Raw genomic sequence first — 69154 nt, forward strand, 5'->3', positions numbered from 1 at the left:
CACATGCTCACTATCGGACATTGGGTTCTCTAGGTTCGGGTTCATTTGTGCCAGACAGAATTTTATAATTTCTTGTTGTATTTTATGTTTTTCTTCTCTTTTATTTGTTTTTATATTTGATTCACAACTAAACATGTTTCAACCAAGAAAAAAGATTCCTCATCTTAACCTATGGATGTGAGATACTTGGCGCGCGCGGTTTCTCTTCCAATACCCAGGCTTATCGCAGTGGAAATACTTTTCCACTTGTTTGTCTTTTTTATCCGTCTTGGCAACAACTTTGCAACGATCATATTATTCATCAATTCTATTAATGAAAGTCTTTTTTATTCATGGACAAATTCATCTTGAACTAATTGAAGGAATTAGGCAGGGACTGGAGGATCATATTCACCATCAATCTCTGTACTCAAGACTTCCAATGTATGTTGAGCATTGCTTAGTATGATACTTTATTTTGTGTAGAATAAAAGTTGTTTATTCATTTTTTTATTAAATAATCAATAGGCATACTTTCATATTATCATATATATGTAATATCCTCTACTTACATTGAATATGATTTTGATGTAAGTAAAGGAGTTTTCACACAAGAAGATCTAAGTCATCATACGAACTTGTAGTTTGTAAACAAGTGTTCCTAGTCATAGATAGAATAGGGCATTCTATCTAAACTATAACATAACAACTTGTGCTGATTTATCTTGATCATAAAAGGTAGAGACTTGGAGTTGTTATGTTGGTGCGAAAACATAAAGATACAATGCAGTGAATGAATCATGTGAGTCATCATTATTTATTAACTCTATCATAAGAATGATTTACACTGACGAACTATTTATAATCGTTACTCTAAATCCTGAGAAGATCATGTATTTTCTCTTTTGAAGGAAAAGCTTCCTTTTAATAAATATTGATCTTACGTGTTGTATTGTAAATGCTATTTCACCTTCTTTTTTTTTTCCTTTTGGGCAAGCTAAAAAGAGGAATAAGAGAATTTCAAAACACCAAAATAGGCCCAAAAGGCTTGTAGGTAAAAGGTAGTTGCGCGGTGCGATTTAGTTTTTTGAATAACCGCTAACGGACTGTTATTTCAAAACTGCTAACCGCCTAAGATAGTATAATTAGCAATTTTAAGCAATAACCGCTAAAACCGCTAACCATAACTACTTGTACACGCCTAGCTATTATTGCACAAAAGAATGAACTTACTATGTTTGCATGAAAACATTAGAGTCTACCAATGGGATCGATAAGGTTTCACTTTCAAAAGATCGGCCAACATAGGACTTATTGGAGCAGAGACTGCGTAATGAACAAGCCTACCTTTCAATAACGAATAGTGTTTATATATATTCAAATTAGTGCTCTGGTGTTCAATTTATGCTTATATAAAAGGTGAGTTTGTGGTTTCTCGAAGAAAAAAAAAAAGTAAGCTATTTTATGTTGTATTGTTGGGGCAAAATAGTAGCGATAAGTGAAATATGTGAGTATTCTACTAATAGTAAAATTTGCAAGGGAATTAGAATACTTAATGTCACGTCATTTAAACAAGGTGTCATGTCATTTAAACTTTTTTTTTTTTTTGAAATGATATGTCATTTAAACTTATAGACAATGTGACAATATATATAACATTATATCAGTGAAATTATTCTGGACCAAGAAATAAATTATTTCCATTTAAAGGACCTCATCAGTCACCCCTTAATCTCATATCTCTCTCTTTTATCTTTGTTGTGTTTTTTGTTTTTTTTTTTTTATAATTTGAACATTAATTTAGGTATTTCAAAATTTGGCTGCCTTTGGTAATTAAACATATAAACCAATATTTGGTTCATTTTTAACAGCAATATTGATTAACATAATCCCTATGTCAACTTCTAGTATGCTAATTACCCTCTGTTATTGAATAGAAAAGCCTTTTTTTTTTTTTTTCTAAGGGGGAACTTTTTGGTTAAAAATAAATAAATAATTATTTTAAGAGGAAAAATACTACAGTACTGAATGATTACTGGAAAAGAATCTATGAAGTAAAATTAGAAGAGGGGTTTATTTTTTCATTGGCAAAGGTGATGTATTTCCATCACAAATCAATGGTGATGAGAATATTAATGTTCCATAAGGAAGCCAACAAAAAGATAGAACAAATGGGTCATATAATCTCATATTTCAATTTCTTTTTTATTAAAAAAAATGATTGGTGTGAATATTTTTTTTCATATTTTTCTCTTCTCATCTTACAAATCAACCATTAGATTTATAGATTTATGTGGACCACAGATAAGTCGACCGCAGACCCCAGTAATAATTGATCTATTCAATTTGTAAAAAAATATAGAAAAAAATATTGACACCAATCATTTATCTTTAAAAAAAAAAAAAAAATTGCGCGTGTCAAAGACTTTTTTTTTAAGAAAAAAAAAAAAAAAAAAGACTAGAGTTGCTACTTTATTTTGGCTGGGTGGTGGTAATATTGTCCTGCAAACCATACTAAAATTATATAAAAAGAATCTAAATAGTAAAAATTACATATGCTCAAACATGTCTGATTGAGTCAAAGTCTAACTCAACCCTATCAAGACATCAATAAAACTCGATATATATTAATATAATTTTCATTTCTAAGAATCAAGCATCCGCTTTAATACTTATTCAACTATTTAAAATAAATAAATAAATAATTAAGGACCCAACCACCAAGAAGAACTATTAATGATTTTTATGTTGTTATAAATGAATCATACTACCTAATTAAAGCATATGCGAGTGGATCTGAGTCGGCAGCCGGTGGTTTGAACAAAAACTGTGACAAACACGTGACCGGTTTCCTACTGCCACCGCAACACACGTGTCCCTCTCAAAAAAAATTCGTCACTGCTGACCTGTTCACCGGAAGAACCGATCTCGAAAACAGAGAGGGGCCGGCTTGGGACTCGAAAATAGACGGTAATGTGCCGGTCCCGCAATTGGCAACTAATCGTTTTAGGAACACCACGTGGCAGGATAAGAGATGAGGTGGCGTCGTGCATGCATGGAAGCCGCAGAGGCTGACTGAGACTCCCGCTAGATTTTCCGCTTCTCGAAGGTCGAGAAAGCCGCGCCATTTTTCGCCTGTTGCTTTTGTCGGCGCCGCTTCGAGTGGGAGCTGAGCGGCTTTCAAGGGCTGCTGGGTCGGCTTGTGTGAGCCAGAGGAAGATGCGGTAGATGGCGGGTCGCACTTTAGAGATAGGGTTGCATCGCAATTACGTAACTCAATCAAAAAGCTGATTTGAATTCCTAATCCGAGAGATAAATATCTTTCTACCAAAAAATTAAAACAAAAAAAAAAAAAATTTTAATTCAGTGGGGCCCGCTAGAAATAAAATCAGAGAAGTGGGGTCCAGCAAGGAAATGGGGACGGACACGTTATTCGTAGAAAATGTGCCGAATTATTAGGTGTCTTGTAGCCGGCTATCATCATTTTTCTTCTGCGGACCATCTGTCCCAACTTTCGCACAGTTTTTTGTTTTTAAGAAATGTTAGGTATTTTTTTAATTTTTTTTTTTTAGTGTTTTTTTAATTGTGATGTAATTTTTAAAATTATTAATAAATTAAAAATTAATAATAATAATTTTAAATTTAAGATAATTTTAAAAGATAGATCACAGTTAAAAAAATATTAAAATAATACTTAACATTTATTGTGGTTGAAAAATAAATAAATAAATTATGATATCATTTTACTGTTCTTTTACAACGTAGAGGCGCGAGTTTCTAACGGTAAACGTGTCAAAGTGAGAATAAGAAGACGTGTTTGGTGTGATTTTTTTACATTTTTTTTTTTAAAAAAAAAAAGCTATTCAATTTATTTTGAAACTCTCCACATTTGTCAACTGTACAAACTTTAAAGTAAAATTCGTATTTAAAAAAATTTTTTAGTAATAAAAATTTATTGAGACTGACTTAATAATAGTTTTTTTTTTTCTTTTGATGACTTAACTTAGGTGTCGGTAGTTAATAACAATGCTACGTAGTATTAAAATATTTTAATCAAGTATATAGGTCGTTTCCTATGTGACTTGACTATAAAGCCACAACCCAATTCAATCCTATACTTGATGTGGTGGTTGATTCTAACAAGAAATAATACAAATATTAAGTCAAAGTCGTTTTTAAAAACCAAATTGCAAGGAAAGAATGCCAAAGAAAAAAAATATGATATACACATCATTAAATTACACTTAGAAATATAGCATTATTAATCTTCTATGTTTGAAAAATCATAAAAGATTGAGAATGACGATGACTATTTATCAATAAAAATGGTAAGTGTTTCCCGTATGCGTATGCATGTTTTTGGTTAAAAAAAGGGACTATGAAGTATGAACCTCAAAGGATGAATTCATTTCTATAGCAAGTATACGCATAGATTATAGAATAATCTTAAAAATTATATTTTTATCTTATGATTCTTTTATAATATTAATATAGTTATCATAATTAAGTATTGGACCAGTCCTTACTAAAAAAAAAAAAATTAAAGGTTGATTGGGATTACTATATCTAAGATAATTATTTGACAAAAATGTAATTTCTAGCATTTTTCATATACTATTATGTTATTTTCTGAAATGTACGAGAAAATATTATATGTATATCTTAGGAAAAAAAGTATACATTCCCTCTTCGAACTATCGCCCCATTGTTAATATCCCTCCAAACTATCCATTATGTTATGTCAATGTCCTCCTAACTACAAAAAAAAAAAAAAATTATCAATATCTCCTAATGCCAGTAAAAATATAAGAAAAACGATACTAACAAATTTCTATAAGACCAAAAAAAAAATTAAAATTAAAACCCAAAAAGTCAAAGAGATAGAGAGATTGAGAGAGAGAGAAAGGGGTGGGTGGAAAACCAACCACCAAGCCACCCGAAAAGCCCTCAAATGGTGGAAAAGATCCTCTCAATTTCAAAATTTTTCAATTTTCTTCGTTTAGTGTATTTTGAATGGTATTGCATTTAATGCACTACCATCATTAAAAATTTTGGACAACACTACCATTCAAAATGCACTAAATGGAGAAAATATAAGGATTTTAAAATGGAGAGGATTCGTTTCCCTCAATGGTGGACGGCCACTTCCAAAAAACGCTCGAAGGTGGCTTGGCCACCACCTAATAGTTTCAGGGGTGGCAATCGATTCCCTATGGAGTGGTACGACCACCACCCCAAAGTGTTCGGGTGGTCCGGCCACCCTAATTATTTTTATTTATTTTTCCTTTTTACTTTTTAAATATTTAAAATTTGTTTTGCTACTTTATTAAATGTATTTTTGTTATTGGAGTATATGTATTTTTCCCTATATATTATTTAAAACAAGTCCAAGAGATCACACGTCTTCATCCTAAACCTGAAGACGTTTGTGATGCTTTAAAAAGTTTGTGATGCTTTTGTTGTAAACACTTCTCATAAATGTCTCTAAGGGGTAGCTCAATTGGCTGTGAACTGTGCCTCATGAAGCGGTCGTCACTAGTTCGAATCTCTTCTCTCCCCTTCCCCCCTTGTTAGGACATGTAAAAAAAAAAAGAAACAAGAAAAAATCACTTCTCATAAATGAAAAAGATTGGAATATTATAGTTTTTATTATAATATTTGTAAAATAATGAAAAGCGTATGCTTAATAGATCAGTAATTTTTCTATTTCAAGTAAAATAAAGAAGAGTTATCTCAAAGAGAGAAAACCTGGAGAGAAAAAACCTGTGGGGAGGAGGGAGCTTCCTCTTCCTTTCCCCTCCCCCCTACTCCCCTCTTTTTTCCTCTCCCTCCCTTTTTTTATTTTTTTGTCAGTTTACTTTTGTGGTTTTTCCGACTAGTCAAGTTGCTCTGGCAATCCCTTTGCTTATGCTGCACTGCCCCCGTCCGCCCTCCACTGTGCTGCACCGCTCTTCGTCTTCCCGGAATCAGTTGGGCATTAGATCTAGTTTTTCAAAGCTAGATCTAATCTCCTCGACTAGTTTCGTTTAGCCATGCGCCGGCCCACCGTGCTCCCCCGCTCCTCAGCTACCCATCGGCACAAAATGACTCTATCTCATCCACCATGCGTCGGCCAGTGCGCTTCGCCTCCCTTGCCTTAGCTGTTGTAGCTGTTTAATGGTTTTTTATTGTATTTTTGCCTTTTTTTTTTTCTTTTTTTTTTTTTTTTTTAATAAGGGTTTGATTTCTCCTTAGATCTACTTTCATGAGTCATCTTTGGGGTGAAAGTTTTTATCTTGACCTTTAGGTCGAGGATGATTAGTTTCGATGTGATGGTTTTAGTCTCACGGTCAAGAAAATAAAAGTTGAGAATATGGGCTACCTATGTATTAGATTGAGTCTGCCTGAAGCAGTTTTATGACTGAAGTTTGGACATGGGTTATCGATTGTTGAAGTCATAGATATGATCGACTTGATTGTAAGATTTTTATGTTTGTCTCTATGATGTTGTAACCCTATAGCTTTGGATATGATTTATTAAAGTTTTATGCTCTTTGATGTAAGAGTTTTATTCTTTTGATTTTTTTTTCAATGAATGAATATGAAAGATTCCCCTAAAAAAAGAGATATCTCATATTAAAAGTTTTGTTTTACTGCCTTTAATGATATTATGCCATATTGATTAAAACTTTTAAATAAAATAATAAATCTGTAAAATTAAATATTACTTATCCATTTCATATTTGTTTCTTATTAAATAATGTAATTCAGCTAAAAACTAATGTAAATAGCATGTTACAGTTAAAATTTTAGTAAGTTGACTTTCATAAACACTACTTGAATTACGAGATCGATGGTACATGACATCATCTGAGCTTTCATTTCTGAAATAAAATATGTAATTTCCTAATATATATATATATATATATATATTATACTATTGTTTCTTGAATTTTATAGATTTATCTCTTTTGAAATAGGATTTATAAAAATAATAATTTTCCTAGCTACCATATACTTAGGTTAGATAATAAGAGTGAGTTTAAGTTTTAAAAATATCAATTTAAAATTGAAAATATAATTTTATTTTAAAGATAATATATAAAATTAAATGGATAGATACTTTTGGAATCATTGAAAAAAGAAAAGATGCCACTCATCACCACATAAATGAATAAATAGATATTTGATGTTGAGGGGGCCACAACTATGTTGAGACTTGAGAGCTATAGTTTTCTGTAGAGAGCTGAGAGCCGGGACACCAATGAGTAAGTTGGAAGGAGCTGCTATTAACGTGGTGCAAACTATGCAAAAGGAAGATCGAAATTGGAGTCACCACATCCATCTAATCGAAGAAGTTCGAGGGGTTTTACTTAAGTTGAAAGGTCTCTCATGTCAAGCAGCTCACGAATGAGGCGGCTCACCCTATCGTGAAGGATAGGGATGAACATATTTATCTTGACAAAGATCAATTTTTTTAACTCCTCCCAATTTGTGTGTTAAATGAATTAGAGATTGTAACATACTACCACGTAACATGAGAGGCCTTAATTTGACGTATGAGGTGGCGAGCAAATGAAAGACTCGATTTAGACGCATGGCTAGCAACTAGACTAAGATCTGTATGATGTATTGAGTTTAGGTATATGCTATTATGGAAAGAGAATTCCATTGTAGCGTGTACTTATTCAACTGATAATGGAGGTAATTAAATCGATCTATGTTTCCTCACCATTTGAGTCCTATATTTCATTTTTAATGACCTTATTCATGCCTTATGTAACCTTTAACAATGTCAAAATGTAGAGGTTTTTAGTGTCTACTACTTTAGCATGTTACCTATGACAATGTCTAATGCGGTCTAAAGGGGCATTGCTGAAAAATGATTGGACCAAAGCTGATTGACGTGAGGGCTTAGATAAAACTTTTAAGTAACACATCCATATCATGTTTAAATTCATTGCTGGTAGGTTGTGTTGCTTCTCGGATGTTGTGGCATAACTATTGGTGCATCATGTTTTGTGTAAGTTATGCGCATTGCTTTGAGATATTGGACTCAATAGAGATTAGAGTGCTTAATCTAACATGACCAAATGAGTTCTGGCATAATGAGACATTTATAAAAATGTTGCTACGTTGGTCCTCACAAGATTTGGTATAGTGCTTCCAATCTTTTATACAGGTTCAAAATTTATTTACCAGTATAAACATGATTGGAAACGAATAGAGATGCTCGGTTGAGTCACGTCGACAGTTATCTAGTGGATGCTCATCCATTGGCATTTTTACTCGTGTGCGAATTCCCTTGTTTTCGCTTTTTGTTTTTGTCAAAAATTAATAAATTGGTTATGTTGACATGATTGATTTTAATCAATTTAATTTTCTGAGAGATTTGATTTAAAATTTTAATTTGATGTGACAAATTGTGGTGGACCAAACTTGTGAAACGTGGTTTGTGGCGCACCAGGCATGGATGTGTATGTATGGCCTCATGAATGATGGAAATGGATGTTTACTGTTCAACCCAATTAATGCATGAGATTAATTAAATATATTTTTATAATTTCAAATTACATTATTATGACAGCCTCCCTTGTTGCTTTCATAATTCTGTGGTGCCAATTGCAATTACTTTGATATTTTTTCTTTCTCAATAAGGATTGATCTAACAGTTTGTTTTTAAACAATCTAATGATTTGTTGGTACTATATCATGTCAGCGTCTTTCAACTGTCTCTATATATTGAAGGGATGAATTCACCATTAAATTTATGTGTGATTTATATGAGTCCATAAATTTATTAAATTTGCCAAAATAGATGATTGTGTAGCATACCTATTTTATAAACCACATGTTATAGAGAATCACGCCACATCAGCTTTGAAGGATAAAAGGGAATAAAAGGATGGTGTATAAAATTGCCCCACGTCAACAACATCATGAAATAATAGTGAGATAAAAATATAATTTATAATATTACCCTTCCAAGTATTTTTAATTGGTTAATTGATTTTATATGTGGGTGTGAGCTTATAGCTTGATATAAAAACGTATGTAATGGGTTTGGTGGTTGTGAGTGGAGTTGCACCGTGTGAACTTAATCATTAAAGCACAAATGAGGTTGTTTGGTTAGTTTCCACGGTGGGGTTCTTTGGAAATTCATGGGCACCATGTTGGATGAAATGGGGGCAGGTAAAAGATCTTCCACATAAATAGTCCAATCGTCTACAAAACATTTAATTATTTGAAATGATTAAATTAAATTTATCCAAAATTTAATTAGAAAATTAACGTCTCATCTCAGGCCTTCTCTTTGACTCTTTCCTGTTGTCCCCTTTCAAATCCTTAAAAAACCAGACAACTTGATCATTGGAATAGACATTTGAGATTAAGAAATGAGGCTTTCATGTCATTTGCTATTAGACAGGTGACCTTCATAATCTAAAGAAAAAAAATATATTAATCAGGTTTATAATTTATTGGGTTTAATCTTTTAAAACTTCTGATCAATACTTGCCCAAACCAGGACCCAATTTCTTTGTACTTAGGGAGATATTTTAGTAAAATATAGTATTTAATAGTTTAAAATAAATTATATGATCCTTAAAATCTTATACACAATCTTCTTCCTCAATTAGTTTTACGACTTTTTAAGAATAATGGCTAAACTCTTGACCATTGGTATTAGAACAAATGCTACGCTATAGCAAGGCTAGTAGGGTTGTACAGGTGGGTGGTGGCACCGGGCCCACCCATACGGTTATGTGGTTAAGAATTAGCAACGGTTAGTAGTTATTAGCGGTTAATAGCCACTTATTTATATGTTCCTAAAGCAAAAAGGTTATCATTAAACCGGGTTGATAGATGAGACAAATATGCATTCGAATTCAAAAGTGTTGTAGAATATCAGTCCAAAACTTTTAGATTAATAATTAGGTCCTTAAGAGCATTCACATGGAATCCAACATCCCATGTGAATGCTCTTAAGGACCAATTTTAAACTGTTATGACTATTTTTTCTATTTCGAAGAACCAATTTAAAAAAAAATTCAACATCCCATTCTTTATTTTGGAAAATGTCTCTCTCTTCTTTTTTTTTCCTTTTTTTTTTTTAGGTTTTAAAAATAGAATAATTAAAAAAAAAAAGTAGATTTTGGAGTAAAAAAAAAAAAAAAAAGATAAATGATCTATATTAATCACTTAACATTTTCCTTAATATGAAGGATGAGCAAAAACTAAATGCAAGATAATTTTAAGGTGTATATTTGAAGAAAATAGTTTTTTAATTAATAAATAATAATATTTAGAGTGCGTTTAGTATTACAATTTTGAAAAAAAAAAAAAAAAAAAAAAACCGTTTTCAAATAACATTTTTTAACGGAATGATTGACACACTACTATTATACGACACACATATCGTAACAATAAAAAAGAATCGATCAAATTATATAACAATTTCCTAAATATTTTTAGTCCAACCCATAAGATGTGGATGCAGTAAACAGTTAAGAAAGAAAGGAGCGGCAAAAGTCAGCTGATGAGATTCACAAGATTTGGTAAACACGTAAAAGCCACGCCTATAATAATAATAATAATAATAATAATAAAAAAGAACCCGTCAATAAAATTAAAAAGAAAAAAAGAAAAAGCAAAAAAGGACAGCAAAGCAAAAACAGCATCAAGACCGATCCATCAAAACGGAGAAATCACGTCCACATGATGACGCCTAATTATCGGTGGGACCCGAACAGACTCGGACAGTCCGGGAATCAAATATAGTTAATTTGACAAAAAAAAAAAAAAAAAAAACAAAAACAAATTCCCACAGAATAAATAGGGCACGAGATAGAAAAAGAAAAAGTAAAGTGCGTGATTGCGACCGGACCTTCCCGCTCTACACGCGCCTGTCATTGTCGCATCCCCACCTCCCTCTATTTATTATTTATTATTTTATTATTTTATTTTATATAAAATCCCAAATCCCGTCACTCTTTTTTCCCACTATATATACCCTCTCCCATTTCTCTTTCCCTCCCACCCAAACTCTTCTCCCTCTCTCTCTCTCTGCGGAAGATCCTTAACCCTACCACTTGTTTCTTAGCATCCTTACTTATTTTTATTCTAAAAACGACCCCCGTAATTTTCCATTTTTGCTATATAATCCTCCTCTCTCTCTCTCTCTCTCTCTCTCTCTCCCCTCAATTTTATTAAAATAAGAGATTTGGAAAACCTTTTCTTCCTCTTTCGTCTTTTTTTTATTGGTCCACAAATGGAAGAGTGTCGCGACCACAAGAGGACGCGAGTTGACGATGGAGTTAACTCGCCCGAGTCGAAGCGCTTTCATGCCGACTCGGCTGAGTCGGAGTTGAACTCGCCCGAGGCAAAGCGGATCCACGACGACCTACTCAACATCCTGGACGACTCGGACGTAGTAACGGACCGAGACTCGGCTATCCAAGGACTGGACTCGGTGATTAGAAGCTTCGAGGAAGAGATTCTGGTTCCATCTCCGGCGATGGCGGCTCAGGAACTGACTTCAGACTCCGGCGAGTCACAGCCGGAGCTCGGTTACCTTCTCGGAGCGTCCGACGACGAGCTCGGTCTCCCGCCGACGGCCGCCTCCGCCTCCGGCGAGGAAGCGAGGATCGAAGCCGTGGATTTCGAGACGCGTTCGTCGGACTCCGTTGGATTGGATGGCATGTTAGGGTTCGAGAACGAGATGCGAAGTTACGACTCGTTCGAGTTCGGAATCGGTGTCGACTCGGACATCCACGTCAACGACGGTGGTTCAGAGTTTGTCCCGCTGGGAGGGTTGTTTGATCATTCCGATGTGTCGGAGTTTTCGTGGCGACCCGAGTCGCTGCCTGCGTTGTAGAAACGTTTCGGCTTGCCACGGTTTTGTTAAGGACCCGGGACGTTTCGTGAAATAGTTGACTGTTAAATAGAATAGGGTGTAAATTTGAAAGAAAAAGAAAAAGATAACAGGAATGGAGAAACGTAGATCTCAAGTTTGAAACAGTTTGTTTTGTTGTAGCAGTGGACTGGACTCCCATTAATTTTTAGTGTCAGTTTCGGAATATTGTTTTTTTTTTTTTTTTTTTCTTTTTCTTTTTTTGGAATATTGTTAGAACTCTTACCATTTCTTTCCATTTTAATTCGGATAAAGAGGGCTTAAGAGACAATTTATTATTATTTTTTTTTTAAGAAAAAGAGTAATGTTTGTCTTTATTCCACATTTTTACGAATATTTTTGCTGAGTTGACATGCATCATCAAGAATGATTTGTTTCAAAAAACATTTAATGAATGATTTTTATTGGTTATTTAGTAAATTGTTATTCTTGTATGAGTAAATATTTATTATTATTATTATTTATGATTTTTTATTCAAAAGTTAGTATTTACTGTCATATTATATTATCAAATTATATAAAAATATATATATCTAACAATACATTTAAGCTTAAAGTACCTAAGCCCTAAATTCAAATCATTCTCCCCATCTTGCTTGGACATATCACCAAAAAAAAAAAAAAAAAAAAAAAAAAAAAAAAAAAGGTACTTAAGCCTTAGCGTCAATTATGTTTCTTTAACTTTTTGGATAAAGTTTTCTTCTAAATTGAGTTGGAGAAATTTCTTTCAACCTAATATATAAAAGTGACATGTGTCCTTTAATATGTGAGATTTACATGTTTTTTTTTAATAACAGGGACAAAATTGTAATAAATTTTATTAAAAAATTATGTGCATTTCACATATTATTAAAAAAAAATGGACACATATCACTTTTATAGACTAGATTGAAGAAAATTCCTTCAACCTAGTTTAGAAGAAAACTTTATCCTAACTTTTTAGGTGTTATTTGTCTTTTTGACTATAAATAATGTTAAAAGTCATTCTTATATTATTTTTTTATTCTTTCAAAATTAATAAGTCTTTTAAAATTATTACTCAATCAAAATTTAATAATAACGTTAAAAAGATACAAAAAGATATAGATCTTTCTTTTAGCGTTACTCTTTATTCACACAAATTTTTTGCAAATTCATAAAAAAAAAATGACATGTATTATTTAAGATATTTAAAATGCTTTTGTTTTTTAGTCACATCATATTGACAACCATCACACATTCATTTTTTGCCCCCCCCCCTTTTTTTTTTTTTTTTTTACACATTTATCGACATGTAATTTCACATATTCAACAACAAAAGATCTAAAGTCTTTCTCAATGGCTCCACCATGTATAGTGGGTTTATCTATTTGAAATTTGAACCTCTCTCACAACGTACATGTCTAGAAGGTTCGGGGCGCTCAAATCTGATTGAGTTGACATTGATCAAACTTGGAAGGCAAGAAATCTTTTTGGTGGCTCAATCTTTAAGATATGCGAAATGTTATAAATGCCTCCAATATTTGGATCACCGCAAAGATGGACTTGGGTTGTTTTGTTTTCATTAGTTTTGATATTCTTTTAAATTGGTACGGAAAAAATAACCTTTCATCCACATAAAATTATATAAAGTGTCTAAATATTTATTGTACACATTAAAGTTTAAAAGTCATTAATAACGGTTGATATAACTAAAGTTAACTTCTTCTGTTTTTTTCTCTTGGTTAAACGTTGACCGACAATTTTTTAAGAAAAGTTAAAACTAACGTTAAATAACCAAGACCTAACGTCTACTTAGGAAAAAAAAAAGAAAAAAAGTTAGAACTAAAGTTTAACCGGAAGACCTACGTCTTCTTAGAAAAAACAAAAAAACAAAAAACAAAAAGACCTAACGTCTACTTAGAAAATAAAAAAAAATAAAAAAAAGGTTAGAATTAAAGTTTAACTAGAAGACCTAACATCCTCTTAGAAAGACAGAGACAAAAATTGATATGTTTTTGTGCCGGAGACCAAGTATGAAGTATGTGTAGTAAAGAGATTTGAAAAAGGCTCCTGCTTGTTCTTTCTTCTTTCTTTGTTTCTCCATTCTCTGTTTGAAGCCTTAATTTCCTTGGTTTTGTTTTCTGCAGATTTTGCTGCAGTAGATTTTGTTGCTAAGTTTGGTGTTCTGCAGCTCGTTTGGGGTTGCTTGTTTTATGCCTCTGAGGTTTTGTTTTAGCCTCTTGATAGGCTTGTAATGCGAGTTTTTGTACTCTTTTGGGTTTTGGTTTATAAATTAAAGCTTTTTATTCATAGTAATAATAATAATAATAATAAATTTTTTTTTTTTAAAAAAAAAAGAGACTTTTTTTTTTCTTCTTAATATGTTCTATGCCAAAATGAGCAGGTTGGCGATTGGGTAAGAGTTAAAGCTTTAGTACCCTCTCCAAAATATGGGTGGGAAGATGTCACAATGACCAGTATAGGAATAATTCATAGCTTGGAGGAGGATGGATATGGGTACTACATTATGTTGACTTTCTCTTGTTCCATGACATACATAGAGAAGGTGTCATCTTTTGTAGTGGGATAAGAGATTCGAGTAATGCCATCTATCAATGAGCCGTTACTTGGATGGTCAAATGAAACTCCATCCACCTTGGGAAAGATATTCAAATGGATTTTAATCCTATCATGAACCAGATAGATAGAGATAAAAAATGTATACTTGATTTACTTTATCTCAAATACATAGCCGACTACAACTCTTAGAAGTAGCAATTATCAAACTCTATTTGTAATACATTTTGTTCTTATACTTCTCAAATATGCCTCTTAATTGTTGAGCTTGTTAAACTTTTGATAACCATAGCTTAGCTATTCAAATTTGGTAGAACAAGAATGCCATTTTCTGTCTTGCAAACTTTTTTTTATTGCACCAAAAATTTGTTTAAAGCGCAACTCGAGCAAATTGCATTTGTGATACATGAGAATTTATATGACTTGAAGCACTTTTGGCTGAATCTGTAGCTACAGACAAACTGACTTATTAAGATGGTCCAAAGTGTTAATTCTTGTATTGGCTTAATTTAGTTATTCTAAAATGCAGAAGCTACTGTTTACAGGCTCAAAAATTGATATAGAATGCTCAGAATCCAATTTCCACCGTTTATAATGTAGATTCATGTGTCATGAACATCCCTGCAAAATTTCACCTCCATCGGACCACAAACGCTCATCGATCGGAGCTATTGATCAAGGCTGGACAGTATTTCCAAAATGTAGTTTCACCCATTGCATGCCCTGTTCGAACAGGCCTTCCCCATGTCCAGACAGCAGTTCCAAAAACTCTATTTTTGCTCCACAAGGCCCTGTCTGGACAGCCCATTAACCTGTCCGGGCACCCCTTACCTATTATGCCCAAAAACGTGTTTTTAGTGAGCCCAGGTCTAGAGTTTGATGTACTGATATATATAGATCATTATAGAAGAAAGACACGAATTTTCGCCCCCAGAGAGTTCGTCGGAGGCTGCGCTAAGAGAGATCATACGTGGTGAGCGTTAAATTGAATCTCTTAGAGCTTTAGTTATTCCATTGATAAATCTACGGATGAGAAGTCTATCAGAAGGGTCCGGTAAAAGAGAATCACATTGAAGAAGATTGTGAGCAAGAAGACGAGTTGTAGGCTTGTCGATCTTACAGAGCCAATGTCTTGCAAAGGGTTATAAGTGTTCCTAGTGTCTGTAATCTCTGGATAATCTTTTGATAGTGATTTCTTGGGTTTGGTTGCCCCGAAGATGTTTTACTTTTAGATCAGTTTCTAAAATGTTTCCTATTCGTAACCAAAATATCTGTGTCTGCCTTTTTATTGCTTTATATATTTTGGGTGATTGAATTGTTTATTGCTTCATAGTATTAATTCCGCATAAATTATGATAAACAAGTTTTTGGAGTCGGCATAACGTTTTTCAATTGGTATCAGAGCGGGTTCACTTTGTTTGGATTAAATTCTCAAGTGAGATCTGTTGACTCCTGTTTGCTATAAATACTTCTCAAGGGGAATATGATCTTATAAACTTCTTCAACAATTTGTTGGAAAAATTCTCTCTTTTGAGACATCAATACACAAATTGTTTGGAGGATTTTCAAGATCTTGAACATGTAAAATAATCTATTGTTACTAAATTGTTTGAATCACATGCTTTAATTAATTCTTTAAAATCTGAAAATCTTGTTTTAGGTTCTAAAGTTGATTTGTTAGAGAATAAATTAAAAGAGTCAGAAACTCAATTGGAAAAATTCTCTAGCAATTCCCTTGAGAATATGTTGCATACTCAGAATTCTGATTGTGATAAATCTGAGTTAAGTTTTGATTGTCATGTTGCTTTGTCTTCCAGCAATAATTCTACTTTCGAGATAATATTTGTTAAATCAGGAAAAATAGAAGACTCTTTGGTTAAAAAAAAAAATAGCAGCTGCCTCGACCTCACAAGGTAAGAAAGTTAAGAAAATTCATATTAAACCTTGTGTATCTTATCCCAAGTATAGAGTCGTCTATCCTTCTAAAAATTTACCTCCTAAAAGGTTTATATTTATCATCATTGTGGAAAAGTTGGTCACATTCGACCAAACTGTTTTAAATTGAAACCTCATGTGCATGAAAATAAAAATTCTGTTTCTAGGAAAGAACCTTTGGGGTTATGCACAATGATGATGAGAGGTTTGTCTAGATTAGATAAGATTGAAAATGTTCACGTCTCTATACCTTCTTTCAATAGGTTTGGGTTGGAAAGGATTATACCATTCACCCATTGAGGGGGAGTGGTAGTGATTTCACCTAAATTTAGGTGAGTAAATAACATGTTTAGGAATGATTGTTTTGCTTATTTTTGAAAATCTTAGAGCATGTTGTTTTTCTTTACTTTACATGTTTGTTTTGAGATTCTTGTTATGAGGCATATTCATAAAAGACTTTTCAAGAAATTCATATGTTATGATCTTTGAAAGGCTTATAGATGAGATGTGTGCAGACCACAAAGATTTTTGTCTACTTGCTAATTAAGTGTTCATAAATGTGTAATGTCTTATGAAGGCCAATAAGTAGTTATTAAACCAAATGTAGGGGTGTCGCGGTGGTTATGGTTAGTTGTTATTAGCAGAAACCGCTAACTGTAACCGCCTTAGCAGTTAGTAGATTTCACTAATCGCAACCGCTAACCGCTAGTGGTTAGCTACTAACCACCGGTTAGAGGTTAGTGAAATAGGTAACCACCCACTAACCGTTTTTTCAAAATTGGGCTTTTTTATTACGGTAACATTTTTTATCCTCATTTGTTTTTTTTTTTTTTTTTTTTAGTGTCTTCTTGGGCCCAATTGCTATAAAAAGAGCCCATATTGAAAAATCAAAAATATTTGACCATAAATTTACATTTATTTATACATTAAAATAAATTCCTTAAATATTAAATCATAATCGGCTAACTTTAAAAAAACAAAAAAAGTACACAACATATAAAAAAAAATTCAACACAATATATAAAAAAAGTTCAACACAACTGTCGCAACATATAAAAAAAATATAAAAAAAGTTCAACACAACATATATAAATTATAGTGATAATATATAAATTACTAAAATTATAATGACAATACAATAATACTTCAATTGTAGTTATGAATAACACATTGTTTAATCTAATGTCAATTACTTAATTTGATATTATACGTATAACATTATCATTGTACATTAATAATATGATTAACTTGAATAAAGTATTTGAATCATATGATTAAGTATTGATCTTATACATTTAATACTCAAATTGTGATTTAATTATTTAAAAAAAATGTGTGATTTAATGATCAAGTGATTATGTTATATGTATAAATATTATTATAATTATAATTATAAAAATATATTATATAAAAAGGCGGTTAGCGGTTACGGTTAGTAAATCCAATAACCTCTAACCGCTAACCGCTAACCACTAGGCAGTTAGGCAGTTAGGCGGTTAGCGGTTAATACGATTAGGCGGTTAAGCGGTTAGCGGTTAACAGTTATAGCGGTTAGCGGGCAGTTAGAAACCGCTCGCATTGACACCCCTAACCAAATCATTATTTTGTAGTGGGACCTATAAGATGTAATGAAAGTTTAATGCTAAAGAATATTCATGTATTGCTTATTGTAATCTCAATTTAAACATGTTGTTTTTCTTTGCTGCCATTCTTTGTGGTTTATTTGCGTTAATAAATTTTTGAGAAAGGAATTGGTGTTGTAAAGATGTTTGAAATGTTAAGATGTATATATGCTTTAAATGCTTAATTGGAAATCCTCTTAATTTATGTACCTATAGAATACACTTATCATGCTTGAGTTGATTATCTTTATAATGAACTGTCATTGATCCATTCAAGTATGTGTTATTGTGGTACATTTCATTTATGCTATCTTTATGCACTTAAGCTTCAAGAAGGAATGTCAATCCATGACAAATTTGTTATGTTAAACAAACCTATGCATAAGATAGATTTTTTTTTGTGGGTTACAATTGACCAAATGTTGGTTGAACCTAGAACCTATAAATTCAAGTTCAAACTCTTATGTTTTGTACTTTAATTTTTATGAAAGACACGTTCTCAAAGAGAAAATCTAAAGTGAAATGTGCAAAATGCCAAAATATTTCAAAAATGAAATTTTCACTGTGTCAATTTTTTGTGCTTGGCTCATCCATAATTAAAATTCCGGATGTAGTTCTGAGCCTTGTGATAAGACTAAGGGAGAGAATATTGGATGAGGATGACTATGCCCTAATAATGTTTGACTTCTAACCTAACAAGATATGGATTTCTTTCATATGGTTTGAAAGTTTTAATGTGCTTTCTTTGTCAATATATGTTTGTTCATTGCTTGGCTCTTGACTGTGACTTATCACACACTACACATATAGCATAAATAACAGAAATGGAGAAACGTAGATTTGAAGTTTGAAACAGTTTGTTTTGTTTTAGCCGTTGACTGGACTCCCATTAATTTTTAGTGTCAGTTTCGGAATATTGTTTTCTTCTTTTCTTTTCTTTTTTTGGAATATTGTTAGAACACTTACCATTTCTTTCCATTTTAATTCGGATAAAAGAGGGCTTAAGAGACAATTTTTTTTTTTTTTTTTTTTTAAAAAAGAAAAGAAAAAGGGTAATGTTTGTCTTCATTCCGCATTTTTGTGAATATTTTTGCTGAGTTGATATGCATCATCATAAAAAAAAAAAATGTAATTTGAGATTGACATTAAGATGCAAAAAAGGATTTGTTTTTAAAAAAATTTAATGAATGATTTTTGTTGGTTATTTAGTAAATTGTTATACTTGTATGAGTAAATATTTTTAATTATTATTATTTATAATTTTTTATTCAAAAGTTAGTATTTACTGTCATATTATCAAATTATATATATATATATATATATATATATATATATATTAAATTCAATTTTTTATCCGACATCATTTAAGCTTAAAGTACTTAAGCCCTAAGTACCTAAGCCCTATCGTCAATCATGTTTCTTTAAGTTTTTAGGTGTTATTTGTCTTCTTGACCACGAGTAATGCTAAATGTCATTCTTATATATTTTTTTTATTATTTCAAAATTGATAAGACTTTTAAAATTACAATTTAATCAAAATTTAATAATAATTTTAAGAAGCTACAAAAAGATATGAGTCTTTCTTTTAGCATTACTCTCGATTGACAACCATTGCACATTATTTTTTTTTCTTTTTAATTTTTTTAATTTTTTTATTATCTCTTTTACAAATTTACCGACATGTTTCACATATTCAACAACAAAAGATCTCAAGTCTTTCTCAATGGCTCCACCATAGTGGGTTTATCTATTTGAAATTTGAACCTCTCACAACGTACATGTCTAGAAAGTTCTGGGCCTCTTTCTTTGAGCTAAAATCTGATTGAGTTGACATTGATGAAACTTGGAAGGCAAGAAATCTTTTTTGGTGGCTCAATCTTAAAGATATGTGAAATGTTATAAGTGCCTCCAATATTTGGATCACAGCAAAGATGGACTTGGGTTGTTTTGTTTTCATTAGTTTGGATATATAAACACACTTTTTTTTTCATCTCCATTGTTGATATTATTCATAGCTTTGGATTCCTAAACGGCTCTAAACCTAAAGTATGTAATCGAGAATTGATGCAACAACTTTAAACATAAACACCAATGACTTGTTGTAGAAAGTCGACAAAGAATACTCTGACGCCTAAATTAGTATAATAATAAAGTACCTTGGGCTTATGGTTTAATCTTCTTATATGGAGCTATCTTTTATAAGGCAAGCAGGCAAAATCCAACAAGTATTAAAAGGGAGATGGTCCAATATGCACTACAAAAATTCTCCAATTTAATGACTCAAAAATAATGACTTTTTTGGCCCAAAAAAACGTCATTATTAAGCTAGTGACGTTCAAATATTGATTTTTTCAAAATGACAAAAAGTGCATAGACTAATGTTATTTGAACAGTGAAAACGGCATTAAATGGATACATTTTTCGCAAAACGACACCTTTTAGAAGGTGACGTGTGAACAATGTACATCACCTTCTAAAAGATGCCCTTTTTACCATTCACACGTCACCTTTGAGAATGTGACGTGTGAACAGTACCCATCACCTTCTAGAAGATGACATCTTCATTATTCAAACGTTATCACCCTTTAAAAAATTATAAAAAATAAATAAATTTTACCAATATATATATAACAAAAAAATCAAATTAATTTTTTTTTTTTAAAAAAAATAAAACAAATTCAAATAAAATTTACTGTGAGCCATGGCCAGTGAGCCACCCCAGAGGTGGCGTCGGCCACCTCTAAGGTGGCTTAATTTTTTAAAAAATTTTATGTGTGGGTGAAAGTGGAAATTTTTTGAACTTTTTGGGTGTGGGTTGTTGTTTTAAACGCAAACTTTGGGCGCCAAAATTTTCAAATTTTGATACATTTTATTGTTTACGCGTCATTATTTATGCGTGAAAAATAACGTGTGAATCACTATTCGTGCACGAATAGTGACTCCTGAATAGTAACACTATTCACACGTCACTGTTCGTGCGTGTATATTGGTGTGTGAACAGTAACACTATTCAAATATCACTATTTTATGAATATTGACATTTGAACAGTTAAAAAGTTGCATTTTAGTGACATTTTATAAAAACGTCACTATTCAAATGTTATTAAATGTGGAAATTTTTGTAGTTATGGAAGGTGATGAGTAATGGCAAAGATCTTTCCTTATGGGTCTTCCCCACTGATCTCCTATGTTACATGGTCGACCTTCCCTTTGGGAATCCTGAGTTCAAAATAGGTAAGGGAGTAAAAGATTGATGTCCTTACTTATCTAGTGATTCCTATATGTGTGCCTGATTGATGAAACCCTCGATTAAATCATCCATGGTGTTGGGAATAATCCCACCTACACTGGCCAGTCAAAAGAACCATGGGCCTCAAGGCCAGAACCGGCCCAAAGGATTATGGGCCCCAAACCGAGTCATCATGACTCTTCGATAGGCCTACCCCGGGAGTCAAGCACTCAAATGAGTCATTCCCAATTCCTCGGAACAAGCTAATTCCCAAAAACCACGATAGGTGGCACATCTGGATTGAGTCCCGGGAATGGACACATTCCGGGGCTAAAGTTCAACTCCTCCGGCCAAGGCTCGGGACATGCATGTCTCGGAAACTCAGGTATCGGTCTCACCACAAAAGTATGTCAAGGATATTCATCCCTTAATCTGCATAAGAGTATGTCCACGTCTGAACCTTGGACTACCGGGATAAGGTCTCATCCCAAGAAATCCGGATAAGCTTCCTACTCCAAGCTGAATTGGAGTAGGAGTCACAATCCAGATCCAATTAAGACTTCTTGAATAATCCAACCAACAGTTCGACTTCAAAATGAATTGGAATTAAACTTTGTGTTCAAATCAAACTCTTAGCATTCTCATCTCACGTTAAAGTAGAAGACTTAATCCAGGTCTCACTATATTTTCCTAGCCTATAAAAAGGTCTATACTTCAAATACAAATCTCATACTAAAATCTTATGCACTACACATATATTTTTTTCATAAATACTGACTTAGGCATCAAAATGAGATAAACTCATTAAAGTAAGTCATTGACGTGAGATAAAGTCATTAAAGTGAGACCTCTCTTGATAGTTAAAGTGAGACTTTTCTTGATAGTTACTGTTCTGCAGAAATTAAGGGAACACAGATGAGACCTCTATTAACAATTATTGTTTTTGCAAGGATCAATGGAATACATTGACGGTTATTGTTTTACAAGGATTAAGGGAACGCGAATGACGCATTAGTGGCTCAAAGAACGTGCAATTTACACAAATCGAAAACTGTTCTAACACTTGGCTAGGGGCTTTTGGGCTGGCCCCGGACCCAAGGGGTTATGCCTTGTCGTCGGCGTCCTATCGAAAAAAGTTCGTAAGTTCCTTTGGCTTTTTTTTTTTTTTTTTAGGGGCCACTAACCCTTAAAATGAACATAAAAAATAGCTTTATTTATCTTCTTAAACATTTTAATTTTTTATTCAATAAGGGAAAGGAGCTTTAGGGTTAAAACTCTTCTTGAGTTGAAATAACACGAGCATTCCTTATAGCCTCAACAAATTTTACTCATCAAAATAATTAAAAGTATAATTTTCTCTATTTTAATTACTCATTTTTTTTTAAGCACACTTAGTAGCCCCACTATTTTAACTATCAACTTTTACTATTCCATTTAAATATTCTTTTTCAAATACTTATTTATATTTTTTTTGACTTTTTTTTTTTTTGGACATCTTCTTATAAGAGATGGAGGACAATTCGAACTAGTAACTTCTGCTTTATTAGGCGTGGTCCTATCCAATTGAACTACCTCTTGGAGACTTTTTTTTTTTTCCCAAATAATATGGAAGGAGAGAGAAAGGTTATATTATTTTTTATTCATTTGGTGAGTGAATAGTACTTACTATCTTTAGTGAGTACTATTCACTCACAATTTATTTTGGATTAAAATGGTGAGGCTGAAAATAGAGGATTTTAGTCACTTTTGTTAAATTGCCTTACCCAAATAACCAAAAATGATTTTCGGTGAGGTTGCAAGGAATGCTCTTACATTTAGGCTAAAATTGGTATTTTCTTTTCTAGCCACAATTCGCTAAAACAGATATTACGACGGAATATTGATCCGTTCATAGTCAGATTCTCGTCCTTCTAAACTACTTTGCGACCGCTTCAGAATTATCGCTGCAACAAGTAGCTGATGCGTCGATAACTGGTGCCGCAGTATAATCTTATCACAATCTCGGCCCACTCCGGTTGGCCCAACAAAAGGGTCGTCACCAACATACATTTCCCCTCCTTTCTTATCCACGCGCTGTGCTTCACAACTCTCATCCACTCCACGATGTCTCTGACAATCGGCAACGGTGGAGGAGGAGCAGCTATCCTCCTCGGCAATACAACCAAGAACCCGTACACCCACCTCCCCATCCGGCGCCACGTCCTCTTCCCGCTGTCGACTAGGACCGCCAGTCTCCACGTGGTCTCAGCCAAGAGGTTCTCCTCCCGCACCGGGCGGCTGGACAGCAAGGACCGGAGGGGCACCGCCACAACCAAAGACCAAGAGGAAAAGCAGCTACAGCGTACGGCCGAGGATACGTCTAGCATTGAGAATGTTGGTTTTGTTGCAGATGGTGGCGCTGCTGCTGATGGTGGATACTTCTTGCCAGAGCTTCCGGGTACCAAGCCTGATTTCTGGGAAGGGCCGCAGTGGGACGCTCTTGGTTTCTTTGTACAGTACATGTGGGCTTTTGGCATCGTTTTCGCGGTATGTTCACTTGGTTTTGTTCATCTTGGTTAATTTTGTTGCTTTTTTGATTTTATATTTACTGGGTAATCGTTGTATTTGTTTCTGTTGAGATAATTCGATGCTATATATATGTTTGACATGGCTTGGGTGTTCCTGAATTAGAAAATTGTTATGACAAACACGAAAGAGTTGAGCCCGTTGACACTGAATGTAGAATTTGATAGTAATAATAATAATAATAATAATAATTAACTTTCAATCTCAATGAATTATAGATTTTGGAGTCAAGTGAATAGAGCATACCATTTTGCTCCAAACCTTACAACTGTGTGTAAAGTGACTCAATTCTCTGAGGATCCTCGTCCCCCCACCACTCTTTATCTATATGTTACTGAAATTAGGATGGAGAAGACAAAATTGTGTATTTGCAACTCTTTTCATCCTTCAACTGATCGCTTTTGCTTCTGCCAGACTATATATTGAGTATTTGCTTAAATTTATCCATTCTCATCTGCTTAGGGTTTAGGGATATGGGGTAAATTGTCAACTGTCATACTCCTATCTAGTTGCTGAATATAGGACCTTGTATGACATCCCTAAATCTATATGCTACTGAAACTCGGACAGAGAGTTGTAAGATAATGGTTAAGTGAGTAAATTTATTATTTTCTATCAAACAGATAGTAATTTGTTATAATGTTGGAATTGGTGCTCTTGTTTTGAACCCTATCTATGCTTGGTACCTTCCACTTAGTTTTTTGAAACTAGTGATAGTTTATGTAATGGTTTCTTTTTCTTTTAAAGTATGGATACTGCTAGTAGCCTCCGCCAAAAATGAAGCTGATGGATTCCCTAAATAAGATCAGCTGAACAATTGAAGTTGAACCATGAAGATCTCACTCTCATGCCTCCCACCTACATGACCACTCTTGCCCTAAGTTTATCTTTGCATCAAGTTTGATTACAAAACGACAAACTACTTATCCCTTGAATGAAAAACTCTTTCAACCTGTCTATAAAGTCTTACCTCTAAAATTTGATGTTTTCATTGAAATGATTTCGCCACGATGTCACTATAATTGTTAGGTTTAGGTTATTTTTTCCTAAACTGAAAAAAAGGTGATTGATGGCAAAAGCAACTAGAAACTAAGTTACAAATGGATTTAGTGGAAGCATCTAGGTAGGCTACCAAAATATAGCTTCCCAATATAGGATCCATGTAAAGTGTCCTTTAATATCGATTGGAAAGTTGGAATATTCTTAGACTGAGATGATCTTGCATACACAATCTTCATTAGCTAAAAAATATAATTATTTGGATTTAGCAACAAAGAGGTGTGAGAAGTGCATCTTAATAAGAACAAATGCATCTACATATCAAAAAAAATAAGAACAAATGCATCCCTTGATTGTGTGATAATGTTGACATGCTAGTTGTTTTGCTTTGGTGGCTTAGTTGATGTTGGTTTAGTACAATTGCTTAATTGAATGAATGGATGAATATATAAATAACAAGGACATAATTGTTCCAAATTATACTTCTTGTGGGAATAGTTGTTACTAATGATGCTTCAAGGGCAAGGGTAATGGTAGTTTCTTCATTCCTTGTCTTCATCTAAAAAAAACAATATCTATACTGAGCCTTATTTTCAAATACTTATACCAATCTTGCTATGGGAAGCATCTGGAATTATTTTCACGCCACCAACTAGGTGTCTACTAATGCCTTTAGTGAGGCTGGCTCAAGAGGCTATGACTAAACCGACTTGAGAAAGTGTCTATGGTTTTCCCGTCTAAGCCTCTTCTGTCATTGGTTTCCAATTGGTAGATGTTACTATGATCAAACCCAGCCCAGAACTCCTATCCTTTTTGGTTAGGAACAAAAAAAAACTTTTACCAAGGTTGAGAAGCCCTTGTTTAAGCATGTGAACGTTGAGAAGCCTTATTTTTGTTCAGATACAAAGTAATTATGAGCCTTAATTATTTCTAAACAATGCTTAATTATGATATCTGTCCTGTACATTGGAATTAGTTTTAAAGTTTCTGCTTCTTGTGCAACATTCTAATTTGACTTGAGGGCCATCAAGGCTTATATTCTGCACTTGTGTCTTGACAGCTAATTGCATGTGGGATTGCTGTGGCTACATACAACGAAGGGGCGACAGATTTTAAGCAGACTCCCGCATACAAAGAATCAATCCAGTCTCGAGAGCTTTTAGAAGAACCTGATTCATCAAACTCTGATGTGTTTGAGTCCAACCCAACTGAGGTGGCTCCTTCTTTGGAATAGTCTCTCTCTCTCTCTATAGTAGTCAATGGAAACAAATTAAGGTCTTCATCTACCACATGATATAATTCTAGACAAAGAATCATTCCCACTGAGGGCTTCGAGGTAATTTGCATGATAATTTTTCTGCATATATGTACTGTTAACTTTTAGATGATGCAGAAAAATTTGAAGCACCTATTGATATGACCTCTGCTGTTCCCATGTTCTTGTACCAAATTTGATATAAATTACACTCTTCAAGCTTGAGATATTGTAGAAAATGTAATTTGATAGGGAACGTTTTTAATTCGACTCTTTAAGGATTCGAAGTTTCATATAGAAATTTCGTACAAATTGGGTTGTAGGAAAATTCGTCTAATCCGGTCTCTAAAAGTGCTATGCCTTTTAGCATGTGAGAAACACATGATTTTTTCATAACACCATGTGCTTCTCTTATGCTTTTCAAATAGCATTAATAAAAAATTGTGTGCTTCTTAAATGCTAAAAGAACACATGGTGCTTTAGAGACTAGGTTAGAGGACCCAATTTTTAGGAAAGTTATGGACATAAAGTAGCCTAATTCCTACAAAGCAGTCTAGTAAGGAGGAAAGTGACGTGCTTCTAAAGTATGTGAGAAGCACTTGCATCTTATTATTGCTATTAAAAAAAATGTGAGAAGCGCATGCTATTAAAAAAAACACGTGTTTTTCTAGGGACATTTGGCAATTTATTAGATTGGTTTGTAGGAATTAGCTAGAAACCTATAAACCAGTTTGTAGCTAATTTTTATCTGAAATTTATATCCAAAATGATCTATACAAACTAATTTTGTCAAGTGGCACTTTTAAGCACGTCAATTTTCCTGGTTTTCCTCACTCTCAATTTGCCATTGACGTGGTGTCATTTTTTCCAAACAACTCATTATGCTCCATACTCATTTGGTATCCCACTTTTATGTCATTTTGGTGATGTGGCAGTGTCCATTAATTTTTGGATCAACCTCTATTATAAAAAGAAAAAAAAAAATTAAAGGGTTGATGGGCATTGTCACATTAGCCCAGTAGTATGAGAGTAGAATGAGAGATGAGTATTTAGAATTATTCTAGTTGGCTTCTCGCCGCTGCGCATTTGCAGAAAAAAGTGAGTGAATAGCCAGCCTCATGCAAGTTTCTCAATCGGTTTCCTTTATCCTGTTGCATATTTCTGCAACTCAACAAAAGAAAGGCTTCTATTCTTGTGAATTAGAAAGCACTAAGAAAACTTGTGCATAGAACTTGCTATCTTTTTTATTTATTTATTTTTAAAGTCAGATAAGAAATGAGTTAGAGATGAGATAGAGTATTCATCTCCGTCTCTCTTAACTAACGAAAAATAAAAGTAGTACTAAAGCCCCGAGTGACTATTGGCTGCCTTCAGTGGTAGACGCAATTACTTTGACTACTCTATTCCTACAAAACGAGACAATAAAGTAAAGAGTGGGGGAAGGGATGGCTTTGAGACTACCGACGTCTCCAGCGCTGATACATAGAGCAGCCAGGTAGTGGATTTTTTTAGAAAAAGTGTTTCTTTCCCTCTTCTCTTCTCCGTGTGTAAAGCCCCCTTTTTACTAGTAGGCTAGGCCCTTACGGAACGTAACTCTACCTAAGTAACTGACGGAACTACACTACTTCTATTCGGCCAGTTAGCAAACTACTTTATTTGAAGCCTACTTTATATGTTCCAATCGGTACTTTGGCCAGGTCTCCTTCCTCTCTTGCTGTATCTCCTTCACCTCTAAACTCGGGAAAGATGTCTTTTCCTTATCATTATCTTTTTACTCCAACTAAATAGAAAGAAAATAATATTCATCAAGTCAAAGTAGTTAACATCATAATCAATTTATGTCGGTCATAAATTCGAGATTAAATCACTAAACATCTCCTAAACACAAGGAACATGATCATTTCCAATTCAAATAAATTGGATAATATCCAGTTAGTTATAGTGGAGGGGTAATTTTGTCTTTTCACTTTTTAAAGGGACATAAATACTCCTCCACTATAACTAACTAGATATTATCCGGTTCAAATGAAATGGAGAGATTCTAATTCTAAACACAACTACTAATTACCATAAAAACATTAATACAGTAATGTTGTCAATAGAAAAGCTGCTAGAGTTGTCGCTCGTGCGTAGCCACCTTCTCCCCGCAATTTGGTGCTGGTGCTTCTGCCGATGCCTGATCCCATGATGTTGGTTCTTGGTTGCACTTGAACCGTTGGAGAAGCTGAAACTCCAATTAAAAAGATTGTGAAACACAAAATTTAGAAATCAAAGGGCTGAAAATGACGATTTGAAAGCCTTTATGGAAAAGCATTCCAACTCTCACATTTCCTTATGAGACTTTTAAAATCACAATTGAATTTGTGATGAATCATTATTAAATTTTGATCCAATAATAATTTTAAAAGTTACGTTGGAGAGTGTGAGAGTAAGAGTATAGGAGTTGGAGTGTCTATATCATATCTCATAGTGGGGTCCTTAACTTTACACATCCATACCATCTATTGTTGACTATTTTGTGGGCCATACTATTAAATATTAATTTAAATAATTAAGGTTACCCTTCCTATCACGTTAAATTTTTAGGATAAGTGGTGGTTTAATATGGTATCATAACATTTAATACAAATATGAGTAATGCTATAATTTACCTATAATTTAATCTTCTTGTTGTTATTTACCTATAATTTCAATTAAATATTAGTAATGCTATTTAATACATTGTTATATGTCTGGTATACGACTGGGATGAAGTGTCAGTGAAAATCGATTACTGATTTTTATTTTTCTTACAAAGCCCTTGTTGATCCAAATGTTGATTTTTACCACTGCACTATTGCAGTTTTATGGTTGTTGTATAACAATTTACGATTTTTATTAAATATTTTATGTGTTAGGGCTCACAGTATTAGGGTACATTTAGTATTGCAATTTAATAGACAAAAAATGCAGTTTTTAAATCACAATTTTTGAAATCACAAATCCAATTGGACCCCTAGAATATAAATTAAATAATTAAATTCAATTTGTCTTATTTAATTTAACTTTTGGGATATGCAAAGTTACAAAGATGTAAGAGATGTTAATTGTTTTACATACCAGCAACAGTCGTGTTGGTGTTTGTCCCGACAGTAGAGTTGGTGTTTGTACCAAAGGAAGTATTAGAAGGCAGATTTATTCCTTGATTCACAGATAAGCAGAAAATTAATATATATATCTCCATGAATCTGGTAACATAATTATATATATTTAATAATTCACAAAAGAAAATTAATATAGCCCCACAAAAGAATAATGTACCTGAACAAGGGGAGATGTTAACTTGGAGGCTGCAAAGAAGAGGCAGCTGCAGAGCCAGTGTGTTGTTAATAGGGAAAGAGTTGAAGGTGGTGTCATTGAGCAAGAGGCAAAGGCAGTGTGGCTCCTGGGTATAGAGTTGCTTGAGGTTGCTGCAGCAGGGCTGTGACGGCGACTGAGCTGTTCCCTGTACGAATGGTGCGCACGGGGCAAGCGGAAGCAGGCTCGGCGCGCATTGGGCTATGGAGGGGCCGGAGGAGCTGGGATCTTGTGAAAGGGTGGCGGTTGGAAGGGAAATGAGAAGCAGTAGGATGAGAGTGGGGATGGCAATAGGAAGAAAAGCCATTGGCGGGTTCTTTGTGTTTGAGAAATTAGGGTTGCCCAAAGGTGTGTAAATAGATGGAAAAGTGCATTGTTTGAGTGTGAGTTGCAACATGCCTGGTGTGTGATATTTCTACACGCAGTTCCTGTTCCCTCTCTCACTGCAGGTACATAACTAACTTCTAAGTGAAAGAAATGACACCTGTAATTAGAAAATGAAGCCCAAAATCTGAGTAATTTGATCAGTTTCAAATGAAATGAAAAACATTTAAAGACATGCATTATTATTCCATTGTTTTTACTTTTTACACACGAATTCAAAATCTCCCCCCATCACTTAATTACCTGAGAAATGTTTTTAGCTTGATTTTAAGTAATTTGACTAGTCATGTCAGTCGAATTGTATGATCCCATTTACATGATCATCATATAGTAATTTACTAAATAATATTAGTTGGTGGGACATAATAATCCCAATAGAGACTCTCTCCCAAGCTGCGGCCTTCCTAGGCCCACCAACAGAAGAATGCCCTTATTTTACACAAAACAAGGCCCAAGTCGCGTCTTGCAAACCACTGGCGGCCCATTGCGGCCCGTCCTAAGACTACACACGAACCTCCCGCTGACAACTCACCTCACCCTCGCCAGTGAGGCCCTCGAATTGCCTTTTAGCCAAGCGAAGGTCGCCACTCCTGGCACCTCCTAAGAGCATTCCCAGCAGTTACCCGATCATTTTCTCTAAATTAAAGAATTCAAATTACTTTTTGCCTCCCTATGTCAATTTGCTCCCCAATAGCTTCCCTAAATGCTTCCTTATATTATTAAAATATTATATTTTTATTTTACTTTTTTTTTTTTTAAAATATTTTATTCCTTTAATTTATACTTTCTCTCTCCCTCATATTTTCTTCTTTCTTTCCGATGTAGCAACCCATTTCTTCTTCCTGTGATTTCTTCCTTTTCTTCTCCTCCCAACAAGGAAACTAATGTCCTCACTCCCGTCCCTGTGATCCTCTTGCACCCAACCACCTCAAATTTCTTCAATTTCCAGCACCCCCTCGCGATCGCTATCAACCCCATGTCGTCCAAGTCCACCAAGTTCTTTATCGACAACGACTCCAGCCCTTCGCACAACGTGACCCCATCCAACTGCAACCCGATCGGCTTGCACACGCCTTGACTTCTTGTGTCTTTGATTTGATTTTTGGGTTTTTTGGTTTGATTTGATTTATGGGTTTCCAATTTTTGCTGCCCACTGCACGACGACGGTGGCTCAACCACCGTTCTGTAGTCTCTCTCTCTCTCGGCTTGAACAGAACACTCACCATTCTCTCTTAATCTCGAACTTTCTCTCTTTTTGGTCTCCTCTCTACCTTGTGTAGAACATAGATGAAAGTTGAGAGGTTGAAGAAGATGGAGTTTTTGAAGAGAGAGGTGTGTTTGGCGATTTTTTTTAGAGAGATGGCGTGTTGACTGGAAAGTGAAAGAGAAAGAGGATGCGTTGAGAGTTGTCCTGACAGGAGAGAGAAATAGTTTTTTTTTTCTTCAATTTAATAAGCTTTGGATCGCTATAGTTGAACCCAATGTTTTGGATTCAACTGTAGCAGCTGATGGTTTAAGGAACCATATAGGAAATCTGCTGTGGGACATTTTTTGTGATTTTTTAGATATATTCTCTAAACTTAGGGAACAGACTCCCTATAAGGGAGTTTGCTGAAAATGCTCTAAGCTCATTGCATCCCTACGACAACGATTGCTAGCTACTGACAAGGCTAATAATGATCGGGAAACACGGGCTAGTAGTCCCATCTAATCCCAATGCTTGAGCCTATCAATTGGTCCTTGTCTCATCACCATTCCTTAAGCCCCTCAACTGCATGTAATGCCCGGGCAGGCTCCTATCTCGTCATTGCACCTTGAGTCGTGTGCCTACACCACAGCAATCCTTGTAGGGATGACACATCGCCACTCCAGGCTGCACTCTCGTCCCATCACAATGCCTAGAGCCACTCCATGGCAGGGCGACAGTTATGTGCAACAACGCATGTCATTGCTCGAGCTGGAGGTTCGGGAGGCTCAACAACCCAGAACGAAGGAAGGTGGATCCTTTGACCTCCCAATCTGGTTCGTATATATAAATTTTAGAGAACAACGCTCAAACACGCGAAAAAAACTCCTTAAGAAAGGAGTCACATTGGAGCCTCTCGGAGAACAAGGTCTCCTTAGCCTTCTTCCTCTGTAAACTCCATATTTCACTCACTTAAGAGCGGGAGATGACTCTCTCATCTCCAACCAACTCATTATATACCTATGCTGACTTAAGCATCGGAGTATTGGCTCTGGCCGGAGTTCCTCTAACACTCTTTCTGTTTTGCAAGGGACCTCAGTCCCTGGTAGGAACCTCTTGTCTCGAGTTGACCACGATAACTGTTTCGACAGCAAATTTGTGACCCCTAAAGTGCTCCAACGTTAGTCATTATCAAAATACATTGCGCCCTTCGTTTTTTTTTTTTTTTTTGGCTAAAATGTGTGTAATTCTTTATGACGTTCGGAGTAGGCATGCAACTAAATAAAAAGAAAGAGGAATGCTACACTGTGTTAGTTGGTTCTAGGCCCCCTCCATGGACCGGTTAGCCTCCAATTTAAAATCTTCTCATTTCCTCCAAATTTTAGACCGATGAATGTCACATAATAAAAGAAGAAAAAATACAAAACAAAACAAAGTTTGAAGGTCAAGAGGAGTGTCACATCACTAATATCCAAATAAATGTAGAAGCATGTTTCTTCCAAGTTATTCATCTCAAATAAAACCAGAAAGACCAATTTCTTCTAATCTTAACAAACTAGAAAGACCAAATGTTCAAGTTCACAAAAATAGCTTTACTTTACTTAGGGGTGTCAATCCGGTCCCGGTTTCCGATTATTGGCCAAAACCGGGAACCAGAACCGGGGTACCCCGATTATTGATTTTGGAAAACCGGAATCGGGTAACCAGTTCCCGGTTAACAGGTTATATAATAACCGGCCGATTCTAGTTTGTACCTGGTTATCCGGACCGGGTAGCCAGTTTTTTAAAAATTTTGTATTTTGGGCTTATTTTTGCTCCCCACTCCCTCCTCTTCTTCTTCCTTTTCTTTTCTCTCTACCCCTCTTTCATGCCCATGGTTTTCATCTTCTCCATTTTTTCCCCCGTTGCTTAACGCGTCTTCACCATCTCATTCATTCTTTCTTTTCTTTATTTATTTCTTCTTTCATTCTCTTTAAGAGAAAGAGAGGCAGAGGGCTGTAACGACTAACAAGGGACTTTGAAACAAACAAACAAATATAAATACCCTAAATAAAAACTCAAAAGCAAATATAAACCTAAAGTAAAAAACAAAAGCCAATATATATATAGTTTTATATATATCGGTACCCGGTTACCCGGTTATAACCGGGTGCCAAAAACCGAAACCAGAACCGGGGTACCCAGTTACTGGTTTTTTCCAACCTATTTCAAAATCGGTTCTCCGATTCCCCGGTTTCCTAGTTTTTCGGTTCCGATTCCGGTTTTCTTGTATTTTTTGACACCCCTAACTTTACCAATTAAAAAATTGCTTTACTCCTATTCGATTCTACTGCGTTTCCCTCAAAGTCACATAATTAGACATTCGACCATGTCTAGTGGTCTGTATGTGGAAGCAGATGCTTTGAGGTGGTCGGAGCCCTTTTCAAGGTTGTTGTAGTTGCCATTTCCCAAGTCTATTTCCCACAAATCTACTCGATCTGAAAGGTATCTACCCATTCACATTTCCTACACATCTATTCTTATGGGTTTCACACGTTCGTAGGTGGAAGAGAGTTTAATTCAGTCCATTTATGCATGGTGAAGAAATGACATTGATGGTGATGGAACCATTATTTAACCATGGTGGGTCTTTGTCTATAGAAAATTTGGAATATGTAAGAGAAGATGTCTTGAATATACCAAAGGTAGATGTAGATTTGCTTTGTTTTGGGGACATCTCCAATATAGTGCAAGACAAGTTGGGGTATCCAAACAATACTACAATGTTCTAGAAGTTTGATGAGAGGGTATTCATAGACAGACCGACCTCAGATGTTGACATCATTGACATTGTGACGACCCGAGTTGGGACCATGTATATATATATATATAGTAACCAAGTCATCACAATAACTAGTACCATATATACATCACATCACATTTCTATATACATAAACCCATATATATCATAGTTCCATAACCTAGCAGTGGAACAAAGAGGTGACATAATGTAACACCCCCAAATCTGGTATTGACCAGTTTGGTAGGGTTATTGAAAATTACCCCAGTCTAGCTAACTGATAGCTAAATGGGGAACCGTCTCTCCAAGCATCATTAAAGTTAATGCATAGGAAGGTGAAATAAATCTGAGGTGTCTAATAACCATAATGAAACATGTAATATCATCAAACACAGACATGAAGCAACTAATAGAAATAGGAACTTAAGCAAACCTGATAACAATGTGTAGATCTTTTCTTAAGCGAAGTCCGTAGTGGCAACCATGCCACTTTTTGTTTCTAGAAACAGGTTTCCTACAAGATGTAATAACTGCGTAAGTCTAACGACTTACTTAGTAAGTAAACCTCACAATTAGGTACGACATGAGCCAGTTGTTACAAAAATAAATGTACAGTTTATCAAGGATTTGAAAGAGGTGTTGTCTCTGTTAATATACCGTAAAATATTGTTTTGTTGAAATAAAATAGTGTCCTTCCAGCGGCAATTGCCTAAGTAGTTTTAATGCAAAAAACTAATTTTTATAGGTCATAACTATCATATATAGTCTACTTGAGATATTACCCATTCTTAGCAGGGTTGCCGCTATCCTGAGGGACCTGTAATACAATGCTAGTGCCCCGACCATTGTACACTACCGTCTATAACACTAGCAGCCCGACCGAGTTCGACCTTGGGTGACCTACACCCTAATGATGTATGTCCTGTAGTGACACGGCAATTAAAGTTGAGTCGGTCACGAAATAACCATTAGATCTAAGGCCCTTACATCACATCCATACACGTTTGACCATAGAATCAAGTTTATATAGTAAGCCCATGACCATTATATTGCATGTATCGGTGTACTATGTCATATGATGCATCTTATCAGCCAGTTATTAAGACAATTACCAAGTTATAAAAAAATATATGCATGCTCATATCATACGCGTGCTATGGAAAGTGGTCGTAAGTGTTTACTTACCTCGTGCGTTCGCTTGAGTCCTCTGACATTGCAAATCCTTAGTATAACGAAATATGACACATTCTACGAGTAATGTACTAGGTCCTGTCTAATGAAAAAGGGTCGTTAAACCCTAATACCTTACATTTGGAGCTAAGGGGCGAATGCCCAGCTCCCTAGGCAAACGCTTGGGCTCGAGAGCGAACGTTCGGCCAGTGAGTTAAGCTCTCGGCCAAAAACTCCAAACTATGTTTTAAGGCTTCTATCTAAAACCAAGGGTTGATATATCTCATCCTAGACTACTAATGGACACATGCAACATATCAAACCATGTTAGTCAAGGAATCTCAAGAAATCAAAAGAGGTGTTTAAAACTTTGAAAACATTTCTTCCTCTTTTAAGAAATGGGCATATTACAAAACAAGGCCTCTTTAGAACTTAAAATACTTATGAAGAACAGTAAGAATAACATGAAGGCTTATGAAAATGAACAAGAGGTTACCTTTAGAAGATGGCAAGGCACCAAGGTCTCCTCCTTCTCTTTCCAAAGCACTCCTCACACTAGTATTAGGGTTTCTGAAGATAGTGGAGGTTGAGGGTCGAAGGATGCAGTTTATATAGGGGCTTAGGACGTGCCTTGCTCTGAAAAGGTTCAGAATGAGTTAAAATTTCTTTTCAGAGTTGTCAGAGAATGTTCGGGTACTATTTGAGTGAACGTTCGGGTACTATTATATATTGAGCACAAGGGTTCAAGTGTAGGTTCTAGGGTATTTCCCACTGGCACAAAGACTAGTCAACGAACGCTCGTAGTGGTCCCCCTAGCGTATGTTTGCACTATAGGTCAGGTGTGTACGTTTGGATGGTCCACTTGCGTACATTCGGTCACTGAGGGATGGTTTTGGGTTTTGTTTTAAAAAGGCTTAAGGGGTTGGGCTACTAATAAAGGGTTTTGACTTTTGATATTTTGGTTTATAAAACCTTGTTTTATGAAACCATTAATTGTTTTTGTAGTAAATCATTCATCTTTAAAAACTGGTGTTTTTGTCGGGGTATTACTCATAAACATCTATATTTTTAAAGATTATACATTGTTTCTTTTCCATACAATAAAATGGCTATACAAAAGTGTCACAATTGACATGAGTCATATACATGATGAATGTCACTAAACATAACAAAATGATGTAATACAAAAGTTAGACTTACCCATAAGTCTAACAAAAAACACATTCGACATCACATGGCCTCAATTATAGTAGCCCAATTAAGTATGTGGCTATTGGATCCTCATCAGCACCCTAATCACATGCAACCACGACGTTATTTATGCGATCGTGGAGTTACCACTTTCACACAAATAGATACATGAGTCCCTGGTCTCAGCAAGTATATAAATTACTGATTTTTCACAGCGAGCAAACTTTTCCAGTTTCTACTATAACTTTACATTTTACAATTACAATTGTAGCTGGTCGAAACATTGCATTTAAAAGCATTTTATAGCTGATGAAGTAAACACTGTTGATATGGAAACCTTGAAATATACTAGTTAGTTGTGAATATACGTGCACAATCCAATCTCCCACTTGGAAATATACACATTTAAATCCATCTAAGTCACACACACACACACACACACACACATATATATATATATATATACATCATATAACTCAGCTATACGCATATACAAGATTAACTGTAACAATATACAAATGTTCTATGTCCCATCCAAAAACATATACATACTGATATGTCTAGCATGAAGTCCCTCATAAATCTTATCATAAAACATCATCATAAATTACTATGGCATGCATGCTTCCATTTACTCATTTCATTTCCATTCACATGTAACATCATTGACGCATATAGATGGACTAGCCTTGATCCATACATGCTAATTGCCTTGACCCATACAGGCTATTATCCTTTAATCCATCATTAAAATTGTGCAATCATACAAGTGTTCGCGCGTAGTGATGCCGCAAAACCATCTTTCCTTAACTTTCATGTATATGCTACTGTTTTAATGTAAAATCTTAAAGCAAAACATTTATCATATTTCAATACTTGTAAAATTCATAGCAATTACTCATAAAGCATCGATCAAATCATATCACAACACAATTCCAACCATCAAAACTACTTGTGAATAGCATATCATTATAATATATCATCGGCTCAAATTAATTAAATGATCATATCATACATGAAAAACCTTAAAAATCCATTATTTTTCTTAGTAGGTAAAATCCGCTGGAGTCATGAAGATCCTTCAGCCGGTGTCTGCCCTAGTGTCTCCCACCACCGTTCACCGATGTCATCAGTCAGCTGACAACCACTATCTCCCACTGTCGACGGTGTATCCAGCCACTATCTCCGGCAAAAATCGCCTTCCACTATCCCCTATTCCCGACAACAATCGTTTTTTTCCTAACATCAATCTTCGTCATCACCCAAAAAAGATTGCCCTTTAAGTTGAATGAGAGTGCTGACTTTAGTAGAATATGACTTAACCTTTGGAAAGTAGCATGCTGACTTTGATAGAATATGACTTGCCTCGTGAAAGTTGAGCATTCCGGAAACTACTCTCCACGGTCCACCATTCTGAAAAAGCTAGAAATATTATCAACAAAATCGTTGTAGGTATTATTCTCTTTCAATTATCTTAATTCAAATATTGAAAGACTATTATGTTTGTTTTGTTTCATTAACACCCTTAAAAAGGAAAAAAAATAAAAATAAAAATCTACATCCAAGAAAACGGTGCTTCTATGCGTTTCCATAAATATATATGTACTACAACTACCTATCGATCCCTATTAAATCAAGTGGAAAAACAACCAATTATTATATCGAAATAAAACTTTTCTCTCTAAGTGCTTAAAATGCAAGTATCCCATTGATGAAGAAAGTAAAGATAAATCATGACGTCGTGGGTCGCAAAGATAAATAACAAGGAAAAAATAATCATTCTTAAAACCTTTTGAGTCTATCAAGGATCTAAGGAATTTTTGTCAAAACACCATATTAGATTTGAGGACAAAGATAGAAGAAATTCAAACTCTGAGCTTTTTTATTGAAAAACCGATAAATTATCACCAAGCCTACTCTAATCCGATATTCAAAACTCGAAATATGATCTTTTTAGTAGACCCTGGCCTACTCTAGAGCCTGAAATTTCAGGAGAAAACCTGAAATCATGAGGAAAGCAGTCCGTCCAGATAGACTTTTTGAACAATAAGGCTTTTTAGGGTTGAGACATCGTTGTCAACTTAGCAATAGACTTTTACTTACTCCACTTATTATGCTTTTATGTGTTGTATGCTTCCATGATTGCATCTCCATCGATTTGCTGTAAAGTATAAATATCATTAATTAATTAATGGGATTTCTTTTAAAAAATTAAGTGGTCCAGTTTAGCAGGTAAAACTTGAGTGATCAACCACTTGTGGTTTATCATGCATGCAGTTTATGAAGATTAAACAAGAATGCCTCCATTTTCTTGGGCGAAGAAGAAGTTTGCTCGGCTAAGGACCAAATCTGTGAGGTTACTACTACTTCGTCCAAATCGTCTGGCTCGTTCCACAACAAAGCCTCTGGTTAGCTTCCTCTCTCTCTCTCTCTCTCTCTTTCTTTTTATTTTTTTATTTTGTTTATTTTGTTTATTTTATTTTTTAAATTTTTTATGACGGGAACCCTCAAGAAGAATAAACCCCATATCCGTGTAAGGCGCCTCCCAGACGGGATGTGTCCCAGAGAATTATTTGTACCTTAGACCTAACGAGGACGTCACCAAGTTCATGGCCTTTACTGCTTGAGAGACCCTTTGGGGTGAATTTCTCTCAATTTTTCTTGTTGGATGAAACATAGATGTTCATGTTGATAAGATTTATTTGGCAGAAACATAAAAAAAAAAATAAAAAATAATACTAATAATAAAATGGTGAGTTCTTCTGGCATTGAAAGCAGGTTCAGGATGTGGTTTTAGCCGCTGATTTACATTGCGTCAAGTGCCAAAAGCGAGTAGCTGAAATGATCTCAAAAGTTGGTGGTAGGTAAATAAGGCCTTGTTGGAGGATTATCCTATTAAATTAATAGATATAATTTTCTCATATATATATGTCGATGCAAATTACCCAAATTACTTATACAATAGTAACAACATTAATATATTGTTCTGCATCAAAGTTTCATAATATTGAAACTAATTAATAAATTTGTGAAAATTTATTCTTCTGCAGATATGGAGTCTGTGCAGGTGAATATATTGGAGAAGAAGGTGACAATTACTCGAAAACCTTTCATTAGATGATGATCTCTCAGAAAACTATCTTGAAAGCCTGAAGGAGTGCACGGTTTTCTTTCCAGAGAGAATGAAAACACTAGGCAAATTTGTTTTCTAAGGGTGTACGTGTAAATTGAATTGAAAAGTATTAAAGCATCATGATAATAATTGGCAGTTTATCAGACATCTCAACTATGTATTTCTGAAAACTTAATAGCATTTAAGTAAGACCCTTTAATTCTCTACTGAGAGGAGAAAAAAAAGAAATGGCTACATGGGGTTATTTCAGTGTACTTATCATACAATAAGTTGTGTTTTATTTGATGTTTTTTCCATTTGATTAATATAAAACAAATGAAAAGCTATATGGAAGCTGTCTAATTTTCAGAAGAATAATTAGCAAATAGTTTCTATTCTTGGGGATAAATATTCCTTGTTTTCCTGTAAGGAATTTACTGTCCTACATTGTGGATTTGTCTGGAATGGTATCTTATATAAGTAGCCCTACGTTCATCTTTATGCTTGTGATTTTCATAAAGATGAAGAAGAAAACAAGATTTGGAATCTTAAAAAATATTGAGGTCAAATCAATTGCAAGCATCTACAAGCTAGTTTGTGTGCCGCCATGCTATAGCAACTACGATAAGTTCCTAGGAATCCCGTCCTTACAAGCGGGTTTTCAATGATGAGTTCTACTAAAAATTTATATCAAATATGCCAAGTAAAAGGCACGGGAGAACAGGTGTTATTTCGCATTCTCTTTTTTTTATTTGGAGAAGTCTATGCAAAAAGTGATGCCTTTGATCTGTTTGCACAGGAGCCTCCTAAAACAAGAAAAGGATGCTCTCTGCTGGCGCATTGTTTAAATTAATATCCAAAAACAATCAAAGGAAGTTTGCATTGGGAGAATCAGATGCTAAACTAAAGAGAAGAATTCCTATAAATGATTATTGGAACAACCAGCTCATGAGCCATGATCCTTTTTATTCTCTAAACCCTTTCCTTTTAATATCCACTACTTTTTCTGTCTTCCATTAAAAGCATTTTCATGTTCTCAAACGACGTCTCTGTAGATCGATCTCTTTCGTGTGTTTCATGAAAGAAAAGGCAACCTCCAATCTTTCCCCGCAAAAGATTTGCTGTTAGTTTTCAGTTTTCCATTGCAATTCTTCTAATTTTTCCTTTAACGTGGCAGTTTTGCTGCATGGTCATGAGGATCAACATTGACTGCAATGGTTGTTACAGAAAAGTAAGGACAGCCCTTCTTAACATCCAAGGTGAAATTTTCATCACCCAATCCGTTTGTTTCAAGTAAAATGTTTTCTGTTAGCAAATGTTTTCAACGAAATCTTAAAAACATTTTTCGGCGTCTGACTCATACAAAAAATCAAGAATGGTTGGAAACTTCGGTGGAGGATTTTGGTGACTTCTGGCGGCGACGAAGCATGATTTGTGAGAGAGAGTACGTGTGAGAAGGAGAAATTCAAACTCGAAAAATATTGTATGAAAAAAAAAAAACAATCTTACGCAGCTGAAATGATGTTTTCTTAGTAAACCAAAAATGTTTTCGGTCCTACCAAACACTGAAAAATAGGAAAAACTTTTTCCAACAGGCATTTTATGTCGAAACAAATAGAGCGATAGTTTGATTATATTAATGAACTCCATATCTGTTGCTTTATTATAGAGTTGGAGTTTCATTCAATAGAGAAGAACCAGGGCCGAGTGAGCGTTTGTGGTAAATTTATCCCACAAGATGTGGCAATCAAAATAAGGAAGCATACTAACCGAAGAGTTGAGATATTGGACGTACAAGAGTTTGGCAGTAGCAATGAAAGTCATGGCGAGAGACCTTTGAAGCTCCTATCCAACCACAACGATATTGAATCTTGTATGATTGTTAAAGCTTGCGAATGAAGCATCGGTGTCTAGCAATTTTGGTGGTTTAATTGTTTGTCTTCAATTGCTATGTACAAACACTACTATATATATTCTGCTTTCACTTTGGTGGGATTTAATAATTAAATTAGAAGAAAGTTCATGAGTTCGAACTTTGTTTCTATTGTTCACCTACAATTTCAATTTAATTAGTACTCTATATATGTGTTGGGCCTTATTAATTAGGAAAAAAAATACAAAATTAGTCCATGTAGTATTCCAAGAAATCAATTTAGTTCCTACAATCAAATTCTTTAAACTAATTTAACAGATTCCGTTAGTGTGACACTGACTTAAATAAGACAAATGTCACAATTGTATTGGCTTTGATATTTCACGCTATCAGAATCTAATAAGTCAGTGAAATAAATTTGATTATAGGGACTAAATTATTTTTTTGACATACCTTAGGGACCTTTAAGTTTATTTTGATATCACATTGAGCTAATTGCAAATCAAGTAAATCACTTGCACTGATTTTGCATTTTTTCCATATTAATTAAGAAAGAATTTAAGCTCGGATATGAAAGAAAATATTAAAGTATAAATCAAATAAATTGTTAGAATAAATGATAATTTAACGGCTTCCAATACTTTTATCATATAGACATGGACGTTTCTGTTACAAGACCTTGTCAGATTAGTTCGTGATAACGTTTTGATTTATTCTGTGGTGTTCAAGCCTTTATCTTGTTTATATCTTTTATTGGCTACCATATGGTTTGAAAGAAATTTAAATCAAGTAAAAAAATATAAACAAATAGCAAAAATAAAATAAAATAAAACATTAGAATTTTAAGTTGTTCGGTCTATGACTTACGTCCACAGAATAAAGTCTAAAAGGCTATACATTTTGATCTTATTCATTCATAAGTTTACAATACAAGATGGTCTATTTATATAGCTTACACATGAAATATATATAGTCTTAATTAAATCCCTTAATTTAAGGTGATTCAATCTAATCAAATCATCATTAAATCCCAAGTTAGGCTAATCTAATCTTCATCAAAGGTAATACCTCATCAGATCCCTAACTTTATGGTCATTCAAATATACTTTAACATCTCCTCAAACAATTAAGTAACGATTGAGCTGGCCCTAGAGAGAAAAAAAAATTGTGGGGGAGTAGGGAGCTTTCCCCTCCCTGTACTCCCCTATTCTTTCCTTTGGTCCCCCTCTCCTCCTTATTTTTTTCCTTACTTTTTTCAATTTATTTATTTTTTGGTTTTTCTGACCAGTTCAGTTACTCTAGCCATCCATTTGCTTATGTTGCGCTATCTCTGTCCACCTTCCACCGTGTTGCGCCGCTCTTGACCTCATTGGAATCGGTTGGGCTTTAAATCTAGTTTTTCAAATCTAGATCTAGTCTCTTCAACTATTTTTGCTCAGCCACGCGCCAACCCACCGTGCTTCCCGGCTCCTTTGTTGCCCATCAGCGCAAAATGGATCCATCTCATCCACCACACGCTAGCCAGTGTGCTTCGCCTCCCTCAGTCCAGTTGTTGTAGCTGTTTGTTGGTTTTTTATTGTGTGTGTGTGATTTTTTATTTTTTATTTATTTTTTAAAATAATGGTTTCACTTCTCCTTATATGAGGGTTTTGCTCCCATGGCCGGAGAAATAAAAGTTGGGAATATGGACCTATGTATTAGATTGAGTTTGCCTGGAGCAAATCTGTTCTATAACTAAAGTTTGGATATTGGTTAGCCGATGTTGAAGTCATAAATAAGACCTAATTGTAAAGATTTTTATGCTCTTGATCTTTTTTCAATGAATGAATATGAAAGATTCTCCTCAAAAAAAAAAAAAAAAAAAAATCTCCTCAAACTCAAGGTGGAAGGTTCTGAAAGGTTGAGTTTATTTATTTTTTTATTATTTTTTTTGTTTGGAAATGGTAGGGTGCGGCAAAGATCGGAGTTGATGGCAGCTGAAAGCGGTGACTGGAGGTGATCGGCGATAGTGATCAAAGATGGGCCTTTAATAACAATAGGCCAAAAGAAATCCAACTATGGGCCAAAATGAAAGTCAATTGTGGCTAAAATGGTCATGTGTTTTAAACAATACCACAAAGGTTAAAAGATGGGTTTGGGTCAACAAAAAACCAGCAAAAGACCAAATAACTAGGCCAACAAAGGGCCAAAATATGGGCAACTTAGCTTTTTATTTTTTATTTTATTTTATTTTATTTTTATTTTTTTAACCAATATATATAAGTATATCTATATTTTTCTTGGTTTTCTTACTTCCTTTTTTCTAATTTTTTTTTTCATCTTACAAAAATATCCTATTCGCAAATTATAGTGAACTGGGATAAGGATTACCTTAATCCCGTAACCAAACAGAACCAAATTTGACACTTAAACCAGCATATCATATTCCTAAGCTAGAGTAGAAATAGATGCACATTCAAATAGCAAATAGGGGTAACAAATAGCACCTTATCCTTCAAACATGGGTGCTATAAATTAGGTAACAAATAGCACCCATGTTTTCTTTTTCTTCAAACTCTTATCCTAATTTATAGCACCTTGCACAGCTACTACACTCACGTTGCTCCACCAAGCATGGCACACCTCCAAGCCAGAGAAGATGCCGTGTGAGGCCGGAGATGGTGTTGCTAGGTCATTCATGGCTAGTGGAAGCTTCGGCGGCACTGGGTAGTGGACGTCTAGCCAAGGCGTGGCGGCTGAACTACAATGGGCGGAGGATGGTAATTGTTAGGTTTAATATTTTGGCCTTATTCGGTGTGTATTCCTTGGTTATCTTTTGTATGTGCTCTCTGGAATCTCTAGGAGTTGATTTATGTGTATTGTTGTTCTCTGTGAAGTTTTGTCATGAAATCATCATGACGAACTACTGACAAAATTAGTTTAAAGCTCTTAGTGGTGTTTCGTTCGGTAAACCATCATGACGAGGTTCTCATGGTTTTGGTTAGAGAGGTTGTACACTCTTTGTTTGGTTTCGTCATGAAGACATCAGTATTCTGTCATGACGAAATGGCTGAATGTTCTTGAAGCTTCTATTTTGTTTTGTCAGTATCTTGTTAGGATTCCGTCGTAACGAAAGTGGCAAGTTCCAAGACTTATCTCTCTATGAGATTTCATCATGACAACGTTAAATTCCTGTCATGACGAAGTGATATTGAAGCTCTTGGCCATTCTTCATCAAGATCTCTTCATGAGGACGTCAAGACGATCTCAGCTAGAAAGCAATGAAATCCTAGCAGTTTGTCATGACTTTCTTGCAGTCGCTCTCATGAAATCCTAGATTCCTAGATCATTATCATCTCGTCATCAGAACATCATGACATAAACTAAAATCTAGATTTTCATTATCATTTCTTGTAATACCCCAAAAGGGGAATATGATTTAAGGTATCATTTCGGTTAAGTACACTCTAACTATGATTTAAGGATGCTAGGGTTAGTTCTCATTTGGTAAAGTGTAAGACCTTAGACTTTTTAAAGATTTTACTATTACACCGAATGTTTGATGCCTATAGTACTGAAGAATCAACTCATCCTTATCCTTATCCCTTTCTGTAAATACATGGTAACCAAATGAAATTATTAGGAAAATGAGTATGGGATTAATTATGGTGTGAAGGTTAATAAATAATTCCTAAAGGACGAGAAAGTATTAGAAACACGGTCTTAAGAGGGAAATATTATATTTTTGAATCCCAAGAAGACACTAAAAAATATTGGAATGGATATCATGACGTTCATCTCGGAAAGAGCTTTTCGGAATGGGGTCGTATGAGCAATTCCAAGAGCTGTAGCAAACGTTTTGCCTGTTTTACTAAACATTGCACAGTGAGTCAAACCGCTGAAATAGTTACCTTTCAACATTCATTCGGAAGGACCGAACGTTCAACAAAAAGACATCGAACATTTGACAGAAATACAAGTACCAAACGTTCGACAGAAAGACCAGCACCGAACGTTCGACAAAAAGTACACCTAATGTTCGACCCAAAGCACATCGAACCACTCGGTAATGACCAAACATTTGAACCATTGTGTAACAGTACACCGGACATTCGACCCTAAGTATTGAACATTTGGTGACTTGCTGAACTGTCACAGTAGTGCCACAACTTCTTCAGCCTTATAAATACCCCTACCTACTCGACCTTTAAGCCTCATTCTACCCCTTTTGCCTTGCAGAACTTCTGTTTGAGTGTGAGTGACAGTTTTCGAAGGAGGATGAGAGATTTCTAAAAGGTTTTGCTTCATGAAGGTAATCTTCTAATCCTAGCTTGTTCCTTTCTTAGTTGTTATGTTGTTTAAGTGCTTTTCATAGTTAGCTTAGTTAATAGTTTTGAGCTTCTAGTTATGTTATCGGTAGGGGTGTCAACCTGGTCCCGGTTTCCGGTTATTGGCCAAAAGTGGGAACCAGAACCGGGGTACCCCGGTTATTGGTTTTGGGAAATCGAAACCTGAAAACAGGGCGCCGGTTAACCATCCGGTTTCAATTTGTACCCAGTTATCCGAACTGAGTAACCGGTTTTTTAAAAAAATTGTATTTTTTCACAATCCCAAAAAATAAAATTAAGGCATTTTTACAGCAATATTTTGATGTTGGGTGTAGTTCGTATCCTACAAATGCTTTTTACAAACCTTTGTCCTTGTATTTGTTGTAAAGCTCAGTCATTTGGGTGTAGTTCATATCTGTAAATCCACTGTTCATTCAAAATCAACCAACCTATATAAATTAGTTAACTGAATTCAAACCCAAATCATAAAAAACAAAATCCCAAAGAAGCAAATTAAGGAAAGGTGAAGAACCATTTGGAAGCAACGTTGGCCACAAGAAGGACCTTCCCTTCATAAATGCTGAGTTCCACTTACCCTTCTCATCTTGCAGATTTTACCATCGAAAAAAGATCCAAGTTGCAAAAAATTCAAAAAAGAAGACGATGTGATGGGGTTTTCGAGATTGGATTGAAGACAAAAACAATACCTTGACAGTGAAATCATGGATGGATTTCTCTTTGACTGACTAAGGGAGAGAGACAAGACCGAAGAGAAAGAGGCAGAATATTGGGAGAGAGTACTGAAGTTGTGAAATGAAGTGCTAAACGGCTAAACCTAAACCTAAACTAAAAAAAATTAATTTATAATTACATATATATAACCGCTACCCTAGTTCCCCGTTACTCGGTTATAACTGGGTGCCAAAAACGGGAACATGAATCGGGGTTCCCGGTTTTTGGTTTTTTTCAACTGGAAGCGGAACCGGTTCCCCGGTTTTCCGGTTCCGGTTCGGGTTCCGGCTTCCCGGTATTTTTTGACACCCCTAGTTATTGGCCTTAATCTTGGGTTAACATTTTGATGATATTAGACATATTTTCTTTTGCATGGAGATGTTATTTTGGATTTGGATTCTATTAGGGATAATGATAAGGCCTTAGGACTTGCTTAGAGGTGGTTTAATGGATTTTTGGTTTGAAATGGGTTTTCTGCCTAGCACCGAACATTCGCACCTCTCTGTCCGAAAGTTCGATGTAGTGGTCAAATGTTCACTCCTCTTTGACTGAATGTTCGATTATCAGGCAAAAAGTCTGTGCTGGACATATTTAGGTCTAAGGCTTGCTTTTGCTTGAGTTTAAAACTAATGATTGGTCTCTTCTTAGATTTCAAGGTTGTGGAGCCTCAAGAGGATTTTATGAAGAAGCCTTACGACACAAGTGAGTACAAACTCATATGAATACCTGTTACTTTTCCTGCATTGCACGACTATTTTGTATATATGAAACATGCATATTTATAACTATCATGAAATACATTTTAGATTACTGTGAACTCTATTTTGTGGAAACGTATGTTGATTAACAAGATAATTAAATGATGAGACTTATAAAAGCATGCATATAAAAGACGGATAAAATTAATTGCATCGTATGACATGTTACACCAGTACGTGCGAGATAACAGCCATGGGCTTACTATACAAGTTAACTCTATGGTTAAATGTGTGTGTTTATATGGGCCTTGGATCCAATGGTTATTCATGACTAGCGTAGCCATGTTTGATTGGTTGGTCACTACAGGACGGACATCATTAGTAGCGTGAGCCACCCAAAGTCGAACTCTGTCGGCCTGCTAGTGATGGACAATAGCTTACAATATCCGGGGTACCGGTATTGTATTACAGGTCCTTCAGGACGGCATTAACCCTGCCAGGAAGGATAAATATCTCACGTAAACCATACAATTTGAACTATGGCATGATTCTCATATTACAACATATACTATATCTATATTGTATCTATTATAAACTGTCACCTCATAATGCTGCATGTGATTTATAAACAACTGAGTTCACCATTTAATGACGAGTACATCATGTGCATTTATACTCACTAAGTCGTTGGACTTACCCTTGTATTCTTTACTTATTTTCTCCCATACGTATACTCGTGCTGTTATAGATAGTTTAACAGAAGATAGACACTGCGAAGCATAAGACTTGATTTGGGTGATACTTGAGGACTTATTGCGAGATTAGACAGGTGCTCATGGTAACTAGGTACTTTTGGGTGATGCTGTAGACTTAAAAGTTTTGATGGATGCTTGTATATTAAGGTATAGCATGGATCTCTTCTAACGATGATATGTATATTATGATTTCAATTACCGTGATTATTCTTGGTAGATACTCTGGTTGTTGTGATTAATGTGGATAGAATCTTAATGTTTTTGCTGTTTAGTATAATCTTTTGAAGAATAGAGATCCCTGAGTCTTGTTCCTTGCGGGATAAGGCTGAGAGACGAACTGTGAAGTTAATTACTTGTTAATTAATTTTCGGGGCGTTTCAAGACTAGAAAATTTCAAGTCATTTGGAGGTCATTTTGTATTTCTGAAGTTCGAACTTGAGTGTTTCAATGGGATTTACTAAAACTTATATATATACAAGATGAGATTGAGTCTTATAGGGTTCACAAGGATAATTATGTAATTAAATCATTTACTCAAAGAAAAGAGGTAGTGAACAAAGTGATCATGGACTTTGGTTCAACTACGAAATGATTTCATGGAGGGGTAATATTAATAAGTAAGTACTTTATAGAGATTAATTCATTTAAATTGAAAACACAAATTAATACTGTCACAATTATATAGTAGAATTAATTGTGATTAATAATTTCGTGTGACATGTCAAGGGAGACAGGGTCACATCCCTATTGGAGCTCATTGTATTTTTTTCTTTAGGTCCCTCTTTGAGATGCTAACTATTGGTTTAGGGCCTCAGTTATATATTTATTTATTTAGGTTGTTTTATTTTAATAAAACATTGTCCAAAAGATTTATTATCTAAGTGGCTAAATTATTTGAAGAGGAAGTTGGGCTTAGGAATCAAAAAGAGCTATAGGCTTCGGCAAGAGCTTGACACTCAAAATTTAATCCTGTAGGGTTAAGCAGAAATAGAAGAGCATTAGGCCAATGGGATAAAACCCAAGCCCAAAGCCTTGGGCTTCTAGAAAATGGTCGGTGGTCACAAAGGGTTATCCCCTTGTGACCATAACTCCTATTCTACTAGGAGTTGTGATCCTAGTTTCCTAAGGATTTTAGAAATTCTTTTCTTACCACTCTAAGTATTCTCAAATTTATAAATAGGGGTGCTATTGAGAAGCAAAATTACAATTCAATAGATACAAAAGAGTGTTGAGAGAAATATACAAGAGAGAAAAATATTTTCTCTCAAACTTTTGCTTCTAGTTATTCTTTAGTTCTTGAGAATAATTTATGAGAAGCAAAATTACAATTCAATAGACACAAAAGAGTGTTGAGAGAAATATACAAGAGAGAAAAATATTTTCTCTCAAACTTTTGCTTCTAGTTATTCTTTAGTTCTTGAGAATAATTTATGAGACCACATTCACAGTCATGTTCAGTAATCAAAAAGAATATCTAATGTAGAAATCAATTCCTCAATATTTTCTCTCAAACTTTTGCTTCTAGTTATTCTCTAGCTTTTTTGAATAATTTTGTAAGACCACATTCACAGTCATGTTCTGTCATCAAAGAGAATATCTAATGTATAAATTAATTCCTGAAGAACTTCAACTTCTTCAAGAACACGAATAACATGAAGAACAAGAAATAACAGTCGAGTCTTTCTTTCTGGTAGTGAGACTCTAACAAATCTCCCATTTTTTTTGGATTGTGTGACTCAATCCCTTTCTTTTCTTTCCTTTTTCATTTCTTTTTCTCCTAAATTCCTTTTGTCATGTATCATACAGAGAAGCATGTTTGGAGAATAGCTCAAGTTTATGAACTTCTTACAAAAGTGTTGCAACCACAATAATTTATGTGGTAAGCCTTTTTAATAAAGTTTGTAGTAATAAAGCTTTTATTACAATTTTTATTTTTTTATTTTTATTTTTTTTTTATTAACAGATGTGATAGTTTACTTGATACTTACCACGTCAGTCACTAAACACTTAAATTTGACTATGGTTGGCGTGGAAATTGTGTATTGACATGTCAAGTACTTGCAATATAGGCTCCCACGATCAACTCAGGTAAAGCTCAGGTTTTCATTTATGGATTTTGAGGCAATAAATACATTTTTATAGGTATATGGCTAACAGACCCTATGGGTTTTAAATCCGAGACATAATCCATTGAACTTGTAATACATTCTCACCAAAAACAAAAAGCTTCAAGTACACAAGTAGTAAACACAATTGGTATCAGTTTGGCTCGGTTTGGTAGAGCCATTTTCGGTTCGGTAAACCGAAATTGTCGGTTAAATAAGTTAATTCACCGATTATATTTCGATAAGGATTTATTTCGAAAGTTTCGGTTAAACGGATATTTCGGTTAAAATCGGTTCTGTTAATCGGTTAACCGTGTGATTTTTTTATTGGGCAAAAAATTGATTGTTTTGGGGCTTAAATTGTTTTTTTGAGCTAAAATAGCTTATTGAACCAAACAAATTTTAAATGTGCCAATTAATTAATACAGTAAGAGTCCACCATACATATGTTCTACTAATAAATTGGTCCTAAAATCCACCAACTAATATGTTCTACTAAAAAAACCTAGTTAATGCCTTTGTAATCATCATTCTACTAAAAAAATATTTATTATTGGTTAATTCAGTTAGCCGACAAAAAAATGTTTATACCGATTAACCGAACCAAATCGACGTCAATATAAAAATCCTTAACCGATTACGGATCAACTGTTGGTGGTGGACAGTTAATGTAGTTAGTAGGTGGTAAACGGTTAATCTACCAACCCCTAGGAGAAATGATGAGGGATTTATTGATGAGATATCAAGTAGAAATGAGTTTTGAGTTTTCTTTTTCTTTTTCTTTTTTCCTTTTTTTTTTTTTTTTTTTTTTGAGATATAAATGAAGAAATGAGGTTCCCTGTTTTAAGAAAATGAGAAGAACTCTTTGTCAAACACACTTCACGGTAAGACTTATTATGGCAAATAGTGTTATGAGTCTTCTGAATTGGTGTTTCACTTCACAAAACAGCACTACCTAGAACAAACTCAATATTATGTATATTAAAATTGAAAGGTCATAGAATTTTGTAATAAGATAAAATTTATAGATATTTTATAGGCTATAAATTGGAGTAATACTATATACTATATTTTTATCTCACAATGTTGATGTGGCAATCCTAACTAACTCTTGGTTTTTTTTTTTTTGTAAGGACTGATATAATAATTAGTTGAGACTGCCATATCTACACTATATGATAATTATAAGATAAAAATGTAGTTTATAGCATTACTCTGTTATAAACTGCCTTATTATGAATTCCTAGCTTCATCAAGCGTCTTTAAAGTAGCAAAAGCATGCAAAGAACCTCCAATGACAATCTCCAAACTCTGCATTCTCCCATTCCATGCATTGCTTGTCACATGCATCATCAAAGATGCATAGGCCAGACTACGTTTGGCTTCTACGCCTGCGGTATCCTCGAAGGTGTGCTATATGAAGCATTAGAATAAAGAAAAATCAAAATGTTATGATAATGATGGACCAAGAGGTATACAGAAAAAAGTAAAAAATAAAACACGCTCTTTCAACTAAATAATGCACTCTCACTCTCAGACCACTAGAATGATGTAGCAGTTTCCATTAGCTATTGGATCAACCTTTATTACAAGAGGAAAAAAATTCAATAAATAATGGGCATTGCCTCATCAAGCTAGTGGTATGGGAGTGGGATGAGGAGATGAGTATTTAGAATTATTCATGGAGAAAATGCACTTTACCCCCTAAAATTTCACTCTATTTGTAATTTGGCCTCCAATGTTTAAAAATTGGCAATGTACTGCCACAAAGTATCAAAAATTTGCAATGTACCCCATTCGCTACCCATTTCCGTCTAATTCGACTGAACATTTCGTACATGCGGTGCACGTTCATTTTTTTGCCTCTACTTTCCAAATTGCCCCATATTTTTTGATAGAATTCCAAAAATACCCAAATGAAAAAACCTAAAAAAAAAAAAAAAAGAAAAAAAAAAAAGGTGGCTACAGCCACCCCCATCTGAGCGGGTTGTTCGATGTCAAGTGAATATTAAAAGGACACTAACCACCCCCAATGGGCTAAATGGGGTGATTCGGGCACCCCCAAGAGGCCAAATGGGGGTGGCTGAAACCACCCCCAAACCCATTGGGAATAAGTCACATTGCAAATTTTTTATACTTTATTGGGGTATATTGTAAATTTTTAAACATTAAAGGTCAAATTGCAAATAGGGTGAAACTTTAGGAGTGTAAAATTCATTTTTCCTATTATTCATACTTAAAATTGGTTCCTCCAAAATAATTAGACTATATTTTTAACAATGTGGCATGTTAAAGCACTAATATGATTCTCTCTAACTAAAGGATTTGATGTCGGATTATGTTTAATGGCAATAATAAGATGGATAAAGTGAGGGAAAAATGTCACCTGCTTGCACAAGGAGGGTGCAAATAAAAAAGATGACACATAAGTTTGCTAATCTAATAGTCTTATACATTCTTTTCCCATGTGCTTATGGAAGATAGTATTGATAACTATTGATATTTATAATGTAAACCACTTTTATTTCCGAAAATGACAACCTATGATAAAGTACGCAACCTCAAACATTGTAACTATTCAAGAGTTTTTTTTTTTTTTGAGGTACAATTTTTCTTATATTTTCTACAATTTTAACTCAACGTTTCGTAGTATTGGATGGCAATGACGATTCACAGCAATTTGGGTCATAGGCTAAAAAAGCATTTGAAAGAAGCTCCCTTGAAATTTATGAAAGGGTCTATTTTGTGGACGATGACAATATTTTGATTAAAAAAGTAAATGCAATATCATCCTTTCACAATTGACTAGTTATCCAAATAGTCAACAATTAACAACTTGTTTTACGGAGGCTATGTGCACCTCTTGCATTAGTTAAACATTAGAGCCAATTAAAAATGTAAACAATTATCAATGGCGGAATTAGACTTTTAGGTAAAGTGGACAGACAAAAAAAAAAGTTGTTGTGGGTAAAAAAATTAAATTTTAAAGAGATTGTCCCATAAAAACATATAATTTTAGGGGCATTTTAAAAAATTTTGGGAGGATTACTGCCCCGAACGTTTGTTGTTGTTCCATCCCCGACTGTAGTTGACATGATATTTGGCCTAGGCCAAGACGATTGTTCTTTTCTTCGTCTTTTTATGTACTCCCCCTTTTCAGTGGATTGTATTAACACTTTTTACAATTTACCAACATGGTCTTGATTAATTTTTCAGTTTTCCTCTTTTAATGTTTTCCCCTATTAATTGTTGTTAACTCGTTTTTATATAGAAATAGATCTAGGAATGAGGAGTGAAGAGTTAGTTGGTTAAATGTCAAGCCCTTGATCAAGAGCACATGCAAGATAAAGAAAAAGGACAGATCAAAGTGTTTCGCTAGTAGTCTAGCGGCGAGTCACTTCGATGCTTAAGTTATTATTTTTTCTGAGAATGAAAGTAAGTTGAAGAAGGAAAAATGCTTGGCTAGAAGAATGATCGCACCTCCAAATGACCCAACTTCCTTCTCTTGTTAAGAGTGTTTTCCACTCATTTTTAGATGAGGGAGAGACAAGGGCTAACAAAATTTGAATCTATGGCCCCCACTCCCTTAGACACACTTTTGTCATTTCCGGACTATAACAAAATGTCAGTAGTCTGGGTGGCAAGAGCTAATATATTGTAGATGCATCTTTTCTTTATGGCCTCTGCACTCGTTTCTTTGAGTTCGACTAGGTCTGGATGACCAAATTAAGTTAGGTCTAGCTAGCCTAGATCAAGTTATGTTGGGTCGATTTAGGATGGATAACATTCGGCCAGCTTGCATGTTTCATTGCTAGTTGGCTTGGCTCAAAGTTACACCGAAGACGGGCCAACTTAGCTGGGGGAGGTCCATTCCCAAGAATTTTAATGTGTGGTACACCAAAAGCATTCTAAAAAACAATTATCATACTATAACAAATCTCATTGTTTAAGACGTATTAATTCAATTTGTTTAGATTTTTTCATGTTCTACATAAATTTGCTTTTAGTTTAAATGCCTTACTCAGAATGATTGCTTATTGGATATTTTTCAAAAATTTAGAGAATAATTTAACACTAACTTTGTGACAAATCAACAATGAAAAATAGAAGAGCATACAAAAAGCAATTTTAATAAAGCATGTCTCCATGCATTTTGAGAGATATAAAGCACGAATCTTAGTCAACTCATTTCCTTTGGTTTGTTTTCCAAACGAAGAATTGGAAACTTCTATAATTGATCCTAATGAAAACTAAAATAGGCATTCATTTTTTTTTCTTTTCTTTTCTTTTCTTTTCTTTTTTGTCTATCAAGCATAAGAAAATTAATTTCCCTACTATGTTAGAGTTGTGTAACATTCTGGTTTCATATTGGGAAGAGAGAGTAGGTGGTTTATAAAGATAGTTATGGGTACTAAGTCTCACATTGTCTAATTACTATGTGAAATTGGGCTTTATAATAAATTCTAGAGAAGCTCCATATGGACTAGTTCTTTTGGGATAATAGCGTAGATGTGGCTAGTGCTTTTTCCTGGGTCGTTACAAATGGTATCAGAGCCACCTTGTAACAACAGGTCATGTGGTACTGGATCACTGCATGACGTGACCCTGAAGAAGATGTCAAGAATTTAAGAGGGAGAGTTTGTAACACCCTGGTCCCATATTAGGAAGATGAGAAGAAGTCCACATAGAGTGGGTGGTTTGTAAAGATAGTCATGGGTGCTAAGTCCCATATTGCCTAGTTACTAGGTAAAACTGGGTTTTATAATGAATTATAGGGAAGTTTCAAATTGACTAGTCATTTTGGGGTAATAGCGCAGATGTGACTAGCTTTTTTCCCTGGGTCGTTACAAGTTGTAACTTTTTGATATACCAGATACCAACTCAGCTAGCCCTGGTAAAGAATGCAGGCCTAAGGGCAAGGTTTGGGTAGGGTTGATCAAACATAAACCATAGGCTTCAATCAGGCCATGTAAACTAATGTGCTAGCATAACAGTTGTATAAAGAACATTGGGAGTGAGATACAAAGAATAACTACCCATGGTCTTGTCTTCACTTATTAAGGGCCCACTTGATTAAAGGGTTGTAAAAACTTGAGAATCTCACCCATTAGGTGATAAGTGTCAAATATTGCATACTTGGACCCCTTTATTTACATTAGTTAATCATTTAGCTGTGTCGTTATTTAATATTTTGTGTTAGTTTTGTACTTTTAGTATTTTGTAAGTCGTTGAAGAAAAGCTAGAGCTTTAAAGGAAAAAATGCAAAGTTTGGAAGAAAGCAAACTTTGAGAAGACCTAGATGATGTGGTTAAGTTTAACCAAATCCAAGAAAAAGGTTAAATCAGATTAAATTGGATAAAAGATCAAATTAAATAAAATTTCGGATTGGATTCAAATTCAGATTCTGCACATATTTCAGTATTTTGACCATAACTTTCTGTTCAAATATCGGATTGAAGTGATTCAAATGGAATTGGAAAGCTAACTCAAAATACTACAATTTGTTATGAAATAAGATTTTCCTAATTCGGACAGTAACTATACCAAAATCGCACCGTAATTAAAGGACATAAATTTGGATGAATCCTATTCCGATTTCAGACTTCTATTTTGACTGGGAGACAGAGGTAGAATCCTATTCCGATTTCAGACTTCTGTTTTGATTATCTAAGTTTAATAAGGCTTCTAGGACTTTCATAAGCCTATAAATAGACTTCTTTGCATTCAAGAAAAGATATAGAATTCTAGAGAGCAAAATTCTACAATTTTTTTTTCTTTTTAGTTTAGGTTTTCTTTAGATTTAGGTTTTATTTTTATGTGGAGCTAAATTCTCAGCTAAGGTTGGGGTTGAAGTCTCATCGATGAAGAACATCAATGCTTTCATGTAAGTCTTTATTTATCTGATTTTATTGAGTTTAATATTTCAATTGTTTTACTTCTTTTCAATGTGTGAAGTGATTCTTAGATATCTTTTTTGATTTAAGGATAAACTTGATGATTTAAGATAATTTCACATAATTGATTGCTTGATTTTATTTGCCTAAATAATAGGATATCCCTTGTGATTTGTTCTACGGATATATTTGGTGTTTCAATTAAGATTGGATATCTTTTGTGATTTACGGATACATTTGATGATTTAATTGATATTGGATTCCTCTTGTGATTTGTGCAATGAATGGATACATGAGATAGTTTTGATTAATTGTTTGAAGCATAGTAAAACATATCTAAGATTTTAATTGTGAGATTCAGATTAATATTGATAAACATGGAAGTATGTTGTTTTGATTCGGTGAGTATGGATTCTCAAACCTTAGTATTTTATCTCTTAGTTTATTTTAATTAGTTTATGTTTGTCTTTTAATTTTTTAAACCAAAATTCAAAATCCTTTTGGAACTAGGTTAGGATTTAATTAGTTTAGATTTAAATTGCTTTTTCAAAAATACAATTCTTTTTGGGTTCGTCCTCGCACTTGCAATCCATTATATTGCAAACGATTTGTGCACTGGCGAGTATTAAAATTTGCACAACATTAGGCGGCTACTCCATAGCTAGGTGCTCTTTGGACAGCTACTATACAACTGTAATGCCCTTGTGAAATCAATTAACTAGCAATTGACTCCATGGTTCACCTACCCAGCCTTATTCCATAAGGAACAAAACTTAGGAATCTCATTCTTTCCGAAGAGAGTCTGCAGCAAAAGACTTTTCACTAAAGGATAGAGATAAGTATAATTTAAATCTACAATCATACATAACCAGAGTGAAACTTAAAGCAACATAATATAGATAGACTTCCAAGTGCTGAGGTCAAAGACTAGTCATCCAAATATATTACAGGCCACACTTAATTGTTCCGAAAATAACAAAGCCTACACTTAACAAGATATAACATAAAGATAATCTCAATTATATCTTGACGAATAGCTTCATTAGCGTCCCAATGGGACTTGAGTCAAACAGGATCTAGGTCTTCAAAAATGATCTGGATCAAGTCCTTCACAATGACTAGATGCCTCCCGGGATCAGGCTTCAGCTAAACTATTAATAACAACATTGGAATACATATAGGGGAAAAAGAAACATAAGAGTAAGTTCGACGATTTAGTGAGTAAAAATGCACATAACGTACACGTCATCAAATGGTAAACTTAATTGTTTGTATATCTCATGTAGCATTATGAAGTTATAGTTTATTATATGATCATGTATGCAATATAGATATAGTACATTTTATAATATGAGAATCAAGTCATAGTTCAACTCTATATGGTCTACCCGAGATATTACTCATTCTCAGTAAGGTTGGTGCTTTCCCGAAGGACATGTAATACAATACTAGTACTCGGATATTGCACACTACCTTCCATAGCACTAGCAGTCCGATCGAGTCCGACCTCAGGCGGCCCATACTACTAATGATGTATGTCCGGTAATGACCTGCCAATCAAACATGCATGCGTCAGTCATAAACAATCATTGGATCCAAGGCCAACATAAACACACACACACGCATTTGACCAAAGGGTTAACTTGTATAGTAAGCCCATGGCCGTTATCCTGCACGTACTGGTGTACCATGTAATATGATGCAATTAATCTTGTCCATATTTGATAAGTGCTAAAATATTCATATTTTCAGCCCTTATCTTACATGTTTTAATCCTTTGGTTGTAGTTAATTAGGCCATTTTAATTCCTTTTTGTGTTTTGCTGTTTTTACAGGCTTTTGAAAGAAAGTGAAGTAAAATTGGGTGATTTTGGCTCAAAAAGAGAAGATGGAAAAATTGGAGCTCCTTGGCACTGCGATCAATCGCAGGGTACCTGCGATCAATCGCAGGGTACCTGCGATCAAGCGCAATACCAGAGAAGATGCTGCACGAGCCAGGCCAGAAGCGATCGAGCCCAGGCCAAAAGAAGGATCGATTGCAGACCTGTGATCGAGCACACACGGGCTGCGATCGAGCGCACCCGTGCACATGAGGCATTCCAAGTGGCAGCTATAATGTCCCTATTTCCATATTAGGGTTTTTCAAACTCCAAATTGTAATAGGATTGAAACCCTACGAAACCCTAGGGTTTACTACTTTTCCAAGGACTTCTAAAGCTTATAAATAGACTCCTAAGCCTTTAGAATAAGCAGGCTTGGAGAAGGGAGAAGAATAGGAGCTCTCGAGTCAAGTCTCAGGTTTATTCTTTCCTTTCTTTTATTTTATTTTATGAAGATGTTTAACATCAACTCTATGTGCAGCCAATTTACTTAGTAGGGCTAGATTGAAGCCCTAGTTATGTTAAATTAATATTTCAATATTGGCGCCTTGTGATGATTATGTTCTGTTATTTAACTTGATTAATACTTGCTTGCATGAATTCATCATATGTGTATGCCTGATCAACATGTGCATGTGGTATGGACTTGTTAGTTAGATCAATTTGGATGACCGAGTCCTGGGTTTAGCTTAAGTAACAAAAGAATTCACACCGCGATTCTTGGGTTAATCAACATGGGGAACCGGGAGTATACACCCATGCCCTAGGCCCTGTGTGTTTGTCGATTTCCATAGAACATATGCTTTTCTAAAGAACAACTTAGTATATACCATGCTAAATCCTTTAGGAAAGAAAAGAGTTAGAGTATACACCCATGCCTAACTTGTTGCTTAGGGAAATCAATAGCTTAAGGAGTATACACCCATGTCCTTAAGTTGGCAAACATTAAATATGCATAACTTGATCAAAGCATTGGCATATTGAAATACTAGTTTAATATAATTAGTGGTGGATATCAAAGCCCTACCCTTTGTTATCATCACATCAACAATCAATTCTTATTTTGCTTTTGCTTAAAGAATCTATTTTTAAACATAAATTCAGCAATCCTCGTGGGAATGATCTTGTACTTGCACCCTATACTACCATGTTGACCTTGTGCACGTGCAGGTAAACCGTACAATTATTTACCTATTAATTTAGGTAGATTTTTGCACAACAATCTTTTACATGCATGCTTTTACAAATCTCATCATTTTCATTATGTTGCTTAATCAACATACGTTTTCACAAAATAGAGTTTACAGTAACCCAAAATGTATTTCATGAGAGTTGTAATGATGCACGTTTGGTACACATAAAATAATTATGCTATGGGAGGAAAATAACAACAAGTATTCATGTGAGTTTGTACTCACTTCAGTCGTAAAGCTCCTCCACAGATTCCTCCAAAACTTTCACACCCTCGAAATTTGAGAAGAGACCTATTATCGGTTCTAAACTCGAGCTAAAACAAGTCATAGACTAAAACATGTCCCAAATAGACTTTCTACTTGACCATCGAACGTTCAAACAAAAGGGTTTGAACATTCGAACACGACAACGAATGTTTGGATAGGAAGGGACAAACATTTGGTACTGGGCATAAAACCCATTTCGAACCAAAAAGCCGTAAATCGCTTCTAAGCAAGTCCTAAGGTCCTATCATGATCCCTAACAAAACTCTACCACAAAATAACACCTCCATGCAAAAGAAACTACGTATAACATCATCAAAATGTTAACATATCCTTAAACCAAGATTAAAACTAATAACATAACTACATGCTTAAAACTAACAAACTAAACTATGAATAATATCTAGACATCATAACAACAAGGTAAGAAATCAGCTAAGCTAAGAAGGTTTCCATCCTTTAGAGCAACACAACAAGAACACTTCATTCTCCTCCAAATCTTTTACACACACAAACATGAGTTTCACAGAGCAAAAGGGGCGGAAAAATGGGTTTAGGAATGAAGGAGGGTGGGGTATTTATAGGGGTAAAAAGTTGAGAATAAGATTGAGCCGCTTTTTCAGAACTGCATATAGTCGAACGTTCGGTGTACTATTACCCAACGATTCTAAGGGTGCAGACAAACGTTTGGTGATCCATGATCGAATGTTCATGAATGAGGTTAAGGGAGAACGTTCGATGGTCCAGGATCAAACGTTTGTGAGTGAGGATAAGGGAGAACGTTCGGTGGTCCATGATCGAATGTTCTTTACTGTGCTTTATAACGAGTGCTCATTGTACAAGCTTCAAACGTTTAGTTAAAAGCTTAAAAGTCAACATAGCACTTAATGACCCTAATGAACGTGGAAAAATTATTTACCCCTTCCCACTTAAGGTAATTACATCCTAGTAATTACTCGAGGTATTGCAACAACTATGATCCCATTGCATGACAAAGAAACAAGAAGCATCATCCAGGGATCACCTTCAAAAAAATCTTGCATAAGAAGAGTCACAAAACTCCAAAAAATGTGTGGCATCAAATAGCCTTAAAAACTCTATTAAATTTATCTCACAAAATCATCTAACATAACCATCAAAGCCTTTCCACGATGATGTCATATGGTTGGACTTTTCCCTTTTTTGCAAGTGCTCATGACTTAATCCAACCCAAAAAAATACTCATCGAGCTGTATATGGAAATGATGTTCCTCATCCTTTTAAATGAATGCTTCAAATTACATCAATGGCTTCACTTTCCATTCCAACCACGCTCTCATTCTCCTTCCCCTTTGTTTTTCCTCATCAACGTCATTGAGGTCTCATATCTCTTACTTTTTCTCCATATCATCGACTCGGATGGATCCACACAATGAAGGGCAAACAAAGTCCAAGGTGTTCTTGCAAGTCTTGTCCTCACACAAAATCTTGACAGTTGATCTCATATCGATGATATAGAACAACCTTGACTCGTAGCTCCTTCCTTATGCTCTACCACGCAAAGCCAGAGTGGGAATGCCATGCTTCTCTTTATGGCTCTCCCTTGTCCCTAAAGACAATTTGTCAGTCCGAGCTAGTTATGACACCTCCTAGTTCTTTCACAAAATCCTAGATGAACTCAAGATGCCCTTTATTTGTAGCCCTAACAACCGTATTACTAATACTATCAATAACACGTGACATGATTTCAAGTTCTACCTAATGAGTGAAAAAAAAAAGAAAAAAAAAAAAGAAGTGATATTATCATATGGACTTCTTTCAATGATGTACATTGTGTTGAGCACTACAATATATACAGTTAATATATATTCAAAAGAGAAACACATTAATTATAGATAACTAAGCATATTTCCTTGTGGAGTACTTTCCTATTGAGCTTGGCTTCAAGTTTCCTTGTGCGGAGAGATAAACAATGCGTTGGCTGAATTGATTTCCTTTCATGTGTGATTTGGGTGTGAACTCTTCTTGCTCATACAGTTGGATGTCTTTCCTAATTCAATTGAAACTCTACGAACGCAACTTTTTGACTTGGCTGGTATAGTCATTGCTTCTTGATTCACGACATCAGCCAAGATGTGATTCTCATGATTTGCTACATCTATAGCCTAATTTGCATCATGATTGGTGGCTGATTGTGTGTTGTTATTGACCTGGTTTACAACCACCTACAAACTAACAGGGAAAGCAAGCACCATGAACTTGTCACAGAGGAACGTAAAGTGGAAGGAAGAGAGACCCTTGGTAAATATATCAGCTATTGTTGTGCAAATTTCATATACTCGCAAGTACACAAATCGTTTGCAATATAATGTTTTGTAAGTGCGAAGTCAAACCAACAGGGAATTGTGTTTTTGAAAGAGCAATTTATATCTAAACTAATTAAATCCAAATCTAGTTCTGAAAGGGTTTTGATTTTGGTTTTAAAAATTAAAAGACAAACATAAACTAAATAAAATAAACTAAGAGATAAAATACTAAGGTTTGGGAATTCACACTCACCGAATCATAACAACATACTTCCATGTTTATCAATATTAATATGAAGTTCTCATAATTAAAATCTTAGATATGTTTTATTATGTTCCAAACAATTAACAAAAATCATCCCATGTATCCATTCATTGCACAAATCACAAAAGGAATTCAATATCAATTAAATCATTAGATGTATCCGTAAATCACAAAATATATCCAATCTTAATTGAAACACCAAATGTATCCGTAAAACAAATCACAATGGATATCCAATTATTTAGGCAAATAAAATCAAACAATCAATTATGTGAAATTATCTTAAATCATCAAGTGTATCCTTAAATCACAAAAGATATCTAAGAATCACTCTACACATTGAAAAGAAGTAAAACAATTGAAATATTAAACCCAATAAAATCAGATAAATAAAGACTTACATGAAAGTATTGATTTTCTTCATCGGTGAGGCTTCATCCCCAACATTAGTTGGGAATTTAACTCCACATAAATAAAATTAAAATCTAAACCTAAACTAAACTAAAGAGAAAAACTGTAGAATTTTGCTCTCTGGATTGTATATCATTTCTTAAATGCAAAGAGGTCTATTTATAGGCTTAGGAAAGTCCTAGAAGCCTTAGTAAATCTAGATAATTCGGAGGTCTATCTCCTAGTCAAAATAGAAGTCTGAAATCGGAATAGGATTCGTCCAGATTTGTGTCCTTTTATTACGGGGCAATTTTGGCATAGTAACTGTCCGAATTAGGAAAATCCTATTTCACAATAAATTGTATAATTTTGAGTTAGCTTTCCAATGCCGCTAGAATCATCTCAATCCTATATTTTAGCGGAAAGTTATGGTTAAAATACTAAGACATGTGCAGAATCTGAATTTGAATCCAATCCGAAATTTTTTGTAATCTGAAATTTAATTCAATTTAACATTTTCTTGGATTTGGTTAAACTTAATTACATCATCTAGGTCTTCTCAAAGTGTGCTTTCTCTCAAACTTTGCATTTTTTCCCTTTGAAACTGTAGTTTTTCTTCAACTACCTACAAAACACTAAAAACACAAAACTAATACAAAATATTAAATAACGACACAGCTAAAGGATTAATTAATGTAAATAAAGGAGTCCAAATATGCAATATTTGGCACTTATCAAACACTCCCAAACTTACATTTTGCTAGTCCCTTGGCAAAACAAAACGAAAAATAAAATGAAAGCAAGAAACATTAATCCTCTTTCGTGGGAGAGACGATTTCATTTAACATATGCAATAAGCTTTTTAAACCCCTAGGCATCTCTAGTAGACGAGTGAAGTCTCGTAAGGGCTTAGCAGGAATGATACCCACAAACATTATAGCACTATGTTGTTAACAAAAAAGAAGTTTCACAAAAACCATTGTTCTTATTCATGAGCAAGCTTAAAAAGACAAACACCATCATCATAGTCAAAAGGAAATCCAGAATCAACTTACTCATAAATGGACAATTGAGATCTCATATGTTCTGAAATGTGTAAAGTGTAATTAGCATACAATCATGAAGCTTTCAGTTGAAACTCAAGACAAGTTTCATAAAATTTGTAAAAATCTCTATAAAATGAAACAGCCAAGGCAAGATATGCATTTTTTTTTTTTTTTTTTAACAGGCTCTACAATGTTTAACTTCCTTAAGCTTTCTAATTGACCCATGTAACAAATGTTAGGCCAATGACTCCCAAGTTAGGTGGCTTTAGGGCACTAGATGTAAAACAGCCCTAAGGGCTTATTAAGTTAAGTCGAAAAGGCCACGAAGCCATATCAGCCATATCATAAATTGACACTGAACTTCACACCTTGTGACGCGAATACTCAATACTTAATGAGGCAAAAAGTCCGGTTACTCAGCGGAAAACTCAACATGATCTTTCTTTTCTTTTTCCTTCTCTTTTTTTATTTTTTTATTTATTTTTTATATCTTGCAAGCCAATGGTTATTCATCAATACGTCATCCAACAAATTTCAAAGAGAACGAGCTTAAGCTCAAGCATCATACCTCATAAAAAACATGCTAATGTGCTTATAAAAATTTATCTCAAAACAAGTGAAATCTCTTTTACCCAAAAATAAGTCAAAGAACTCAGACTCCTAATGACATAATGATGTGTTCAACCCTCTAAGCAAGCTAATAAAATGCAAATCACAGTTACAGTTTAACTCAAACTTGACAACAACATAGAACAAATTTTTTTTTTTTCAATTTTTTTTTTTAGCACAAAAAGACAAATAAAAATAAACAAATAAGAACAAAAATAAACAAATAAAGTGTTTTTCCATACCCCCAAACTTGAATTACATATTGCTGTCAATGTGTAGTTTAGAAATACATTACCGGAAGTAAGGAAATCTAAGTGTGAACGAGGATAGGGCATCCCCCAAACTTAAACACCAAAATACCTATCAACAAAAACTAACAGCAATATATTTTTTCACAGAAACAAAACTTCAAAAGATTAATTGTTGTTAGAAATAAAAACAAAAATAAAAACAGCATGTAATGAAAAAGGAAAGAAAGAATTTGTGGAATGAAGTGCAGAAAATAAACTGGAGAAGAAAAGTTTACAGCGCTTCCCCCTATCATGCGGATGACCAACCAATCTCTTCCACCCCTTCTTCTTCAAAACTTCATAGCCCTCTGGAAGGATATTTCGCCATCTTATATAGACTTGCTTGCTTCGATGGATCTTCTTAAGAAAGTGGTTCCTAGATTTGTGTGCTTGTGTACACACGTCCTTGAATATCTTGACATAAGATGGCTCTTGATGTGTCTCAAGAGGGACAGTGATGTAGGCAGAAGCTTCAATACTCACTTCCATGTCACAAGACACATTAGGATCTGTTGGGGGCTCACTGTTATCTTGGTGCTCAATTTGCTCAACTTGTTCAACTTTTTCTTCCTCCTCAATGTTATCCACAATTTCCTCACTCTCAAGCATGGTTGTGACTTGGGCATACTCATAATAAGAATTTTCGGAATCATCATCATCAATCATGTAGTGCCTTTCAGTCATCAATTGATTTTGAAACTCTTCTTCCTCTATTCTGTTGAATTCAGCAACTAGATGACTGATCTGTCCTTCCAACCTTGACATAGCTTGATGAGTGAAGTTCTTAAGTTCTTGTATGTCTCTGCTATTGGTCATGGTGGAGTTCTTCAGCTCTTGTATGGCTTGGGACAAGTTCACACTAGAATTCTTTAGCTCTTGGATATTCTTGTCAGTTGATTGCATGAATGCTTTCATCATGTCTTCTAGTGACGTCTGTGGTGCAAGCTGTGGCACTTGAGTGGTGGTTTGATATGCAGGCGGTTGAGCTTGATGATTGAACTGTTGATAGTCTGAATGGTGCAATTCATCAAATTGGTGAGCATAATTTCCTATAGCTTGAGTTTCCCACGAGAAATCATAATGGTTGCTCCAGTCCGGGTTGTAATAATTGGAATTTGAAGTAAACCCCAGGCTAGAGAAATTAGTGTTCATCTACTTATATGAAGAATTGGAAAATTGTCCCAGGATGGACAATCACTATGATAAGGATTAGAGCAGTATGAACATGGTTTATAAGGTGTATAAGTGTGAGAAAAATGGGTTGGGGTAGATCTAACTACTTTGAAGTGCTCTAATTTGTCACGTAAGTATTTAATCTCAGCTCGAATCTCAGCCTGAGAATCCATGATCACTCTCACTTTTTAGCACATAAAACATTAACTATATATATATATATATAATTTCCAATAAAATAAACTAAAAAAAAATTACTAATTTTGACAAATATCTACGGGACAGCTGCAATTGCTGCCTTTGCTGTGGGTGCGCTTGATCGCGATGATGTGCACTCGATCGTACTTAAGTGAAGATGCGGCAGTTAACAAGCACAGGTGCGCTTGAGCTTGCTGTCTTGGCCTCGAGTGCGTTCAATCATAGCAGGGCTGCGATCGATCGCACTAGTAGGTGTGTGTGGAAGGTGCTGCGGCAGAACTGTAAAACAAGCCAAAAAAAAAACAAAACAAAACAAATTGCAGAAAAATAAAATCCTAATTATAACTAGTAGAAGAATAAAACAAATTTAAAAATAAATTGGTTTCAAAAAGTGAACAATTCCCCGGCAACGGTGCAAAAAAACTTGTTGTGTAAATTTTAATATACTCACAAGTGCACGAATCGTTTGCAATATAATGTTTTGTAAGTGCGAGGTGAATCCACAGGGAATTGTGTTTTCGAAAGAGCAATTTATATCTAAACTAATTATCCTAATCTAGTTCCAAAAGGTTGATTTTGGTTTAAAAAATTAAAAGACAAATATAAACTAATTAAAATAAACTAAGGGATAAAATACTAAGGTTTGAAAATTCACACTCACCAAATCATAACAACATACTTCCATATTTATCAATATTAATCTGAAGTTCTCATAATTAAAATCTTAGATATGTTTTACTATGATTCAAACAATTAATCAAAACCATCACATGTATCCATTCATTGCACAAATCACAAAAGGAATCCAATATTAATTAAATCATTAGATGTATCCGTAAATCACAAAAGATATCCAATCTTAATTGAAACACCAAATGTATTTGTAGAACAAATCACAAGGGATATCCAATTATTTAGGAAAATAAAATCAACCAATCAATTATGTGAAATTATCTTAAATCATCATGTGTATCCTTGAATCACAAAAGATATCTAAGAATCACTCCATACATTAAAAAGAAGTAAAACAATTGAAATATTAAACCCAATAAAATCAGATAAATAAAGACTTACATGAAAGTATTGATGTTCTTCATCGATGAGGCTTTATCCCCAACCTTAGTTGGGAATTTAACTCCACATAAATAAAACTAAAATCTAAACCTAAACTAAACTAAAGAGAAAAACTGTAAAATTTTGCTCTCTGGATTGTATATCCTTTCTTGAACACAAAGAAGTCTATTTATAGGCTTAGGGAAGTCCTAGAAGCCCTAATAAACCTAGATAATTCAGAGGTCTGTCTCCCAGTTAAAATAGAAGTCTGAAATCGGAATAGGATTCATCCAGATTTGTGTTCTTTTATTGCGGGGTGATTTTGGCAGAGTAACCATCCAAATTCGGAAAATCCTATTCACAATAAATTGTATAATTTTGAGTTAGCTTTCCAATGCCACTAAAATCATCTCAATACAATATTTTAGTAGAAAGTTATGGTCAAAATACTTAGACGTGTGTAGAATCTGAATTTGAATCCGATCTAAAATTTTATCCAATCTGAAATTTAATTCAAATTAACCTTTTCTTGAATTTGGTTAAACTTAACCACATCATCTAGGTCTTCTCAAAGTGTACTTTCTTCCAAACTTTGCATTTTTTCCTTTAAAGTTGTAGTTTTTCTTCAACTACATACAAAACAATAAAAACACAAAACTAACACAAAACATTAAATAACGATACGACTAAAAGATTAACGAATGTAAATAAAGGGGTCCAAATATGCAATATTTGGCATTTATCAGCTATCTAATCATGAGTGGACAAATATCGAATTGAAATATCCTTGTTAATAAACTTCTTTCTAACAAAGTGAAGATCCACTTTGATGTGCTTGGTTCTAGCTTGGTGGACGGGATTGGTAGCAAAGGATAGTGCACCAATATTATCACACCAGATGGTGGGAAGCGTAGATGATAAGTGAATCTTAAGTTCTTGAAAAAGGATACGAAGCTAATAGACTTCAGCTGTTGTGATAGCAAAGGATGATATTCAGCTTTAGTGAAGGATCTTGACACTACCGTTTGCTTCTTTATCACACCATAAAATTCAGCACGAGCCAAAATAAATGCCAAAACCTGTCATGGAGCAGCAGTCATTTGGGTTGCCTGCCCTATCTAAGTCACAAAATGCCTCCAAACACAGTGGACCTTTAGGGAGTGTCCACCCATGATTAGGTGTACCTGTGAGATATTGAAGCACTTGTTGTCCAATGGAGAGTTGTGGGTGAATGAAGATGTTAACAAAATTGATTTATGAAATAAGCGATATCAGTGCATGTAAGAGTACAATATTGCAAGGCACCCACCACTTGTCGATACACACTGCGATTAGGTAAAGGCTCACCAGATGAGGAAGAGAGTTTGGAGCTAGAGATATACGATGCAAAAAAATAAAAAATAAAATAAAAAAGCTTTGGCACTAATCATACTTGACTTATGGAGTAGCTCACGGATGTATTTTGTCTGACGGAGGTGGAGACCACCGGTGTCTCATGAAGGCTCAATACCCAAGAATTAATTTAAATTCCCAGGGTCTTTGAGGGGAAACTCAAGTTGCACGGTAGAGACAAGAAAGGAAACAATAGCTTGGTTGTTTCCTATAAGTAATACGTCATCAACGTAGACCAGAACAAACATTAGAATACCATTAGAGTGAAATACAAATAGTGAGGAATCAACCAATGAGCCTGAAAAATCGACACTTTGCGGGAAGAAAGATTAGCCTATTAAACAAGCTCTAAGTGCCTCCTTGAAACCATATAAGGCCTTATAGAGTTTTAAAATAAAGGTAGGATAATTTGGGTCCACAAAGCCTTGTGGTTACTCCATGAAAATATCCTCCTCAAGTGTCCCATGCAAAAAGGCATTGGACACATCTAGTTGCTTCACTTTTCTAGTCAAATTGCATAGCAAGGGCTATGACCGACCGAATAGTGGCTTGTTTGATTATTGGACTGAATGTCTCCATATAATCAATGCCACTCCTTTGATCAAACCTCTTGGCCACAAGTCTGGCCTTACATCTGTCGATTAAACCATTGGGTTTTCTTTTGATTTTATAGACCCAATTGTTGAGAATCAGATTCTGATTCGATGGTCTAGGACAGAGTTTCTACATGTTTTTTGTAAGTGTATCATATTCCTGCTACATAGCTAAACGCCACTCAAGTGATGATTAAGCATGTTTAAAACTAGACGGTTCAATGTCGATAAGGAGAGAACTCAAGGCATGATATGGGTGTTTAGAGCAGTAGAATAAGGAGTGAAAATTGTCTATTCCTAAGGGATCAATCTGAGACCTGATGACCATTGAGTGTATTAGTTGTGGATGAGGAGTAGAGCATGGATAGGGGAAGGTCCAAAAGAGGAAAGAGTGTCGTGAGAGTCATTGGGCAACACATTAGCAATAGGGGTAAAAGTGGAGGCCAACTCGACATCTACATCAAGTTAGGAGGGCGGGATAGATGAGTTGGAAGTAGGATTCTCATGCAAATGTGAGGTCAAATGTGAATGTGGCGTGGAATGGGAATTATAGGAAGCCATGGTATGGGGAGCCAAGATATATGGACCATTTGGCATGGAATTGGAAGGAGAATCAAACCAGAGAATAAAGTAGGATACTTGACTTGACGCTATGATAGGTGGATCAGTGGGTATAGAATTTAAATGAGACTCACGATGAGAATGGAGAATAGGATAGTATACAAAAACTGGAGGAACCAGGGAAGGCTGTTAAGAAGCTATATGTGTATCCTTTGTGGGAAAAAATCCTTCATCAAATATCACATGTCGCGAAACATAAATTCTTTTATAGATAAGATCTAAGCACCTATAGCTAAGTTTATTGGAGCTATAAATCAGAAATATACATTTTTTACTCCGAAAATTAAGTTTGTATGGTGCATATGGTCTTAAAAGAGGGTAACAAGCACACCCAAAGACTTACAAGTTGGAATAATTCGGTTCATTTTT

General features: G+C 34.7%; 4 protein-coding genes and 1 long non-coding RNA gene across 5 annotated transcripts; 4 read left to right on the forward strand and 1 right to left on the reverse strand.

The window, feature by feature from the left end:
• The first annotated feature begins 11007 nt into the window (after positions 1-11007).
• Positions 11008-12035, forward strand: LOC132184532 (uncharacterized). The gene has a single exon (XM_059598204.2). The coding sequence runs from the start codon at positions 11228-11230 to the stop codon at positions 11831-11833; it is 606 nt and encodes a 201-aa protein (XP_059454187.2). The 5' UTR covers positions 11008-11227; the 3' UTR covers positions 11834-12035.
• Positions 12036-23250: 11215 nt separating this feature from the next.
• Positions 23251-26277, forward strand: LOC132184464 (AT-rich interactive domain protein). Its single transcript, XM_059598106.2, has 2 exons — positions 23251-23719; positions 25818-26277. Exons 1-2 carry the CDS (start codon positions 23297-23299, stop codon positions 25989-25991), a joined length of 597 nt encoding a protein of 198 aa, XP_059454089.1. The 5' UTR covers positions 23251-23296; the 3' UTR covers positions 25992-26277.
• Positions 26278-28090: 1813 nt separating this feature from the next.
• Positions 28091-29670, reverse strand: LOC132185282 (Bifunctional inhibitor/lipid-transfer protein/seed storage 2S albumin superfamily protein). The gene is made up of 3 exons (XM_059599075.2): positions 29313-29670; positions 29112-29192; positions 28091-28236 (listed from the first exon to the last, which is right to left on the reverse strand). The coding sequence occupies exons 1-3, from the start codon at positions 29653-29655 to the stop codon at positions 28091-28093; spliced, it is 570 nt and encodes a 189-aa protein (XP_059455058.2). The 5' UTR covers positions 29656-29670.
• Positions 29671-38378: 8708 nt separating this feature from the next.
• Positions 38379-39353, forward strand: LOC148584452 (uncharacterized). Its single transcript, XR_015912798.1, has 3 exons — positions 38379-38466; positions 38837-38918; positions 39109-39353. It is a non-coding gene; the product is annotated as an uncharacterized LOC148584452 (long non-coding RNA).
• Positions 39354-40351: 998 nt separating this feature from the next.
• Positions 40352-41079, forward strand: LOC148584453 (heavy metal-associated isoprenylated plant protein 25-like). Its single transcript, XM_088518690.1, has 2 exons — positions 40352-40429; positions 40840-41079. The coding sequence occupies exons 1-2, from the start codon at positions 40357-40359 to the stop codon at positions 41067-41069; spliced, it is 303 nt and encodes a 100-aa protein (XP_088374816.1). The 5' UTR covers positions 40352-40356; the 3' UTR covers positions 41070-41079.
• The last annotated feature ends 28075 nt before the right edge of the window (positions 41080-69154 follow it).

This window comes from Corylus avellana, chromosome 7 (genome assembly GCF_965113065.1).
Source record: "Corylus avellana chromosome 7, dhCorAvel1.hap1.2, whole genome shotgun sequence".
In the NCBI taxonomy this organism is placed as follows: domain Eukaryota; kingdom Viridiplantae; phylum Streptophyta; class Magnoliopsida; order Fagales; family Betulaceae; genus Corylus; species Corylus avellana.

Coding starts and splice junctions, on each gene's coding strand:
- LOC132184532 (XM_059598204.2), top strand. CDS start 11,228: ATGGAAGAGTGTCGCGACCACAAGAGGACGCGAGTTGACGATGGAGTT.
- LOC148584453 (XM_088518690.1), top strand. CDS start 40,357: ATGGTCATGAGGATCAACATTGACTGCAATGGTTGTTACAGAAAAGTA. Junction 40,430..40,839: donor AGCCCTTCTTAACATCCAAG/GTGAAATTTTCA, acceptor GCTTTATTATAG/AGTTGGAGTTTCATTCAATA.
- LOC132184464 (XM_059598106.2), top strand. CDS start 23,297: ATGTCTCTGACAATCGGCAACGGTGGAGGAGGAGCAGCTATCCTCCTC. Junction 23,720..25,817: donor CTTTTGGCATCGTTTTCGCG/GTATGTTCACTT, acceptor GTGTCTTGACAG/CTAATTGCATGTGGGATTGC.
- LOC132185282 (XM_059599075.2), bottom strand. CDS start 29,655: ATGGCTTTTCTTCCTATTGCCATCCCCACTCTCATCCTACTGCTTCTC. Junction 29,193..29,312: donor TAACATCTCCCCTTGTTCAG/GTACATTATTCT, acceptor CTGTGAATCAAG/GAATAAATCTGCCTTCTAAT. Junction 28,237..29,111: donor CACCAACACGACTGTTGCTG/GTATGTAAAACA, acceptor TTGGAGTTTCAG/CTTCTCCAACGGTTCAAGTG.